At 37.0% G+C, this 72,089-nt stretch overlaps 1 long non-coding RNA gene across 2 annotated transcripts; it reads right to left on the bottom strand.

Moving 5' to 3' along the window:
* Positions 1-33,611: 33,611 nt before the first annotated feature.
* Positions 33,612-60,910, bottom strand: LOC143659779 (uncharacterized). Of its 2 annotated transcripts, none has more exons than XR_013163722.1 (5): positions 60,826-60,910; positions 40,531-40,626; positions 36,750-36,829; positions 35,373-35,536; positions 33,612-33,992 (listed from the first exon to the last, which is right to left on the bottom strand). It is a non-coding gene; the product is annotated as an uncharacterized LOC143659779 (long non-coding RNA). The 2 variants fall into 2 exon arrangements; XR_013163726.1 differs by lacking the exon at positions 60,826-60,910 and adding an exon at positions 59,951-60,071.
* Between the last annotated feature and the right edge of the window lie 11,179 nt (positions 60,911-72,089).

Genomic DNA, 72,089 nt, shown 5'->3' with positions numbered 1-72,089 from the left:
ACATTTCACTGGGGGAGAAGCTAGAATAATATTGAAGACAATAATATTGAGTTTGTCTGACTGGGTCCCAAGCTGGTTTTTCTATTTGTCACCTCTTTGGCCATAAGAAGGTTGCTTAACATCTTTAAGTCTCAGTTTCTTCATCTATAAAATGAACATAAAGATATGAACAATTTTCAATTCTTAGGGAGGAATGAGGCAGAGAATGTGGAGTTCTACCTAAATGAGAGGCTTGGTTATGCTGGGTTAATTTCCTCCTTATAAAAAAAAAAATGATGCTTATTTCAAGGCAGACAAATGAAAGGAAGCAAAACTGGAGATAGGGACATGAGTGAAGAGTCATGAAAGTCTAGACAAACACTAAAGCAGAATGCATGTATAAAATGGAGAATAAATTTGAGAGGTAGAATAGTCAGGACTTGGTTAAAAAGGCAAATTTGGGGATAAAAGTCCACTGCAAAGTGCCAGAGGATTTTTGTCCCGAATTACTGGGATTGCTGGTATCTTAAAGATGATAAATTTGGAAAAAGGAAGAGCCTTACTAAATCTCTTTAATAAGAGGTTATTATTAAACAATACTATTATCATTTATTTTTTGAAGGATGATGGTGTATCTCACACAATCCAAGAAAATTTTCAACAAGCAGATCATAGAAATAAGCTAGTTCTAGGGCACAAGCAGTCATTCATAGTCTATTACTTTAGTACTTTACCATCAATATGACTCATTTTCCCAGCCCTGAGTCTATCCTGTCTTATTTGAAATTGTTGGCCAGACTATTATGTCTCTCTTTCAATTCAGGTGTCCAACCCAGTCAGAAGTGGGAGGGAATTCTAGAGAAGACAAGAGTATCTATAGATGTTATTAATTGACCATGCAATGGTGGCATAGAAGCAGGAGAGAAATGGAAATGAAGAGACTTCCGATTCTAATGTCCTATAAACAGGTAAGTCCAGACTCAGTGCTTAATGACTGCCTTGGCTGTAATCTCTAACATTTCCCTAATTTTGCAAAAATCGTATTATTTGGTCCTAGTTTATTCAAGACATTCACCTTATGAGGACTTCTCAGCACTCACAGCTAAGAAGTTGCAATCATTTTGCAGGTGTATCTTAAATTGCCTTCATTTAGAGAGTCAAAGAGATCTTCTCTGTTGCCAACTTACGTCTGTATAGGCTGTGTGTTGTGTATAAGAACAATGAACATGCATAGTTGCTTGCAAACTGATGTGTGACCTCTGACATAACCTGAGCTTATGAAGAGGCAGTGTAATTACTAGGGTTTTTGGTGTTTCAGAAGGCAAAGCCACCAGGCTCTGGGATGCAGTGATATGGTTGGATTCCTACTAAGTTCTCCTTCTTGTCGAGGTTGGTTTCTAAGTAACCTGCTTGAACAGGTGTCCTTGCCCTGAGGCCATGTATTGATTCAGAAGTATATATATACATACATACATATACATACATACATATATATATATATATATATATATATATGAATTATAGAGAAAAATAATTGCAAAGAGGAGAAGAGGGTCACAGTCATTCCCATCTGCTTGCCAGTCCACTTAACAGGCTTTCTGAAATTTGAAGATCAGATTAGCTGAGGCAGAACCTCATCAGAAGAGCAGTTGGGATGAGTAATGTTGCCTAAGTGAACCTTGAAACAGTGAGGATGCCTCGCAAAGAAATTTCTGTAATTTGAACAGAGCTTCTCATAATACAAGTCACTTGGAACCTAGAAAAAACACTGGGTGTTTTATCAGAAGACAGAGGCTTCTGTTGCAACACTGCCATTAATTTCTTTGGATGTAATTTACATCTTTCTGAACCTTGGTATACACATCTGTTAAATGCTAACAGTCATAAAGAACTTTCTCAGAGAGTTTTTCTGAATTATACATGAGACAACGAATGGTGTGGTGTTTTTGGAAATGCAAAATGCTACACAAATGCTAAGAGCAATTAATAAATTTTATGCTAGAAGCTGTAGCTAAAATGAATATATTTGTTTCCCAGGTAAGCCGTGCACTTTCCTACTATTATATCCAAACATCGTGGCACTATCACTGTCTCTACACATCTAGAACCTTCAAATTCTCTGCTTTTTTTTTTACTGTGACTGGAATTATGAAGACTTTGCAGGTGCATTTTTTGTTTAGTCCTTCCCAAATACTGTGAAGTAGTAGGTATTATCCCCTTTATAAAGATGAGGAAAGTGAGGTTCAGAGACCTTATGTATCTTTTCCAAAGTAGGTGATGACTCTGGAAATCAAACCCAGTTCTGTTTAAGGACAGAGTCTCTACACTTTTCATCAGAATCCCATAGTTTTTTCCCTGTTTAGATGCCACCATTTCCATGAGGTCCTCTCTGATATTACAAACCAAAGCAATTTTTTTCTTCCTTTAGACCCTCTTAAAACTTTGCTTTGGGCAATAATATTCATTCAGGTCATTTCTTTCCCACTGACAGGTCACCTTCTAAGAGCAGTTCCTACAAAGATTGTAAGAAATAAAGCTCTGCATAGACAGCATCGTCCCTGTTACCCTGTGGTAACAAACATTCACACAAGTACTTCTGATTATTTTTATCCGTGCATTTTGTACCTTACTAGACAGTGAAAGTTTTGAGCAAAATCTCTGTATCTTGTACATTTTTATCTTCTCTGCCTTTCTCTCATAGCACCAAGCATAAAGTTTTGCACACTGAGGAAAGTAAATAAATATTTACTGAAGAACCACATATAGCACTTCTAAGCTTTGTGGGGAGGTTGCAGTTCTTTCTACCTCATCCCAGTGTACTTGAAAATGTATGTATTATGTATTCAAAGGCAATGTATAATGGATACATTTTGTTGGCACTCTGCCTTGAAGTCCTTCAGCAATGCTGTCAACCAGATGAGGAGGTACTTTCCTATTTCTTTTTTTCCACTCCTTCCCTCTTTCTTTCTCTCTTTTTTTTTTTTTAAGCAGGACATTGGAATGTTCATGCTCTCCGGATAAATGGTCTCAAGTCTTAGAAAACTCACTATTAACTCAAAAGAATTACGATAATCATGTCACTTTCTAAAAGTGAAGAGTTGAGAAGGAGCTGATTCAACCTTTGTTTTCTGTGTGATCACAGTGTGTAGGTTACGCTCAGTGGAGAACTGGACTTGAAGCCTCACCTGGGTCCATCTGGAGCATAAACTACACCCATCTTCTTGGTGGCCAGCCACTCTTATTCAAGGGATAGGACTGTTAGGAAAAAGTACATCACAGTGTTAGGGTCACAGGTTTTCATTAACATTGCATTTTTTTTTATTTGCTTTGCAAGCAACACTTAGTCATTGAAAAAATATATAACTGTGTGAAAAATTAAATGATCAATGGGATTTAGGAGCTAAACAAGTTATGTTTAAATCTGGCCGAATGGCCTTGAATCAGTTACTTATCTTTCTTTTGTTTCATGATAAAATACTTCTGTAAATAATACAGAGATGATGCTGAATATTTGAAAGGATGTTTGAAGGATTAAATGAGATAGCGTACATAGAGGGCTCAATCCAGTGCCTGGCCTGTGGGTAGCACTCAATAAATCTTAGGAGAGAGAAATAAAAAGTGTTCCTGGTAACTCTTGGTGTGACTTGGGTGTAAAGCTTCCTGTTCAGGCATGGCCTGTTCAGCCCCAATTTGATGTTATTTCTGTTTCTGCTCCTTTTCCTTCAGAGTCCAATTATGTCTCTACTTTCAAAATCAGATCCAGTTAACATCTCCCAGGAACTTTGGATAGGATTGTGTTCAGCTACAAGTGCCAGATCCTTCCCCTCATGTATAGTAGCTTAAACAACAGTTCATTTTTCCCCTCACATAAAAGAAGTCCAGAGGTTGTGAGGCCCTGCTCAGTCCCACTCAGTCATCAAGGACCAGAATCTTTCTAACTTTGGGCTCTATCATCCTTAGGGTATGCTCCTATAAAAAATGACTGGTCAAACTCCCACCATTAAGTCTTTGCTCCATGAAGGAGGAAGGAAAATGACAAGGGGAGAGGTCCCCTTTAAAACTAATTTTTGGATGCCTTACCTGGTGCTGTCTTTTATAGCTCATTGATCACCCTTAGCCACAAGTGGAGAGAGAAAATGTAGAGTTATTTTAAACTCTTCATTGCTCTCCTCCCATCCCCAAATTCATTGGTTTATTATTACTAAGGAAGAAAAGAAGGATGCATTTTTGGTAGGGCAGAACTAGCCCTGATCACAGTACCCATTATTTTTATTCACTAAGTCAAAGAATATTATTTGATCACATTCTTTGTGGCAGATACTGCACCAGGCTACAGAAGTGGCCATGACAGACACAATTCTCCCACTTATTGTGAGCCATGGAGAGAGAGTAAATAGGGGGTTCAGGTTAAGCATAGTAGGTTCAAGATAAATGTGGTATGAAGCCAGGGTGCAAAGATCAAAAGTGAAGTCTAATAGAGCCAGACACCAGTGGGTAAGCTACTGCTCGAAGCCTAGTGCTCACAGGAAAGAACACAGAGTCAAATGGACAATAAAGAGTGTTATATCAGATTTCATATACTTTCTCTCATCTGAAATTCCTTATCCTAAATCCTAATGTGAAATTCCTGTCCTAAACTGGACTAATCACAATGATAAATCTAATGATTTGTATTGCCTACTGTGGTTTTGTGGTAGGTTTGGTTCTTGTTCAAATTCTTCATTCCTTCTCTGGAGTAGAATTATATATCCACGTATCCTGCTAAGTGACTTTTTGATGCCTCTCAGCAGAGTAGACACAGTGTATTCCCTAATCCAGTGATACTGGGTCTGACCATGTGACTTGATTTGGCTTGTGGGATGCTAGAAGGTAAAGTGTGTAGAACCATTAAGTGGGTTTATATTATTTGCTCTAGTCTTCTATGCTTCTGCAATCTGCCAAGAGAAGAACATACCCTAGGTAGCTATTGGTCACAGAATGAGGAAACATGTTGAGCAGATATGAACATACATAAGTACAATCAATAGCCAAGCCCAGTCAATTAGAACAGAATCATAGCTAACCCATAGGATTGAGATAGAAACTTGTAAACCACTGAATTTTGAGGTTGTGTATTACACAGGGTTATTATAATAATATACGGTAAAAATAATTTTTTCTTGTTGCATCTCCTTTAATGTCTATTACAACAATGCATATCATTCTTATTTTAGAAATGAGAAACACGTTCATAGAAGTTACATAGATTGCTGAAAGCACAGAGTAGAAGAGTCAGAAATATGACAGATGTCTCCCTGTTGGCTTCTAAGTTGTTTCCCAACTACCACTCTCCCACGAACCTCTCATGAAGTTGCTATGATAATAATATAAGATAATATTCATGAGATATCTTTGTCCACAATAGTTCACCTACCGAATTTTTCTGTCTATGTGTTTCAGGTGGGTCTAAGTCTTAAGGGTGAGTACGTGGCATAGGTGGGCCAAACAGAATATGGAAAAAACTCTGGTTAAAAAGATTAGTTCACAGATGAGTGTATGGCCCAAGCTAGAGCAAACAAAAACTTGAAACCACCCACAAAGAGTCAGTTCTTTTTATTCTGAGATAATGGTAGTCAGCCCAGGTAAGCCTGAGCCTGCCAATGACCATCTTTTTCCACCATGTGGAGAAAACCTGCTTGAGATTGAAGTTGTAGAAACTCGAACTGCCAGAGCTGAGAAACGGAAAGACAGAAGCAGACCAAGTTCGGATATAACAGTTGAATCTCTGGATCCAGCCATGCCTGGAGTTTTTCCTGTCCTGCTTCAGCAATTACCAGTATCCTACATTTCCTATTATAGTTCCAATTATTTTGGGGTGGGCTTTTGTAAAAGGGAGTACTCTACAAGCACAGAGACTTCACAAATACAATTTTTATTTATTGACAAAAGGATGGAAATAGAAAAATATATTAAATGCATAAGAAGAATAGTGAGCACAGTATATTGCTTTTGAGTTACATAAAATACACTTGGGATTACAATTTAGCCATTATTTCCTATTTTCTACCTCTTAGAATTCTTGTGTGCAAACATAGCCAGGTTAATCAAGGACTGTCATTGTTGGAGCCTGATTGATCAAAGATTCAATGTAATTGTTTCTGAATTTTGCTTACCCTTTTGAAAAGCAACAAAAGTTATTTGTTGCAAAGCCAACCTCTAGCACAACATGCCCTACACCCTCGCAAATTAAACAAACAAACAAATCAACAAAACAATGGGTGCTTGTCTCAGCTCTTATAAAGAGATTTTTTTTTTTTTTGGCTATAGTATTTTAAACCTATGTGTAGTGTGCAGCTCAAAGATCTTCTCTATTCTTGAGTAAACGAAAGTTGGCTGTATGCTGTGGAGGAAAGCAGAGGTGGCACAGTCCCTATTCTTTTAATTTCACCCACCATAGAGCTGATTACAAAAGGATGGCTTAACAATTTAATGCTCTTCTCTAATTTGTAGCAACTTGCATCCGTTCAGTTTCTGCCCCTCATAACCTGCTGACCTGTAAGAAGCCTCTTTATTCACCTGCTAAGTATTGCCAAGAAGTTGGGGGAGGAGTGACTGAAAACAGGAAAGCAGGATGTGTTAATTACCAGAGATAAAGCACCACTATTCAGTTAACATTATTTACTGAGATCTCTTTGGAAAACTGAGCAAATAAGGCTGGAGTTTATTTCTCTATACCAAGAGAGATAAGAAGGGACTGGAAGAGAATCTGAGCAATGGGAGAGAAAGTAGTAATTCCAAATACATGGGAATTTACCCTTTCAAAATTACCATGAAAAGAGAGATATGTCAATGGAATTTGATTTGCTACCTGGTTTAATAACCTAAACTGCACAGTTAGTCAATTGGGCAGCCAAGATTTGTGCTCGGGTTTGTCTGATTCTGATACACATATCCTTGACAGTTGAGTCACATGCCTCTATCCATTATTACTAGTCTATGCTTTTGGAGTTAACTAGAGTTATTTAAAACCCTCTTTTCTTAGTGAAAACCCTTTAGATATTTTACTTAGTTTTCATGGTTCCAATGGTATAGTCTAAACTACATTACAGTCTTAGTAACCTTCATTAGTTACTAAGAATCCTTAGAAACATGGCCTATGTGGTCATGATTATGAAGATGTAATGATGACAGTGATAGTAAGAATGGGAATCCATATTTCCCTTATATATCTAATAATTAACTGATTTCTATATACAAGCAATACTCTGGATATTTGGGATATAGCAGTGAACACAATGGGCAGAAATAGCTGCCTCTGTGGAGTTTACATTCTAAGGGGGATAGACAATAAACAAAATAAATAAGTAAATTATGGTACATTAGAAGAGAATAAGTGTGTAAGGAAATAATAAGCACACAGCATGCTTTCATGCTATTAGCAGCTATTGCTGTTTCTCCCACTCCTAGAGCAAATGGCAGGATTTTACTTGTTGCCCCTTGTGACTCGGGCCAGTGAGTCGTATGTAGCTGTGATGTGTGTGGTTTCCAGGTACAGCACATTCAAGGGCCACAGTGAAAAAGCCTCTGGAGCTATCTTCTTCATCCTGCATGAGGAAGAGCCTGTCAGCCTGGGTCCCTGAGTGACACAGTTACCTTTCAAAGGAGGGAGAAATAAAAATTGTTCTCTAATCCACTTATATTCAAGGTTATTTCTATCCCTCCATTACCTTGCATGAACAAGAGAACCTTCATTGATGCATATTACATTACAGACACAATGCAAAACATATATGCATTCCAGAATTTAATCTTTATACCAATCCTGAGAGATATGTATTGTTCCATTTTTTATAGATATTAAGCATACCGTTACAAAAGTATTCAGCTTATTTATTACTGTATAACAAACAATGCTAAAAAACTGTTATTAATTCTCAAGGTTCTATAGGTTGCTTGGTATCAGCTGTGCAGTTCTCAGTTGCAGTCTCATGCTCCTGCAGTCAGATGTTAGCCAAGGCAGCCGTCTGAAGACTGGAAGTTGGATGCTGCTTTGGGATGGCTGTTCATCTGGGGCCATCAGCTGAAGATCCTACACATGGCTTCTTCATATGACTTGGGCTTTTCAAGCACGGTGGCTGGGTTCCACACTGAAACAGTCCAAAAGGCTAGGCAGAAGCTTTAGGTCTTCTTATGTTGAACCAGCCCTAAAGCCCAAGAATATCACTTTTGCCAGATTCTGTTAGCAAAGCAAATGACGAAGGTCACGGGAACATAAATTAAGCATACATCTTACTAGGAGACACACCGTGGGGGAAGGGATGGATGGCGGCAACTTTTGGAGTCTTAGATATGCTGTATGCAATTCATAAGGTATAATCCTATCCTTGGAGAGCTTTAAAAATCTGAGAGCTTGAACTATCTCATTTAGCTCATGAAAAGAATCCACTTAGGTGGCTTGAGAGCTTGAAGTTGGGCAGAAATGGTGTTCGGTATCCTGTGTGTAGGTCAAGAGAGCCTACATGATGTGTGAAAGCAAACCAGCCCCACATAGCAGATGCTAGACACACAAAATTTACTACTTGTTCACATTGGACAAGCAGCGCTGGTTAGGAGGGGACCTGCTTATTAAGGCCACTCAGGGATTTAGACTGATGGAGTGAAGAACAAGAGTTGTCATTTCATTATATTCCTCTTCTTGATGTATTTCTAGTATCAATTTTGTAGAACACGGAAATACAGTAAATTTCATTCTGGATTTTTAAAACTTCCCCAAGGAAGTGACACACACATCATTTTGCTCACATCCTATTGGCTACAGAAAGTCATGTGTCTCTATCTCAATTTCTGCCATATGCACAGAAGAATAAGAATATTTTGAAATAGCCCTAATAATACCATACTCTGTCATCTGAATTCCTATATATTGGGACCAAATTTAATTTAGAGCAAACATGGAATTTGAGTCTCACAACTCTTTCAATGATTTTTCTTTTGAGTCTCACAACTCTTTCAATGATTATTAATTTTCAAAGACCATTAACTTTGTCGAGTATAGTAGGCTAAATAATTGCATCAATAATTTATAACTTATACAATTTTCAAGAATATATGAAGCTTTTGCATACCTTTTTCTGATTATTTTTTCCATTTCAAATTAGGTAGAGCAGTTATTATTTGCTCTGGTTTGTTAATCAAAAGGTAAAGAGCCAGAAAATAAAATATTTTGTTCACGATCATATGATACAGTTTTTCTACCCTCAAACCAAGCACTTCCCTCTATGCCATAGATGCTGAACTTGGGGTCTTAGTAAGTGTTCAATTTCCTGAGGCCCCTAACACTGCACCATGCTATCAGTGACTAACAGGTAGATGAGCACTCAGGACTGGTATGTCATAAATCACCTGATTACTGAAGACGGAATCACCCTTAATTTCATAAGGTTGATGTTGAGTTCAAAGAAGGACAGTCTGGGCTTTCCTAGACAGGTTTGCTTATAAGTTTTACTCTTGGGCTCCTTGCTGACTCATTTCTCCTGCCTCTTGCCTCGGGCTGTAAAAATTAGGGCTCCTTCCACAGGAAGCAGTGACTAAGAAATGTTATGTTTTAAGTGCCAATTCCATCATTTTCAGTGTGGCTCACCTCTCTGTGGATGGCAGACTCTCCCAGTGGGCTGAAGAAGCACCTGCAACTTCCCAAACCCTCTCCCACTGGTTTCGGATCACTGCATTGTCTCTGTTAAGTAATCATTTTCATTTCACATTTTTTTTATTTACACTTATCAGGAATCTTTCAACTGAATTTGCAAAATGACGATTTGTATGTGTCTAAAACAGTGCATCATGGAGTTGAGGTCATTTTCATTCACGGTAATTTAATGATATACAGTACAGCAATACAAGTAATTTAATGAATATACAATATAGCAAGAATTTACAGTCATATATCGTGATCCATCCAGATCCTTCAAGCAAGTAATTAGTCTAACCTCAGTATGCATAAATAAGCATAGAAGAATCAAACTAAACTGGTTTAGATCATTCTTTTCCTGCTATGGCGATGACCTAACTTTCTTGAATTCATTGACTTCAGTTGTAAGCGTAGTAATAGTAAGACCTAGTAAGAATTACTGTGAGGATCTCATGAAATAATGCATGCAAATTATCATTTCAAATTGAGGACAAGCCAGATGAAAATGCACATAAAAGGGGAAATGCATGACCTACTCAGGAAATGAAGGTTTCATATAATAAAGTAAATGCAAAGAAACTGTGTGGAAAGGTGGAGGTAGAGAGAGAGTCTGTTATCTCAGCTTCATTCATTTGGACTTTATTCTGAAAGCAAAGAAAGACCATAATAAAGCTGAGAGAAGATTAGAAAGAACATAATTGATTATGTACATTTTATTTTGAAATAATTTGAAACTTAACAAGAGGTTGCAAAAGTACAGAGAGTTTCCATGTGTCCTTTATCTGCCTCCCCTAATGGTAATCTCTTACATAACTGTAGTGCAATATCAAACCAGGAAACTGACCTTGGTATAATACTAATAAATAAGCCACATACTATTACATAGACCTTATTTAAGATTCAGTACTTTTGGCATGCACTCATTTTTTGGGGGGTGGGGGTATATTACCATGAAATGTTATCACTTGTATAAATCAGTGAAACCACAACCACAATAGGATACAGAAATTTTCCTTCACTAAAGATAAATTCCCTTATTCTATCTCCTTTATCATCACACCTTCCCTCTGATCTTAACCGCTGGCAACACTGATCTCTTCTCCCTTACTAAAATTATGTTATTTCAAGTGTTATATAAATGGAATAATGCAGTATGTAACCTTTTGAGATTGGCTTTTTTTTTTTCAATCAGCATAAGTTCCTTGAAATCTAAGTGGCTGCATGTATCAATAATTCATTTCATTTTATGACTGAGTAGTTTTCCGTATATGAGTTTAGCACAGTTTGTTTATCCATTCCTCTGCTGAAGGTGGGGAATGAGTTGCTACACAATGTGTTGTAGAAATACAGCAGTTTCAAACACAACAAGAACTTTCAGCAAATGACCGCTTTATTACTTACACAGCACAAAAGATGCAGAAGAGCAGGGGAAGAGATCCCATCGTGGCAGGGCTGCCAGGGAAGTCAACTGCTCAGGTCAGGGTTTGTGGATGGTGGCTCTGCATGCTCCAGTATACTTCAGAGACAAGAGAAAAGTCTGTGCTGTGGTAGGAACATTTATCCACCCTGATGGGAGAGGGTCCTGCCACTAAAAATTTCCTGCCCAGATAACTATCTGGGGCTGCTGGTTCCTTCTGGGTTAATGATCTGGCTCAGTTCTTTTCATCAGACCCATCATCTCCTCCAGTGTTGTGGAATGGATACAGACTGAAATATTGTTGCATAGAGAAGAGGAGATTTGGAGTAGGGGAAGGCTGAGAGATGGACACAGAGCACATGTCCGTGACTATCCCAACATCATGTACAGGTTTTTGTGTGAACATAGTGTAATTTAAAAAAAAAAGATGATGGGAGGGCAGGCCACGGTAGCTCAGCAGGCTGAGCTGAGTTCTTGCTTGCCATGCCAGAGACCTGGGGTTGATTCCCGGTACCTGCCCATGAGAAAAAAAAAAAAGGGATAATAGGAGAAAATGTTGAGATTTTGTTGAATAAGTAGGTGTTTAAGGCTGAGAAAAATGATCCTTGTGGTCCTGTACTAATCCTTTTCATGATGGGTTTTGAATTAGGACAGTAGCAGTGGGATTGAAAGCAGCGGTTTGGGGAAAAAGGCATTTAAGAATGTAGAATTAAGGATTTAGTGATCCCTTATATGTTAGTGGATGGATGTATGGTAACTGGGATGTATGTAGACAAAGGTAGCTCTAAAATTTCTCTTTGGGGGATGCTAATACTGCCATCACCTAAAAGCCAAAGGAACAAGAATGCATGTAGCTGTAGGAAAGGAGTTAATTTTGGAACTAATAAATAGGAGAGTATAGGGAACATCTATGTGGAAATGTCTCTTAAGCTGTTGGAGAATTGAATCTGGTGGTCAGGAGGGACAATATTTGCAGTACAGCTACCTGAGTCACTGCCATCTAATTGCCACGGAAGATGTAGACAAAGCCATAGTCGTAGAAACTATTTCTAGGGAAGAGGGGCAAGCCTTAGAATAGGGAGATATGGAATACAATTTCAACCTGTTTCTAATATATTACAGCAAGAATCTTAAGATTTTATGAATCTAGATATATAAGATCACTCCAGTGCCTAATGTGTTCTACAGAAGTCACGGCTCTCTTCAAGTTCCCCACTATTTCCCAAGGATATATTTTTGCAAGGTTATTGGATTCTAAAGCTGTCTTCACATAAGCTGTTACTGTTTGACATTCTGTTAGTTCCAACATGGGAGTTAATTTTTTCCTTGATCCCACCAACCATGCATTCCAAAAAAAAATAAATTAAAACAAATAAATACAAAGAAGACAACAACAGCAGGAAACTTACATAAACATCTGTTTAAACATTTATGTTAAAATATCAGTTCATCTCTTGCTATCAAATCGAAGTGATTCTTTAGATATCCTGAGCAATAAAACAATCATTAATCCAATTAAATAATTGATGAATGGATTATTTTGTTTTCTCTAGTGCATGAACTCTATAGTTTTTCCCGCAATTGATATTTTGTCAGATTATTGGGGTTTTAGGCTACAATAACATTTTATGGAATTGAAACTAGAATGTCATATCAAATACTGAGTCTTTCACATCTAACTGTAATTGTGACTATTACGAAAGCCACTGAATTTCTAGCATCAGTTTCTCCATATTTGAAATGTGTATAATATCTAAATTATTTGCACTGAAGTATATTGTGAGGTAGAATAGAATTTCTGATGGAACCAAACTTGGAATATTAGAAATGCTCTATAAATGTCAGTAATTATCATCATAAATTTTGGTAAAGTTTTCATCCATTCACTCATTTATTCCAGAGACAAGTACTTCATATTTACTACATTAAAAACACAAGAAGGGCTGTGGTAGATTGAATTAAGACATGTTAAGACATGAAGCTGGAAGTCAATGGAACCAGAAAAGAAAGGGGAGGACATTGGCACATGGTGCGAGGCAGGGATATAAGCCAAGGGATCCAACGGATTGCTGGCAGCCAACATCAGAATGTTACAGACTTTGCTGACACCTTGATTTTGAATTTCTCCTAGCCTCACAATCAAGAGTCAATAAATCCCCTTTGTTGAGACCAACCTGTTCTGTAGTGTTTGTGACAGCAGCTCAGGAAAACTAAAACAATGGCCATGTAATTTTCCTGCTTAAAACCCTTCCCAATACCCTCAAGATAAAGTGCAACTTTTTTTATCACAACTTTTAAGACTATCTGATTTGGCCCATGTCTACTAAATGACTTTTCCAGCTCACCTTATTTGTATATAGTAGTCCTTTTTTCCTGGAAAACTTCTCCCTGTCTCTTTAATTCAGTCTGCCAGGACATTGCTGCATCTTCTGTTCATCCATGAAGCATTCTTTAAAGGGGCTATTGCTTGTGTTCCTCTACTGACCTTTGTTTTTCTCTATCATATCTTTACTTCACTCATTTGTTTAGTTGTAATGTCTACCCTATTGTACAATAAGCTCTCCAAGTATAGAGGCCATACATATCTTCATTGTTTACTTGGATCTCTCTAATACTTAGAACAGTGCTCATAGGATAAGAATTAATTACTCACTTTCAGGATGTGTGTAAAGTATAGAAATAAAAGGGACATAGATCTTTCAGGATGTTAATGGTTGACGACAACTTTTTAAAAAAGAATAATTTTATGCACTCAATTCTTTGCAGAGTCTTATCTTGAAATGTTGGCTTCACTTGGGGTGGTATGGGTGTTCTCTTGATGGGTGATTCTGTGTGGCCAGTAACTAGGTCATAAGAAGGCTTGTTATTTGGCACTGCAAACCCCACAATGTAATTTAACTCTAGGCACAAAGGAGTTACGTTAAATGCCTGTTGTAGAGTCCAGCAATGACAGAGCCCAGATTTATGGGGTGGTGTTTACAATGGAGAGACATGACCTATTTTTATTTGATCTGCAGCATCCAAAAAGAAAATTGGAATTATAATTAAACTAGGGGAAATGATAACTTAAGCATTGATTTTACCATAAATGTGCCAACTCTTAGGACAGTGGCTGGTCTCTATGTTCCATATCCTGCTGCGTAACTTTAGATGAATGAAACCTTCTTCTTTAATAAGTCGACTTACACTAGAGTGTGTAAATTTCAGCTGATATGCCCTGATTACTCATCTTTATAGCTGAGATGCCTCTAAGGGTTTGGATTAAAGGAAGAGACCCTTAGAATAATCAAGAAGAGGCATCCTATTGGGACAAAGAGTTTTCTATTAGAAACTCTTTACCGATCTGCCTCTGATAAACATTCAGCCCCATCACTATTTTAGACTTTTCCCAATCTCTTATGGAGATTAAACAAAAAGGATTTACCATTTACCTGTAAAGGTAAAATTTACATCACCTATAATCCTTTCATAAATAGATATATCAGCCAGCACATTAATACAAAAGTGCAATCTGAAGGCAGAAGGCCATTATATTTACTTACTGTCAGATATAAAGCTCTACGTGTAAGTCATGCAAAATTTTAATAAGCTTTGATAATGTGCTATCAGCTGGTGGGAGCTATAGATTGAACTCTTATAGATTTTTGGCTTCAGCTTCCAAATAATCAATCATGTCAAGATATGAAAATCATTTTATTCCCTTCAATTGCAAAGAAGATGTGATTTAAAATGTCAGCCTTTGGATATATGAGCAGGATTCCTGTAATCAATCATGTGAAATAAACCATCTTCTTTAGTGGCTGTTTGGAAAAAGGGAAGCTTTGAAGATAAAAAATAAGCTTTTTTTTTCTACAATGTGGATGAAGCTAACACATAATATTCTTAAAAATAATGGCAATGTATATAGGTCTGGGTTTTCTCATTCTTTTCTTCTTTCAATTTAATAACCTTGGCAAGAATTTAAATGAATTTGGAAGAAACCACAGATCATGGGAGGACATTATTGTCTATTGTTTCCAGGTACTCTGAACAATGATTTAGGAATGGGATACAAACCCAGTTCACCTGACTTCTTTTAGAACTAGCACTTGGGTTTAGTAAAGTTCCATCACTGCCTTGGCAAGGTTCCCTTGAATAGGTCTCTAAACTTGAGTCTTGGTTTTACCTATCTGTGATCAGGTTAATGATGTCTGTTCATCCTAATGTAAAGGATCATGTTGGAGAATGGATGTGAAAGTGCTTTGCAAATGGAAATACTATAAAGCTCTTTATGAACCTAAGTGGTTATTATCATGGCTAGACCAACAGAATGTTAAAAGGTACAAGTTTTATTTAATGGCAAACCATTAGGAAATAGAGCAATACCATAAAGGTATGTACGATTAGACTGAAATTGCATGCAGAGCAGAAGGACTTGTCTGATGAAATTGCCTATACTCTCAATAAGTGAAGTACAACTCTAGATTTCACTAACTTGCTGTGTGACTATAGGCAAGTCACTTAACCTCTCTGAACTGAAATTTCATCATAAATAAAAGGCTTGGATTGAATTATTGCTAAGGCTTTTCTCTAGCTCTAAAAAAAAATTGGTATTGTGCAGATTCTACATTAACCCTGGTAGCAATGTAGATCATAGCTGAAGCACATATGTGGAAGATGATACAAATTCAGAACTTGAGCCAAACATCTTTAACTTGCAAAAAAACTGGGGAAAATCTAACTGGATTTTGGCAATAAAACTATTATGAGAATTATAGAAAAAGTATATGTAAAGTGCTTTTCAACCAGCAAAATTATTTTTATGTTTTTAAAAAAAATAGTTATATTACTGCAACCCCTTCCAAAACTAACCATTTCTAGTTCCTGTTTAAATTGGTCTAAGAAAACATTGTGGGATAGAATCCCTTATGGAACCAATTTTGATGGTTTGTTATACATACAAATAACTATTTTGTCAAAACATATATTTCCAAGTGCTTCAGAATATTTGAAAATAGTAAATTATCTTGAGCTTTTTAAATATTTATACAATTGATTTCCCTATCTATGAAAAGAGTCTTTCTCAAATTAAGGAGGAGTTTAGTATAGTCCTTTCTTGAGTGCTCATGGTACTGAAATTCATGGATATTGGACACACAAATTACCTTATAAAAAAGGTAATTTCACTCCTTAGAAGCCAAAAGCAGCATGCGAAGGCCAAGCTAAGAAAGCCGGTGTTGAAAATGTATTTGATTATTTGCTGCCAACATCCAGAATAAACTGTGTGTGTGTGTGTGTGTGTGTGTGTGTGTGTGTGTTACCTGCCCATCCTCAGCAAATCAACCTTAAAGCTCTTGTTTCTCCTACTTCATCCTGTGTGTGCACAAGAGTACATATGTATTTTGCATATTTTCTCTTTCAATTTGACTGGTTGCCAAAAGTTACTCATATTTTATGAAGCACAGAGAGAGTGATTTGATAAGAGTCACTGCTCCATCATTCCTCCATACAAGGGAGAGATGGGTTTCTTTTTTCCTTCTTGTTCATTAATGATGCACGAAGCTAAGACTTTTAACTCTCACTCTAGCTTTTTCCCTCCTCTGTTTCTTAGGAATTTCTCACATTACTTGACATGCATAGCTATATGATAAAGACTCACTAGGGCTGTTTTATCCTCCTGGTATGCTTCCCGAGCAATCTTGGCTTATCAACCATCTGAAAATTCAGTCTCTGTCATTTTTGCAGAATGACTGATCTATTTAAAAGAAAGAGAAAGAAAGTTAGAAAAATCAGCATGCCCTGGACATCCGCTAATTCTGACAATGCTATTATTCTCTCTGGCTTATAGACTGTAGACCTTAATTTTGACCCTTTCTCAACTGTACTGAATTTAAAAACAAGCAAACAGACAAGCATCAAGCAATTCTAGTGATGCATTGAGCCTGCAGTGCAAGCAAGCTAGAGCTGATGACCCTGCTCAACATTCTCCCTGTGTTTAGAGATAAGACCAGTAGATCTGAGATCTAATACCAGCCGTAACTAATCAAGGTGCTATGTCAACTCACTATTAGTTCTCTCTTTTCTGGCATACTTTCTTTGCTTAGCTTCTGGTCTACCATAACTCCTGTATTTTCCACCAGCTTACTTCTTCTCAATCTCCTTTGCTTGTTCCCCTTTATCCCTGAGATCTCTTCTCAAGGGAATGCACCAGCTATCACTCTTTGGATCTCTGCTTCTCTCCCTCCACTCTCATGGCTTTAAATGCCATCTCTGCTTTGAAGATTGCTCATACTTCTCGCTCCAGCCCAAAATTCTTTCTAAAATTCCAGACTCATATATCACTTGTGTACTTGACATCTCCACTTAAATATCTAAATGGCAGTTTAGGATTAATATATCCAGAACCAAACACTGATCCCTCCAGAGCTTTTCATATATATATAAACAACTCCATGTTTTCAGTTGTTCAGTGTATGTCTCCTGGAATCAGTCTTGGTTCTTCTCTTTTGCATAGAGCTCACATTCAATCCATCAGTAAACCCTGTCAAAGAAAAAAGGAAAAAAAAAGGAAAGAAGGATAGAAATCCCAAGCATTTCTCATCACATTTTCCAAGCCCCTTCTTGTCCCGGCTAATACCATCATTTATCTATATTATTACAAGAGCCATCTGTCCCTAGCTTGTCGCTATACTTTACCCCTGTTCCTCTTTGTCTGTTTTTAACATAGGAGTAAGCAGGAATAATTTTGTTAAACATGGCATATGCTACTCCTCTGTTCAAAGTTCCCAAATCTTTGTTATCATTTGAAGTAAAAGCCAAAGCTCTTCCAATGATCTACAAACCCCTATACAATGTCTCTTCCACTATTTCTCTGAGCTTACCTCCTAGTAATTTCCCTCTGGCTCATTCATTTCCAGTTGCAATGACCTTCATATTCCTTGAAGGTGCTAGGCACAGTGTCTCCTCAAGACTTTGCATTTGCTGTTCCTTCTGCCTGGAATGTTCTTCCTCTGTCCTAGCCTTCTCTCTGACCTTTTTCAAGTCTTTGCAAAATTAACTTTTAACAAGGTGTTCCTTGACAGTATGATTTAAAATTCCACCAACCTAAGTACACCCTACCCGCTAGAATGCAAATACCGTGGGAGCAGGGAGTATTGCCTATTTTGGTTTGGCTATACCAGAGTGTCCAGTAGAGTCCCTGACAAAAAATAGGCACTTCCTAAATATTTGTTGAGTGAATAAGAATGAAAACTAGGCAAGATAGGCCCCCTTTCTTCTTTGATTACCTCTCCTCACCTGCCTCTGTTCATTTCAATTACTCTGAAACTTCTTTTGCATCTTCAAATCCATTAAAGTTTTATTAGCCTCCAGCCCTTTACCTGCATCACTCTAACCCCCTGAGCCCCTCTTTTACTTGGAAATGTATTTAGCAAAGAGTAATAGAAATCACAAGAAACAGTGGCTTAGACAAAAAAAGATGTGTTTTCCCTCACCTAAAGACAAATTTGTAAATGAATGTTTGCTAGCAATGATTCAATAATTAAAACATATAAGGACTCTTGATGATATTGGTTTCATAATTCTGTTGGCTATTGCCTCATGGTCACAAGATAGCTACAGCAGCTCCAGTTATTACACAACTACACTCATGAACAGCAAGCAGCTCTCTATACAGGGATGACAATTCATTTGTATGTGCCTTCCTCTACACAGGTAGCAAAAGACCTTTATCAGAATATCATGCTTTCCCTGGTAGACTTACCCTTAAACAGAAATAGTCTCAACTTTCATAAGACCCAACACTCCTCAACTAAAAAGAAGGCAGGGTGACTTTTTGATAGGTAAAAAACAGTGTTAGCCTTACCCCTCTTCCCTTTACTAAATCCTATTCTTCCTCAGGTCTTAACTCAGATATCATTTCATGCCAGAGGTCTTTCCTTACCGTCTTCCTCTTACCAGCAACTCTAGGGAGTTGTCATTCTTTTTGTATCCCATAGGCCCCTGCAATTTTCCTACAGGAGCACTTTCCCGCTGAACTAACTATAAACCAGTGTTCGTCGTTTGTCCCCCACCCAAAACATAAGTTTCTAGGACAGAGACCATAATTCTATTTACGTTTGAATTTCCTGCATCTAACCTATCTATAGAATGAATAAATACATACACGAATGATTAAAAAAAATTGATGGGCTTCCTTAGTGACCTTTAAAATCAATAACAGCATTAAATCAATGTTTCCAGGATTATTTCAATCCTTTTCTTATGTACCTATGATCGGTACATCATAGGTACATGATACCTATGTACAAATATAGGTACATAATACCTATGTACAAATATTCCAAGCCAATATTTGAGTTGTTATTATCTTCAAAGCCACCCACTGCCATCACCACTTTTATGACCTTTTAACTTAATTTAATTGTTGATGCTAAATTCTCAGGTGTCATTTGATCCTCGTTTGGCACAGTTTGGGGGAGGCAAATTATGATAGAGGCCTGATCCTCAAGGTGAAGGTGAAAAGATAATAACAAATATCACCCATGGAGTACAGTTAATAGCACAATTATAATACTCTTTCATCAATTGTAACAAAGTTACCACACTAATGCAAGTTGTTAATATTGGAGGGGCTTATAAGAATACTGTAGCTTTTAAATGATTTTAAATGTAAACCTACAACTTCTTTAATAAAAGAAAAAGGAAATAAACAAGTATCACTTGTCTTCTAGCTGTCACAACAGACACATTCCATCTCCACCATGGATGTACTAGCACTTTGCTTGGGCCTGTGGGTAGGCAAGGGTGAAGGATGTGATCTCTGCCTGTGCACAGGATATTCTGACACTGCTGGCAGAGAAAAACCCATCATAGTTGCACATGACACAGAGTGGGAGGAGAGAGGAAGCGTTTCAGGGGGGCATTAAGTGTGCAGGCTCTGGCAACACCAGCTTGAACTCTAGGATTTAGAAGCTGTCTGATAATGGGCATGTTAAGCACCCGAAGCCTCAGCTGCTTTTTCTATGAAGTGAGCATGCTCTATACCTCCAGAAACTGTTATGGGTTTCAAATTAGCTAGTTTGTAAGGTGGGTAGTCAGTGTCAGTAAATTCTAAAATGTAGTATGTCCATTGTTATAAACAAAGCACCATTAGATCATAACAATTATGTGTTAAAATAATTATAACAAATTACTAATTTCTAATTGTTGGGAACACAGTGCTTAATTTCTCCTCCTTCTTTATCTGGCTATCCAAAGGGCTGGTCCACTACAAAAAGGTGGAATTAGCAAAATTTTGTAATGGGTCCCACTTCCTCTGGCTCTCTATGATGCTACTACTTCACTTGCCTTGCCTCTTCCCATAGACACACTCCATTGTAAACAGCTTCCTTTTGTTAGTAACTATAAATCAATGTAAGGTTTCAGGAACTTTAAATCAGAGTACTTTCAGAGATAAAGGGTATCTCCAAGTTCCTTTACCACAATCCCTTCATTGTAGAGATGAGAAAATGAACCCTCCTGTGATTGGCTTGAGATTACAGAGCTCTTTGGTAGAAGAGCTAGAGGTGAAACACAGGACTTTGGAACTCATACTTACTCCACATCTTATCTTGCTTCCTACTGAATTATTCATGAAAGCAGGGAGTCAAAATGGGGAGGTAGTACATTTTCTAAGAGCATTTCAGAACCAGGTCAATTTTTGATATTTATGAACCTTGTGTGTAGAGATGCTATGGGGTGGGCCATGAAAGATCTTAAATATTCCTAATAGTCATCAATTATTAGCCCGAAGACAGGCTTTGTGCCTAAACTGGCCATCTATTAAGGATGAGTTTATAGTCCGAGGAAATACAAATAACAAACAATAAATAAGAAATTAAGAAATTTTGTAGGTTGCTAGAAGGTCATAGATATTTTTCTATAGATGAAAGATAAAATAAAGCAGGGGAAGGGGAATTAGGAAGCCAGGGGGCAGGGATATCACATGGCAGCATTAAATAAAGTGGTCGCCACGGGCTGGGGAGGCATCGGGGAGGGGAGGGGAGGTCCCTAGGCTCATGGAGCTCCCAGTTAAACATCTTAGTCCTTTTTACCAATAGTAAATTTCCCAAGAATTTGCTTGAACATACGTGATTGTACATGAATACATGTGAATGCATACAAGTGTATAATTTACGGCTGAAAGAAGGACCTTAATGATAATCTATTTAATCCCCCAGCCAGCAGTTGAATCTCTTCTACGGCAGCATTATGAGCACAGATCAAATAGTAGGTGAGAACAATTAGAAAGTTCATGAGTCAATGATTTGTTTACACATCTCTTATGAAGGCCAATTACTTGTTAGCTCAAACATGAGCTTCTGTTTTAGAGAAGCCGGCATAAGAAAGGATTGCCTGAGAATCCAGAATTCTTCTGTCATAAGAAAGCTATTAAGGAATTAGACATAGTGGTTGAAATTCTAACCTTTTATGTGTTTTCACACAAAGCTTCAATAGAGGCAAAAGCTTATTGAGAATCTGCAACACGCACACACACCCAAATATGTATATACACTACATATACACCCATAAAACAAACAGCCCATCAGATCTTTATGCAATACTGAGTTTTTATTCACTACCCTCTGCTATACTTAATAACTCCTCTCCTCGTTTCCAACACTAGACTAGATTCATTTCAGGGTTGTCAGATAAAATTAAAGGCACCCAGTTGAATTTGAATTTAAGATAAACAAGAGATGTTTTTTAGTATAAGTATAGCTCAAATATTGCTCAGGACATATTTTATTAAAAGTTATTTTTATCTGAAATTCTAATTTAACTAGCATCTAGTGTTCTTATAGGTTAAACCTGACAACCCTATGGGTCTTCAGTTCCCCAGAGAGAGAGTTCACTATGTGTTATACTCTCTGTTTTCTCTTCTTTTTGTGTACTTAACTGGCATGGCCTCAGAAGTCTGAGAGGCAGAGCTGTAAGGCTGCATGCTTCATCATTAATTAATTTATGCATTCTTTCATGCAATATTATTTTTGTGTGTCTGCTATGCCTCAGGTACTATGCTAGAAAAGAAGCTAAATATATCTGATACGATTGTAAACTAAATAGATCTGAATCCTGTCCTCATTAAGCTCATAGTCTAGGAGATAAAAGACTACCTACTAAATAAATGCCCCAAAGAGTGGTAGTGATGTGTGTATAGAGAGCATATTGCTAATGTATAAATTTGTCATATACACAGTGATAAGTCTATAATCACTGTGATGACACCCCTTGCATAAAAGAGAGGGGAACATGTTCAAAACAGTGGTCCCACATGCTGACTTCAGATCGGTTCTGAACACATTCTATAACAGTAGAATGTACTGTTCTGTAGATGACAGTTATTGAGTGCCTTATGTTTGTCAAACACTGCGCTGAGCTGAACACTTATTTAATATTCAAAATAGCTCTATGATATAATCCAATTGACATCTTCATGTTACTAAGGAGGAAAGTGGGCCTTAGGAAGTTAATAAATTGTCCAAAGCCACAAAACTAGAAAGTGAAAGAAATGGATTCCAACTGAGGATTGACTATTTAGAATTGATACTCAACCCCTGTGCTCTGCTGTGTAAGAATGACTTAGGAAACTTGCTAAATATTATAGAGCCCCAGAGTTTCTAAATCAGAAAGTCTTGGATCGGTTTTGGAGGAACTATATTTTTTAACAAGCTCTAGGTGATTCTCACAGCAGCAAGCTTTGGGTTCCACTAATATAGAAATATCATAACCCAGTCTCATCAAAATAATTTAGAGCACTACCAGGTAACACTAAGTTTTATAGCCATCAGCCTCAAGACTTCAGCTGTACGGTCCCTTATAGGACAACAGTGTGGAAGGTGTGAGAGAGGTGGAGGGGGCGAGAAAGCTAAATATTCAATGTTCCCAGCAAATGTGTCCTTTAGTATTTTTGTTTGTTTGTATTTTGTTGTCAGACTAAATGGTCCCAGTTTTTACAGCTATTCTTTAGATAACCTGGCTTAGAGCCCTTTCCTCCTGGTGACCCATCTCTAAGGGTGTTCCCAGTTAGTGTCAGATCTAGCATTAGGCATTATTGTGGTCCAGACAGGGCTTCTCTACTGAAGATTAGAAGAGAATTAGTTTACCCAGATCCATCAGATGGGAAGGCCACAGGTTGACATATGATATGCGAGAGGAGAACCACGTGGCAGGTACCAACACAGGCATTCAAAAGGAGTAAATGCAGACCAAGATACAATTGATGGTAAGTTCTCCACAGTGAGGAGGTTGGGGTTACATGGTTTAATGAAAAATAATAAAGGTGAATCAATGCTATTTTTTCTTTCCTTTCTTCCCTTTTCCCTATGTCTATCCTTCATTCCCCCTTCCTCCCTTGTTCTTTTCTCCTTTGCTTCCTTCCTTTCTTCTTCTGCCCTCTTTTCCTTCCTTTTCTTTTTTCTTCTTTCATTTAAGAGATATTTGTTAGCTTATTTAATTTTGTTATTGAAGTATAACTCACATGCAGAAAAGTATACAAACGCTGTCCTAGCATCTCAATTAATTATCACAAAGACAATGCACCCATGTAACCGTTATCCAGTTAAGGAAAGAGGACATTATCGGGACTCTAAATTTCCACTCTATCTTCAGGCCTTTTACAATCCTCTCTCCCAAAGGTAGCCAATAACTTGATCTGTTTCATAAGATTAGTTTTGCCTATTCTTTAACTTAGGGAAATATGCTTTATACACTGCTTAGTGTCTGGCTTATTTCCCCTTGCATGATACTTGTGAAATTGATCCAAATTGTTTCATTTAGCAATAATTTGTTCTTTTTCATTGCTAAATATTATTCTATTTTGTGCAAATATCAAAAATTATTGTTTCTATTGCTCATGGGCATTTGCACTGCTTCCATTTGGGGGCTCCCTTACTAGTACTTGGGTGAGCATTCTTGTACCTAGCTTTGGGCATACCTACGTGCCACCGCTCTTGGTTATATAACTGTGAATGGAATTGTTGGGTCTTAGAGTATATGTTTAATCACTTATGGAAGATACTGTCAAGCAGTTTAACCAAGCAGGTATATTAATTCATAATGTTACCAGCAGTAATTGAGAGCAGCAGTTGTCACATCCTTTCCAGGGGTTGGATATTTGTGCATGTATGTATGCAATGCATGTGTGTTTGTGTGCATTTATTATGCATTTGTGTGTATATCTTTCTCATTCTGGTGCATGGAGTGTGGTTGTATATCATTATGGCTTTTATTTGCATCTCCTTGATGATTGATACTGTTGAGCACCTTTTCATTCGTGTGTTTTTTGTAAAGTACCTGTCAAGCTTTTTGCCTCTTTTTATTGGACTGTCTAGTTTTTAAATAGATTTATAGAAGTTCTTTCCATCTGCTGGAATTGAATTCTTTGTCTCATATACTATTGAAAATATCATCTCGAAACTGTGGCTTATTTTTTTTTTATAACGGTGTCTTTTGAAGAACAAAAGTTCTTAGTTTCAATATAGATCAATTTATCAAAAATTACTTCATTGTGAGAGATTTTTTGTATGTCATTTAAGGACTAACCAGGATTATCAAGATATTCTATGGTATCTTCTAAAAGTTTCATTGTTTTACCTATCAAAATTCAATATACAATCCAACTCAAGTTAATTTGTCTTGATTGTGTCAGATGCAGGTAAAAATTGTGTTTTTCAATGTGGATACACAATGGACCCAGCACCATTTACTGAAAATACTGTCTTATTCCCTCTGAACTTCTATTTTGCCTTTGCCTTAAATGGATTGGAAACCTATGTTTAACCAATATCCTTGAGCACTTGTTCGCATCTGAGTTCTAGTTGAGTCCTGGTAATAGAGATAAAAGTTTATTGAGTATGTACTTTGATCTAAGTCCTGTACTACAAGCATGATAGAAATGACTTTATTTTCTATTCTAGTCAATTTTCTAATTGGGCAAACAGACAATGAGCAAGCTGTCAAACGGGAATTTTAGCATATGATGAGTAGGAAATGAGAAGGAAGATGAATGATGGATAAAGGATTGGAGAGGGGGCAGTACTATAGGTAGGGAGAAGAAGGACTCTCTGTGGAGGTAAGGGATGTGAGAAAAGCTGAAGGGATTATCTATGATATAAGAAAAAGCACCTGCATGGTTGCTGAGGTAGCACCTGGCATGACACATTGTGGGAACCATCAGAAGACTAAATGTGAATGACACAGAAAATGGCATCAAGAAGGAGCGAGAGGAAGCACCAGACCACTTAGAGTGTATGAGCCATGGTGAAAGGCTTTTGTTTTCTTCTAAGGAAAAATATCACATCTGCTTTACCTAGTTGCATTAAAAATATATATTGGGTGTCAGGACTTGGAGAAAAACAAAAGAAAGAGTAAAGAATTCAGCTGCAGTGGTCCTGAGACCCAAAAAGTGACTCAGAGTAGAAACATAGAGGTGGGGCCAGGTGATTATGATCTCGTCCTCAATTTGCCCAATTAAAGTTTTGCTTTTGGGTGGGCAATGGTGGCTCGGTGGCCGAGTTCTCACCTGCCGTGCAGGAGACCTGGGTTCGCTTCCTGGTGCCTGCCCATGTAAAGAAAAAAAAAAAAAAGAGAGAAAAAAATTTGCTACCTATTTACTGAAGAACCTTCCTTTTCCCTGCCACTAAAAGACCTGAACATTTGCAGTCTTTTCCAACCAATCCTGCATTTAATCCCATGTGATCCTGTCTCCTTAACTAATTATTTCCAGTGCTTGAATCAGGCGATTCAATCAACTTACAAGAATAATTTCTATGTCTTATAGTCTTCAGGATGAAACACAGTAAAAATGGTGGAATTATGGATTTTACTTCTTGCAGTTGAAGGTCATGGAATCTCTGGAACAATGATGTGCTGTGAGGGCATGGACTTCTGGGTTTGACATACTCTGAACTTGTTAGAATATTCTGTAGTATGACTGAGATCTAGGGACATGGTGTTAATGAATGGAAATGTTTGCGGTTGGAGTTTTGGCTATGCCATTTGTTCGTTATGGCCTCAGTTTTCTTATCTGTAAAATGAGGGATGATTTCCCCTTCTGTACTTACTTCTCAGCGTTAATTTGAGGATGGAATGAGTTTTTCAACATGTACATCATGGAGTGCTTCTCACCTGAAAGGAATTGTTGATACATTCAGGATTCTTTGATCCAAATGCAGCTTCCTGCCCACTAATCTCTGACATTACCATCAGGTCTGTTACTTTGTGCTCATGCATGGTGGGGAGCTCGGGGTTTAATTAATTCCCTGAGGAATAGCAATTAAATTGTATTAAAAGGCTTTTTTTTAAAAACAGGCTGCTTCATTACCATCCTTTGCTGTTAGGACAACAGCCTTGTATCATTGGCCACTAGATGGCGCCCGAATTCCTTTCTGCCTCTCCCTCTTTCCCATCACCACCCCTCCAGCTTCCCCCATTCTGTTTTTGCATCTGTGCAGGCTCTTCTGAGGTTGTGATGGATTTGTTTGCTGGGAAAATCGTTGCTCCCTCAGGACTCTGTGGGCCAGAAAATACCTCGTGGCCTCTTTCCTCGGTCATGCTTTGATTTACCTCCGCATAGCTTCCCCACCCCACCCCTTAAACTCCCATCTTCCTAAAATTTAGAAGAAAAAAAAATGAGGATGGTAGTTTATGGGCATTTAAATATCTCTGGAAACCCTATTCCTGAGGCCAAATCACACACTATTTCTGTTTGTATACACAATGCATGATGCATGTCAAGCTGTTCCTAATGAAGACATTATCTGCCTCCTCTTTCCATCCCTAAGCACCAGGAGAGAATTCTCCCATATTGTCACTGCTTCCTTTCCAGGTGGCCAGAGAAACCCTTCCCAGGAATTTCTCCCCATGGGATCTGTAGTCATTAGTTAGGCCAGGTGACTCTCCTCCAAAGAACAAATTTGTTCTCCAAGTCATTCATCCAAGCCTGTTTTCCGTCCCACTGGTAACACAGGGTCTCTTTTGCTCCCTTCTCCTTCAGGGACCACAAAAACACAGCACTCCACAGATGGCAGAGCCAGAGGAGTTTTCCATATCATCCAGTCCAGTGGCTCTCCAACTTCAGCATCCGATTCACTTGGAAGGCTTGTTGGAACCCAAGTGAACCCTGTGCTGGAGTGTTTGGTGCAGTAAGTCTGGCTTGGGACCTGAGAGTCTGCATTTTAAAAAGATCTCCTGCTGATACAGAAGCTGGGTCCACACCCTGAGAAACACTGGTCTAGCCGAATCCTACTGTTTTATAGCTTCAGAACTGAGGTTCAGTGAAATGAAATGCTTGCTCAAGGTCACAAAACAAATTGAAATTAGCCAGGACTAAGAATCCAGAAGTCTTTTAAGGGAAAGCCTTTCAAGTCCTTATTCAAATTGGGGCTGGTTAGAAATTTCTTTTTATGCTCTTGATAGAAAAAGGATTTGCTGAGCAAATTTACAGAGGAAATCAGATTGTAGGGGAATTGCTTAATCTCTATTTAATCACTTAAAATAGAGCTCTATTATTTTTGAATTTAAATTAAAGCATGAACTGAGAAGAACTTGTTTCTGAGTAAAGGCATTGACCTTTCAGGGTTGCCTCCACAGTGATGCTCTTTCTAATGGTCATTGCACCCAGGCAGAGTTCCAGGGATAGTTCTCTGCTTGATTGATTTTCACCCAACTCTTCATCCCCAACCTTTACCCTACCCTTCTAAATCCCAAACTAGGATATCTTCCTTGCAATAAATTGCATAATTTGCATTTGTTAAAATAGCCAAATGGAAATAGGTTAATTTAAATTTTATTTAAAGAAGTTTGTTCTTTGTACATTTTTTTCCAAAAGTGTGCTGCACCCAGCAATTGTGGAAAGTGGCAAGGGTTTAGGTACATGGATAAGTGTCTGTGTATGTGCACATGTATGTGTAGAGTTATATATTAATAATGGAAGTCATAATGAATTTATTGATACTGATGCCTTCTATTTTGACTAAAAGTTACTGCTTTTCAAGGAGTTATAGCAATGATATAAAATTCCATTTCAAATGCACTTTATGGAAAAAATGTGTCAATTTAAAGAAAAAGTATCTAATGAATAATAGAAGACATAATATGCAAATGAAACCAAACTCATTCAGAAGATATTTGAATGAGAGAAGTTTGGAAAATATCGTGCCAGTGACTGAGATAATTCAATTCTGCAGCTAACACAAGTAAGTATTCATTTTGGGTCATATTCAAGGAAAGGTTGACCCATGGCTTAGGTGATTTCTATGCCCCCGGCCAATCCTATAAGACTTGATTTTCCTCACCATTCCAATGATCTGTCAAGTCCTGCCAACTTCCATGGCCTTGCATGTTATTCTACAAAATCAATGATTTATTAAAAATGTAACCCATATCACATGTGATCTTCCCCCAGTGGTCATCCTTTCTTGGTCTCCCTTTATTCTGTACTCTTTTGATTTCTATGGGCCATAACATTCATGGTCCAAATGATCCAGCCAATATTTACTGAGTATGAACAATATACCAGGCACTGTGCTTGATATTAGCCTTTGAGAGTTGACCTAGCCATCAGGTAGGTTCACACAGTAGTTAGGAGGGCAGACAAAGAAGCCAATAGCACTAAGGAATGGATGTTCAATGGGGCCAATGAGTGGGAAAAGCCATCAGAGAGAAGAGTGTATGAGTGAGGATCTTGAGGGTGAAAATGATTTCATCACACACACGTTAGAAAGGGTATTTTTGAAAGAGAAACATGCAAAAACCATTTCTTCATCTGTCATATAGACAGATGTACACTTTGCACAAGTACAAGTACACTTTGGGTATAAAAGGATGTTCAGTAAAGAATTGTTTGTAAGTCAAAAATTGGAAAAGTGACAAAAGGCTATCAATGGGGAAAGAACTAATTAAGAAGAATGAATAAATCTATAGAAAAGTAAATGCACAAATCTCAGGATATATTTCCTTTCTACTAGCTGTCTTTTAACTCTAGAGAGAAGAGTGCTTTTGTCAAGTGAGTTGAGATATTTAAAATCAACCAACAAAATAAACATAAAAATAGGATTTACTAGATATTTATAATGTGAAAATCACTCTGATGATTAGAACAATGCTTTGAAGATGAAAAGAAGAGTAACTGCAATAGAAGGTGATATGTTGACAAGGAAAGCCTCTATTGTATCTGCTTGGCAGGAGGCTCACTAAGGCTCAGTTTCTCTCTTTTTCAACATTGAGTCTCCTGTGCCTGGCATAGTCCTTGGAACCTCATAGATTCAAAATAAACATTATTTTTTTTTAAGCAAATGAATGCTAGAAACCACATTATTGACTGAGAAGTCCTCTGCATCTGTTCTGGTTTTAAAATAATTTTGCTGTAAAGTGGGTACTCGATTGATTGATATTAGATTTTCATCTGCAAGATAAGGATATTTTAGTAGAAGTTTAGCAATCAAGACAGTATAATGCCAAAGCAATATGTAATAGTTAAAGGCACATGTAAAACCAAATTGTAGATCCTGCCTTCTCCTGGACCTACTCAACCTCTCTGAGATTCCATTCTCTCGTTTGCAAAATGAGGACAATCTGGTGATTTTTAAAGTATATTGTTTATGATTATAAAAATAGACACTCATTGTTCATGATGTTAAAAATACTGGCAGGCATAGGAAGAAGAATAATAAAAACAACATTTTGGCATCAGGAAATAAGCACCCATAAAATTTCTGATGTTTCCTTTCAACCTTTTTTTTTCATATGCACTTGTACATATCAGAAATGTGGAACAATTCAGCATTTAAACATTTGTACACTGTTTTGTCACATATTATATAGTGACTTTTCTAATGCCATTAAATATTCCTTGTAAATATCATTTTAATGGCTCTATAACATCTCAGGCAATGAATTTATTATAATTTATTTAACCATTACATTAATTTTTTTACATGTAGCACATTCTAACTTCTACCATTAAGGTTGTGCTACAACCGGCCTCTTGGCATATAGAGTCATGAAAAGGAGTTTGTAGGTCAATAGTAACAGCTAATTTTTAAAGCCCCTGATATATATTGCCAAAACATTTTAAAGAAATATTGTGCAGTTTATACTCCCACTTTATTTGTTGACTTTTGCTAGGTTATGCTGCAGTAAAAACAACATCAAAATTTCAGCGGTTCAACAACCAAAGCTGATTTGTGGTTCACGGTATCTGTGGGCTGTGGGTCAGTTGCAACTTTTATCCATACGTCTTCTTCATTCTGGGATCCAAACTGAGGTAGCAGCTCTATCACAGACATGCTGTTGTTAAGTCAAAAGGGAAAAAGCAATGGAACAACCACACAATGTTTCTGTCCCTGTCACTTCTGATCACCTCCCATGGGCTAATACAAGCCACATGGCTAAGATATAATAAGATGGGAAGGATGCCACTCCCTCAGAGAAGGGCATGGCAGGGCTCTATAAAGATGGAACTGGTAGAGTGGGGCAGCAAATATTCAGAACAAATAATACTTACTAATAGTCTGTGATAATTCTGTTTTTTCCACAGCCTTGCAACTCTGAGGATGGCAATTTAAAATATTGGCAAATTCAACAGAAGAAAATAGTAACATACTTTATTTAAATTGCATTGCTTTATTTACTTGTGAGGTTCAGAATATTTTCATGGTTTCTGCCATTTGGTTTAGTTTTTTTAGTCCCTTGCCATATATATATACATATATCGTATACACATACATATATAGAGAGAGATTTTATATATATATTTTACATACATATATATAAACTTTTGGAATAAAGTTTTTTTTATTAAGGACATCAAAATCTTACTTACCAGATAGCTGTTTTTTTTATTTCACCTTAAATTTGTTTATGCTATTTTTGATATATGGCATATTAAAATTTACATATAGTTGAATTTTATCATTTTTGCCTTGTAATTTATTCCTTGGTTTTATGCTTAAAAAGTGCTCCTTCTTCCTCATATTAAAAACATTTGTACCTATGCTTTCTTTTACAATTTTATCATTTTAACCCTTTAATCTTGCTAAGGATATTTGGCAATAAAAGTATGGGATAAGGATAAAATTTGACCTCCCAGCTGTGAGCTAGCATATGATTGATACATTTCTGTATAACTTTCTTATTTACTTTCCTAATTGGAAACAGAAGCACAATACAGAAAGCATGGGTCAATTGACTCGAGTTCTAGAAATAGCAATGAGACTAAATTATTACATGACCTTAGGCAATTCAAATAACTTTTCTTGTTCTCTAGCACTTCATCTGTAAAATGAAAATGTTGGGTCTTAAAGAGCTCCTTCGGCTCCCACTCTCTTTGGCTCCTCTCTGGGACTGGCCTATTTCTATCACTCATCCTCCCACTTTCCACTCCCATGGCCATGACAGATGTGGCTTCTTTCAGAACCTGAAGTGGGTCTGAGAATCCTTCTCCTCATAACAACCTGATAAGTTGCTGAATAAGCGTGCCAACTGAAAATTGTTTGCTGGCATTACTTTAAGAAGTCAAAATTGTTATGGATTCTTAATCCAAATATTTGTTCTTAAGTAATTCTGCTCGTTTTATTCACAAATTGCCTTCCTATCCCGCATGCTTTAATACCTACTGTGATCCTCCTAATAGCCAATGCTCTAATCCATCTTCCCTTGGTCTCGCTAATTTTTATCTCTAAAGATTTTCTCAGATCATTGTGAGATCCCATGAAGAATGTGCTTACACATATTTTCAATATTTGCAGCCTAGTTTCCAGTGGACTTGACTGTAACAGCTAACAGTCAAGTTCTTACTTAGTATTGTATCAATGAGCATTGGCTCAAATGAGGGAGGGCAAGAAAATGAAGAAAGCTACAATCTCTCCGATTTGGAAAGAGCCTCATATCATCTCTCCCAATTCATTTCTCCAATAGATTGGTCTTCTTTAACTCAGAAATATCACTGAGCTATTCTGGCCTTTATAATACAAAACAACAACTTAGAGGTAGCCAGTTCTTGAATCCAATTTAAGGACCAAACACTAAAGGATGAGACTTTAGAAGTCTTCTATGATAAGATGGCTCTGTTAGCAATGGGAAAGTGCTTTCAACTCACCTCTTTAGTGTTTGAGTTCATAGCTGCTCCAATCTGAAGTAGTATTTCAGTTTTGTGTCATTTTATACTTAACAATACTACCCTTCTTTAGCCCACATTTCCTCATTTAGTAAGGACTCCACAACACTCTTTCTTTCTCATAGTAGCAGATATGTACAATCGATGCAATGTAAAAAATTTAGCTACTAGCCCATTTATAACAGACATGGTTGTCTGATTCAATCCTTTTCCCTCAGTGTTTGAGGACACAGACTCAATATGTGCACGGCTCACAAGGAAAAATATAGGGAGGGGCCTCTTAAAGAAAAATATTTGGGAGTGAAAAGCCATTTTCCTACTTCTACTGATAATATTTCCTCTGTATTTTGCCCCTCCAACCTTCTCCATAGGAAATGCACAATCTTGGTTTTGGGTCGATAGGAGATGTAGTAAGTCATTGTAATGCCAGGACTCATACATTTTTTGGCCTCTCTCTCCTTTTGAATCAGGTTGAGACTTAGATCTTACATTAGTCCTATGATTATGGGCCATGGACTTTGCACTAAGTGACAATAAAGATTTTATTACCAATAGTCTGTCGTATTTTGAATTACCTTAGAACGTAATATATCCCATTATTCTTTGTGGGGCAGACCTGGAAGTAGCTCTCCCCAAACTCTTTATTTTATAGCTGAAAAAGAGCAAAAGCATTAGCCAAAGATCTCGTAGGTTACTTGTGGCATAGAAGAGTGCAGCATCCAGGTCTGTAGACTTTCAAACCCTGTGCAACTTAGTATATTAAACTCCTTCCCCTACAAAATCAATCACAACTCCTTCCAACCATATCAAGGCCTGGGGCCATGAGCATTTCTCTTTAGTTGACCAAGAGGAAGAGTGAAACATTTACATTTTGTTTTCAGTTGCCAGTGGCAAAATTATATTGATGTGGTTGAGATGGAACATTAAAATCAAAATTATGTTGGGAATGAAAAGGCAGCATAAATTAGAAACATTTGCTTCCACTGTATTTTAAAAGAGTTAGCATTACGCCAGCCTCATATAACATCTTGGAGGTGAGTTTATGGATAAACTGGGCAATATATCAAAAACAGCATTAAAGACCAATGAGTTAGATATGGCAAAAGGCCACTGCATAGTAAATGAACGGTCATCAACCAAGACAATTCTCAGAGAAGATTGAATTGTTTTCTCTGAAATACAATAACATAGGACATGTGTAATTATAGTGTTCAACGTAAAGTGATACATTGCTATGCTCTATTCCAATCCTTTCATTAATTTAGAAGGTTAAGGTTACGTGACTTCTCCAATGTCATAGAATGACCTAAAGGAATAGAAGATCAGTTATTATTTTTTCCTATATAACAAATTATCCCCAGATAGAGTGGCTTAAAGCAACAAGGTTTTAATATTTATCACAATTTTGATCAGCCAAGAATTTTGGAGAGTTAACAGGGTGGTTCTGTCCAGGGTCCCTCATGAGTTTGCAGGCCAGATAAGGGCTGGCACTGCAGTCATCTAGGTTCATGACTGGGCTGAAAGATCTGCTTCAAGGTGATTCACTTACATGGCCAACAAATAGGTAATGGCTATTGCCAGGAGGCCTCAGTTCCTTCCAACATGGTCCTCTCCGCAGGTTATGTGAGTGTCCTCTGGACATGGGAGCTGGCTTGCCCCAGAGTGAGTGATCCAAAAGAGACCAAAGTGAAAGCCCTAATGCCTTTTAACAGTTAGCTCCAGAAGTCACACACCATCATGTCTGCAGTTGTTTTATTGGTTGCATAGTTAGCTCTATTCAGTGCAGGAGGGGTCTGCAGAAATGAACATCAGGAAATGAAGATATTGGAGGCCATCTAGAGGCAGACTTAGTGTTGAAGTGCTTAGCAGGGTGCTTGACATGTTGTAAGTGCTCAACGTTAATTGTTAATATAGTTAGTATAATTATTACTATTACTACGACTTATATTAGGAGAACATATGCCATAATTCTTAAAGTTTGCAATCCTAGATTTTTCTGTTATAAATCACAGCCTAGGTTGTTATTGGTTGAAGAAGAGATAATCAAGAAGATTGGTAAGCAAATGAGAAACTGAATTCCTTGATTGTTATCTTTATAAATGAACAAATTTGTAAATCTATCCTTAAAAATTAAAAAAAATAAGTGAGGTAGCAATATTTTGTTCATAAAATATGCAAACAACATAACACATGCTACTTAATAACAAAAAAAAAGAACACAGAAAAGTTCAGAAAAAAGTTTTATGGGTATATGGGGTTTTGAAAATTTTGTAGAATCAGTAAAGACTTTTTGGGGAAAAGTCATCGTAACAAATTCCTTAAAGAATAAATTTGGGTAGCATAGAAAAGAGATTATGTTGGAAGGAACATAATGAGTTAAAGTATGGTGATGGGAAATCATAGGGTATTTCTGTGACAGGAAGCAGCACTGTTTTATTAGGCTGAAACATGGGGTGAAGATGGGAGTCTTAAGCTTAGACCCATGCAATATGGAAACATTGTGTGATTGCCCTGATTGAGGAAAAATTTATCAGGTAGTTTTTATAGGATGGACTAGAATTGTAAGAGAGTGTACACAGGGAGATCAATTAGGAGGCAATTGTATGAGGTACTTGAGATTCAATGACAATCTTAAAAAGACATGTATCAGGGAATGAAAAAAAACTTATTTTAAAGATAGAACTTATTACAGCATGGGGATATTGAATGAGTGTGAGCACTAAGGAAAAAGCATTAACCAAATACTCTCCTGGAGCTAAATGAGTTTAATTTAGTGGACATATTCTCTGTTTTCTTTATTCATTCATACCAAACCATTTTGTTAGTGTCTAGCAAATCTAGTTGCTATGAAAATTCTGTCAAAGGAAGATGAAGAAGACCTAATTTTTGCCCTATTTCTTTGCTTCTCTTAGCAGAGAATATCCTTAGGAGAGTTGTTTATGCTTGCTATTTTTGATTCTTCTCTTTCCATTCACTCAAACTCACTCCAGTCCAGTCTCTGCCTCCATCGTTCTATTAAAGCTCCTTGTGTCAAGGTCACCAAGAATTTCCATGTTATAAAGCCAATGGTTAATTCTCAGTTCTCAGTTTATTTGTACTTTCATAGCTATCTGACTCAGCTTATCTATTCTGCTCCTTCATACACTTTGTCATTCAGCTTCCTATGTACTTACCTCTCCTGATTCTCCTCTTGTTTCACTGGCTACTCCTTCATAATTTCCTCCTGGGTTCACCTTCTTCTTGTTTTTACCTACTTCTTAATGTTCGTCTCCCAGGGCTCAGTCCCTGATTTTCTCTTTTTTTAATCAACAATTTCTTGGTGATCTCCTATAATGCCCTATAGAAAAATATTATGTCTAGAGGCTTATGATCCCCAAATTTATATTTTTAACTGATACTTTTCTCCTGACTTCAAGTACATGCATCCATCTCACTACTCAATATATCCACATACATGTCAAATTGCCATTTCAAATCTACATGCTCGAAACTGAACTCTTAATCTGTCACTCCAAATCTGCTGTTCCCATAAGTTTTTCCATCTAAGTTGATAATATCTCTGACCTTGGGTTTGTCCTTGGATCTCCTTTTTCTCTTGTACCACCACATTCAATAGGTCACAAATCTCATTTGATCTACCTTCACGATATGTTCAAAATACACCTGGTCTGTATCAATTCATCTAGACTGCTATAGTTCTATAATTGTCCTCCAGCCCACCTCCTTTCCTCTCTCCACCAATCTAATTGCATTACAAGAAACAGAATGTAATTCATACTGTGCCACTTTTTTGTACAGAACACTTTTTGGTTCCACATTACAGCCTTTGTCCTTAGAATCACCTAGAAGGCCCTACTCACCTGTCCATTGCCATCACTATGTTATTGCTTTGATGTAACACTTTATCACGTCCTACTATGTTCATCTTTGCTCATTTTTTTTCTCTAAGCTGTTTTGCCTTTTTGCTGTTTGGAAATACATCAGGCACAGTCATATCTTAGGGCCTTTGCAATTGTCCTCTTTGCCTGAATTCTCCTTCCATCGAGATTATCAGGGTGATTCTCTCACCTCCTCAGGTCTGATGAATGTCGCCCTTATTTAAACTACCTACTTCCCCTAAGCATGCTCTATTACCTTTACATTCCACTTTGTGGTTTCCTGAGTTTTACTGTCTTGTAGTATGCTGTATAATATATATAAATTTTTTTCACATGGGCAGGCACTGGGAAGCGAACCTGGGTCTCTGGCATGGCAGGCAAGGACTCTGCCACTGAGCCACCACGGCCCGCCCTATAATGTTTTTTTCATTGTGTTTATCATCTGTCTCTTTACATTAATATGTACCCTTATGGAAGCAAAATCTCTGCCTCTTTGCTCCTAGAGGAATACATGAGATGGAGGAGATACTCAATAAATAATAATTGAATGAATCCAAACCCAATGTGGAGACAGATGCATAAGTGTAATATGTACAGCTATAACCAGTATAGCTATAGTAAAGGGGAAGAGCTAATCATCCCTGGATGAAAAATCTTCAGAAAAATGCTTACCTGAGTCAATTGTAAAAGTATGAATTTTGAGATGTTGATGATTTTAATAAGGATGCCAAATTTCCATTTATTCTCTCTCTCTGCAAAAGGATTTTTGATGAAGAATAGAAGAAATGTTGAAGAGTTTTTCTATCACAAGAAAGTACACAATTTGAACCCCAGATAATCCCACTTGAGTTAAATCTTGAGTTAACAATGTATGTGTTTAGATGTCTCCCACCCCCAGATCCTTCTGCCCAACTCCTATTAGTTCCTCAAGGCTCATATAAAATATAATCTTCTTCAAGAAGTCCCACTTGCCTCTCCTTAATCAGGAAAAAACACTTCCTCTTAAAATTTTTGTCCAACCCCTATTCTCCCTTATAATTTATAAACTCATTTTGGGCATAGACCTTTAGACTTATCTCTGTGTTCCCCACAGTTCATAGAAAGGGTCCTTGCATTCAGTTGTAAGTAAGCGATTATACTAAATTATTCCTTAAAACCCTGCCAAACTTACTAATATATTGGGATGTCTCACCCTATTTTCATCGCTATATTCAATTTTGGTGTACTACCATAGGACATAAAGAAATTGAATCTATGAATTCAGTTTTATGCACCTCTTGAACGAAAAAGTAGGAAGGGGAAAATAATTCAATGCCTACTGTGTTCCAGGAGAGGTACTGGTTTTTAAATATGCATTATCTCATATAATAATCAAAATAACACCATTGGGTAGATATGATTGTCCTTTTTTGTTTTGCAAATGAGAAAACTGAGTCTCATAAATGTTAAATGACATCTTGAAGGTCAGACATCCTGTAAGTGACAGAGCAAGAATTCTAACCCAGTTATGTATTATTCCACTAAATCATGATCCCCATGGCAAAGAAAATGAACAAATGAGAAGAGATGGGAAATTCAAAATGTTGAGAAAACAATGGGTTGCAATAAAATGGATATGATGAATGTCACATTGGGGCATAGTTTGTGGAACTAATTCCACAGTGTCAGAAACAATTGGTTCTGGGAAGAGTTCATGCTAAAGCTTAAAAGACAGGGAGCTATTCTTGACTTAGTCTTAAGTAAAATACTGGTGTCATCAGAGGCATTCAAAGAGGTTGCAAAACTAAGGCACAATTATGGTTATATGATTAAGTTTGACATTTTCACTGGAGATCATATCAGGTAGTGCTAGCATGATAAACTTTAAGAAAAAAACAGAATGAGTTAGAAACTGCCTGAAGGGAAAGGTAGAAAATTAAAATCCATAGAATCCAAGGGAAATGTGTTTAAGAATAACTTATAAGAATCCCTAAAGGTTTGTCAGCTACTGAGCAACCAAAAAATAGTAGCTAAGAGGATGATAATAGAATCAGATTGGCTGATTGCAGGAATTGAAGTTGATTCAGGTCAAAGGAGCCTGTTTTTAACAATATGACTAGTTATAATTCCAATAGTGAGAGATATACCTAAGGGGCAATAAAATAGAGAAGGAGAAAAGGATCTTGTTTTGTAGGTAGCTAAAATAAAACCCTGTACCTTATCAAATACTTTATGCAATCCCATATATCCTAAAGTTATGTAATATGAGAAACTTTATAGCTATTGTAGCAGAATATTAGGACTTTAACAAACTAATTTATTTTTCTTTCTGACCACATGTTTCTCAGCTTTCTTTGCACTGTATGTATTCATGTGATCGAACACTAGCCAGTGGGACATGAACAGAACTGATGTGTGCTACCCTAGGCTGAGCTCTTAAACCTCTTCCGTGTAGGATGCTCCATGTTCATTTCCCTTCCTTTTCATGCCAATGAGCAAGACACCTTTGGAAGGCATTATTTGACAATGATGGAAGCATAACATAGAAAGAATCCATACCAATGAGCTATCTAACAATTAGGTATATTTATGTCTTGAGTTTATTTGAGTAAGAAGAAAATGTCTATGTTGATAGTCCATTACATATTCTGGATTTGTGTTTACAGAGTTCAGAATTATCTTAACTAATATGAAATATGTTATCCAACCTCATCAACAGACAAATGGGAAGCAAAACTCCAGAAAAATCAGTATTAAGGTTAAGAACAGAATCAGGGCTTCTTAAATCTTTCCATGTGTAAGGTTAAGAGGTTGTAGCTATGAGAACAAGCGATTATAGCTATAAGCAGAAAGCCTGAGAGTGTCTGATTTGAATTAATTAGTGGGTATGTTATTTATTCAAGGAAAATTTCCAAAATCTTATATGGAAGATAAGTTTAGGACATTGAAGTTTGTGGTTTCAGCCTGAATTCCAAAGTTAAAAGGACTCAATGGAAGTCAAAGCTCAATGGAAGTAATCGTTTCTATGTGATAAAACCTAAATACAAACAACAGTGGTGACTACACAAAACCACTCAATGGTTTTGTAGGTCTTTACCCAAATTCTTGCTGATGGCCATTGCTTATTTATATATTAAATATATCTAATGAATGCTATCTTTGGAAATTTATGAGAAATTGTCATGAAAGCAAAAGTATCAATAATTCTTAAACCATCAGAGAATGTAGAAATAAAAAATTCAAATATATGCCAATACTATAAAATGAATCCAAGGCTAGGATTCAAGTGATGTAGGTTTTGATTCTGATTCTTCCCTTAATTTGCTGCACATTGAGAGATTCATTTAAATGTTTCAATATTTTATTTGTGAAGTGGGAATTATGAGTATTGGTTTATGCTGAAGACCAAATAGGTGGGATATATGTAAACACCACAAAAAGTACCATATGTCAGGGATATTAACTAAGCTCCACTATAGAAAATAGTTACTCATCATAGGTCAAAAGCCTGTTTCTACTTTAGAATCTTCCAAAATTGGGCAATACCTCTATGGTAAAGGACTTAAGCTTTTCAAATGACTCTAGAATAGATATTTCAGGACACGCATAAAAAAAACAGTCAATGTTTCTATTTTCTCTATTGCCTGATAATTGCAATGGCAATCAACACTCAGTTACACATAGCATTCCATCCTTTGACAAGAGATAGGAGTCTTTTTTTGTATGAATCTATCTGGTCTTTCAATTAATGTTTTTTCTTTGATATTTTTGAGTGGACAAAGACAGGGGCCCCTTTCCTTGTGGCTAAGACCCTGTAGTTTTTTCAAAATGGGGAAACATGTTCCAATCCCTTTTACTACTCTCTACCAAAATAAAATGTCTTGGTTAAACATGCCATGACATCATGACTGCCTTGTTCCCAGTGGGATATTAAAGGGCAAGTTTAGAAAACAAGATGGCATCATATCCAAACAAAAACATTTTTAGCATAAGATGCAGCAGATTTTAAATTTTCTATTCCCTCAATGTGGTCTGTTTTCTGGGACAAGTTTTACTTCGAATAAAGCCCAGGCAAGAAGCCTAGATAACAGTCAGTATATGCCAATGCCACCTGCTTCCAATGAGAAAGGCAATAATAGGATATGGTGATATCCTAGTGTGTCATGTCTATTAAGAGACTCACCAGAGGGTCTCAAACAGAGAAGTACAGCACTGGGAATTGCTATCATCTGTAGCTTCCATCTATTCACTAATGAATAGCAGTCAGAGGAGTAGAGAATATATTGGTATCATCTATACTGAGGTAGAGATCAGGAGGTGATCCAATCTAGTTAGTTTGAAAACAATTAGTTTTGATACAACCTGGGGAAATGCTTATTAAGTTTAAGGAACTGGGCAGTGCAATAGCAGATGAAATTCTGGACAGATGATTGCAAAAAGGTACTGGATAAAATTATGGTTTTAATGACTCTACCTGCTGATGGCTGCTGAATTAGTTGAAAGCTTTTCATGAAAGAGATGGATGAATCATGGCAGGAGTCACAATAAAGATTTCAGACATTGGCGTGCCCTGACAGATGGAAAAGTGAGTTTTAGACAGAGAGAGAACTGTATTTAGCTGCTACATAAACCATTCTCACAGATTATATTTTCAAGTTAATAATACTGAAGAGAAGAAATAGAAACAGTTTTGCAAAGGGGGATTGACAATTTCAGGACAATAGGGATATTTTAGATTTTAAGAATGTTATTAAAGAAAAACAAAGAAATGAAAGGGATGATATCCATTGGGGAAGGTGTAATTATTTCTTACATTGTAGATGTAGAAACAAGATTCAGATAATGTAGATAAACTGCTACCATGTGAAACTTTTGGTCAGTTTTGCTTTTATAAGCCTAAAGATGCCTAAGGCCCACTGCTATATTAGTAGACTTCCAATTTCTGTAGAAAATTGTAAAATTTGCAAGTATGACTATGAAATACATCATAAAAACATATGCGTGCACCATTGTCAGAAAGATATATTTCCCTCATTGTGACAAATGCGATATGTAATGCTTGAAATTTCTGAAAGATAATTTATATTTAAAAGGCATGCCAATTTGCTTTTTAAAATCTTATCTCAGGGCAGTGGTGGCACAGTGACAGAGTTCTCGCCTTCCTGCTGGAGACCCAGGATTCCTGGTGCTTGACCATGCGAAAAAAAAAAAAAAAACTTAAACATTTTTTACCATCTTTTAAAAAATTGGCCACTCATTACTTATGTATCTGTACAAATACACATATACATATCTATTTACTAAGAGTTTCTGATGTTCACTCAGATATTCGTAGCTTGAATTAGATCAAAAACATTTGTACTTATTCAGAAGATGGCAGACACACAGAAGGTAAGTTTTAGCTTGCTCTCTCTCTCTCTTTCTTTCTCTTTTGCTCTAAGTCTCTCTCTCATTCTCTTTCTCTTTCCCCCTAGGCTTACAGTATGAAAGGTACTTTGCAAACAGTCCATAATGCCAATAAAATATTTCTGTTTTACCAGTGTTCAGCCTTGAGCATCTCCAGAATAAATTCACACATGACCTTTGTTATAAACAAATGCCATCAATTTCACAAATATATTAAAAATGCCCGAACTTTCTGACTCCTGAGCTCCACCCCTCAAAATCTATTCTAAGGAAATAACACTAAGCACAGATAAAGTATTATGGAACCAATCCCATAACAAATGAAATATTAACTTTTATAACACATTATTTTGAAATATTAGCTACCTATCAAAATATGTATAATGAATTTGTAATAAAAAGAAAAAAAAGCTGTATATGAAATTAATGTTGTCAATAAAGTAGGATAAAATTCACATATAGAAATTGATTGCAGTTAATCAAAAACTGGATGGAAATGATCTAAATATGACCAATGGCCAAGACATTGAATCATAGGATAAGATTTTCTCTCTTCTTTTTAGTTCTGTGTACTTTTCCAAATGTTTGTCTATTACCTTTACAATGCACAATTCCTGAAACAATTTTTAAACTAACTAACCAATTCTTAAATCATTTAAGACATTGACCACGTGCAAAAGGTACAAAATCCAATAGGAACAAAAGGTTGAAAATGAAACTCAAGGCCTCTCCCATCTACCCCTTTATGACATCCCTCCCTTCCCTTCCTTCCTTGGAATTCAGTAATTTATAAGCATATTTCTGGGGATTGATCTTTGTATTAATATGTCTTGGTATGGTTCTTCAATTAGTGATGTAAGTTCTCTTCTTCTTTTAAAATGATCTTTATTTATCTTTAGTGATAGCTCCAGAAATGAAACTGAGGTCTTACTGTCTTCTTTGTAGATCATTGTCCTTTTATGATTTCTCCCTCCCTCAAAATTAGATTTATTTTGCATTGTTCTGAAAGATAAAACTGGAGTTAAAAGAGCTGAAGTTATCATAGGGAGGCATATTTCAGATGACTCCAATGAAGTGCTTTCTAATAGAAGCAATAATGATGGAAGCTTCTATTTCCATGATCATTTACTATTTCTAATGACCCTTTCTCATGGGCTGCTGTATGAGAAACTGAATCTCTTCAACTGGGAGATATTCAAAGAGGGCCTGGAATGATCCATTAGCTATGCTGTATGAGGAATTGTAAATATATGAAAGGGAAGGTTTCGAAAGTTTTTAAGATTGCTTCTAAGTCCAACATCCTCTTTTGTTTTGGGGTTGAGAATTTAGTTAACACCCTAATGAATTTACTGTGGAGGATTCAAAAAATCACTTAGCTATTAGTTTGCTACACTATAAAATGAGTGAGTGAAAATAGTCATGTCAAAAGGATATTGCACAGATTAATTAGCTGATGTGCACAGTGATAAAGATTACTCAATACCAGGTCTAATAATAAAGGCTGCCAAAAGGTCCAGCTGTTTTTTTCCCATTTACCCAAGTCTTTGTAATGGCACAATGGAGGGCAAAGGGTGAAATGGTCAAAATTAAAATAATAATAATAATAAAGAGTATATAACACACAAATGCAAATTCTTAGCACACACGCGCCTGTGCACACGCGAACAACTTAATTAACCTATAGAGACCTCTGTCACCCAATAGTCTAGAGGCAGATAGATGAGACAGGATATTGAAAAGGGATTGTGATGTGTAATGAGGAAAGGATCTGCAGATAACTAGCATATCTTGGTATAGCTTTTTTAAGTGGCCTATTTTTGCACTTTTAAAAATAACTTGATTTTTTTGCAAGAGTTTTAGGTTTGCAGAGTAACTGCAAAGGTAGTTCACAGAACTCCCAGGTACACTGCATCCAATTTCCCCTATTATTAGCTTCTTTCTTAGTTGTTATAATTACTGAACCAATATTGATTATTTAAAAATTAAAGTGGACCCTCTCAAAGGCAAGTCTTAGCCAAGAAGAGACAAGGAGACATCAGGGAAAAAAGATGAATCTTTATTGCAGTGTAAGCCAGGGGAGATCAGGAGATTTAGTCTCAAATCTGCCTTTCTGAACTAGAGAAACATGGGTTTTTATTAAAATCAAACAAAGGGAGGTGGAGACAAGTATGTTTGGGATATTGGCACATGGTGATTCACTAGTAAATAACTACATTAGCAAATGAAGGTTAACTACTGCTATCAGCTCTTCAAACATTTAAATTAAAGACTGCTAGCTAACTACTTCTGCTAATTGGTCCTTTGTTGTGATAGGTGGGGCCCATTGTGTTAATGGAACTTGTAATGGCCCAACCTCTCCCTTTCTTTTTGGGTCTGGGGTTTCTTTTACCTGTTGTTCCTGCTCACTTCAATTCCATTGGCAGGTATTTTATGTTCCAGGATCGCTTTAAGTTCATGGTCCTTCTTTCAGTGCATGCACAGCAAAATTATTTAGTCTGCTTATTAGATAAAAGGGACTCTCTGCAATTATATCTCCGCATTCCAGGAACCAGGGGGGGGGCAGTTCTAGGGGGCTAGTACATAAGGTTAATATGTGAAATGCCAGTCGGTTTCAGTCCCTTTCATTGTTATTACCTAAAGTTCATACTTCAGATTCCCTTAGTTTTTACCTTTTTCTGCTCCAGGATCCTATCCAGGCTACCATATTGCATTTAGTCATCATGTCTCCTGAAGCTCCTGTTGGCTGTGACAGTTTCCAAGCTTGCCTTCTCTTTGATGACCTTGACAGTTTTGAGGAGTACTGGTCATGTATTTCGTAGAATGTTCCTCAATTGGGATTGTCTGATGTTTCTCTCAAGTGTAGATTGGGGGTTATTGACCAATGCGAGGAAACCACAGAAGGGAAGTGGCATTTTCTTCACATCATGTGAGGGGTACATTCTGTCAGTGTAAACTATCCCTGCTGATGTTGTTGTGTTCATCGTGCTGAGGCAATGTTTCTCAGTTTTCTACACTGTTAAGTTACAATCCCACCCCCACCCCCACCCCCTCTTCCACACTCTGCTATTTGGAAGGATGTTGCTATATAAAACCGACTCTTAAGAATTAAGAAGTTATGCTTCATTTCCTTGAAGGTGGAGTATATACACAATGATTTGGAATTCTTCTGCAGGGTAGATTTGTCTCTTCTTCACCATTAATGTATTTATCCAATTATTTACTTATATCCTTGTGGACTCATGGCTATTTTTTTTATACTTGGGGTTATGATCCAATATGGCTTTGTATATGTTGCTTCTCAGATTGCTCCAGCTTTGACCAGTGGAAGCTTTTCAGTTGGCTTCTTTGTCCCTTTGACATATGTCTGTCATTTGGGGAGTTTGGGTTGAAATTTTTTTTTTTTTGAGTACTTACACACTTTCTGTTACTACAAGATGCTCCAGACTCATCTTGAGTATGTCCTGCCTCAGTCCTTAACTAGTCCATTTCTCCAAAGAGTGTTGGTTGGTTTTATTTGAGATTGTTATTAGACATATCCTTGCACTTTTTAAGCTGTTTTAAAGTTTTCTACTTTCTGAAATTATTCATGGGGAGTTTCTGCTGATGATGGAGAAAAAAAGTTTTCATATGTGTTGGATTTTGGTAAGCTAAAAAATGCCACAGATATGAAAAGGATGTGTACTGTGCATGTATAATATAGGATATAGGCTGAATGACTCTGAATGACTACCACTGGTAGTATTTGCACATGATCTAATGGGCAGTGATCAAAGAAATAAGGATAATTTTACAAATACTTACTCAGAGTCACTTTCATTCACTAGGATTATTGATTTCCAACTATCTCAAAATCAGCAATACTCTGTCCTTTTCAATGGCTCTAATTCTTCTGATGTTATCTATACACTTAACTTGCCAGGACTTATTTATCAAAATACAAATGTCTCCATAAATATTATGAGTATCTTCTGCTGGGTCTCAATGTTTTTTGGTTTTCTACTATGTTCTTTCCAGATGAGTTCTTAACATGATTAGTTATAATCACCTAATTTTGAAGAGTGTAAACATTTAATTGGTGATGAAAAGACCTTAATAGTAGACCAAAATAGGTGAATATTTTGGCCAGAAATTTTCATGCAAAAAATAAAAAGCCACTATAGCCATGGAATAGTGGATATTGAAATAATGGCTGAAATCTTCCCCAAATTAGCAAAAGACAAGAATATACACATCCAAAAGGTTCAACGAACTCCAAACAGGATAAATCTGAATAGACACATAACATGATATATTATAATCAAACTACTGAATGCCAAAGATACAGAGAGAATTCTGAAAACTGCAAAAGAGAAGCAACATATCTCATACAAGAGAGCTTCAATAAAATTGAGTGTCAATTTGTCATTGGAAATCACGGGGGCGAGAAGGTAGTAGGGATAAGATATTTAAAGTGCTGAAAGCAAAAAACTGCAAACCAAGAATATTGTACTCAGCAAACTCTTCTTAAGAAATGAGAAAAAGATTAATATATTTTCAGATAAGCAAAACTGAAAGAGTTGGTCACTAGGCAGTCCCTACAAGAAATGCTAAAGAGAGGTTGAAAGGAAAGGACAATAGATAATAGATCGAAGCTGCAGGAAGAAATAAAGACATCCAGATATGGTAATGACTGGAGTAAATATAAATGCTAGTACTATTGTAGGTTTGGTTTATAATCCCGCTTTTTACTTCCTACAGGATCTAAACGGCAAATGCATAAAATGTAATGAGAAATCAGTGGTTTTGGACTCGTAATATATAAACACATAATTTGGAACAAGAAATACACAAAGTAGGAGTACAGTTAGATATAGGAACATGGTTTTCGTATACTATTGCAGTTAAGTTGGTATTAAAGCAAACGGGATTGTTATACATTTGGGATGTTAAATTTAAGCCTCATGGCAACTAGAAAGACTATGTCAGAAAATCTGTAAACTCATAGAGGCAGAAATTAAAACACAAGTTGCTAGGGGTAGGGACCATGGAGAATGGGAAGTTAATGTATAAAGGGCATAGGTTTTCTGTTTATGATGAGAATATTTTATTGATGCATGGTGGTGAGGGTACCACCACACTGTGAATGTGATTAATCCTGCTGAATGGCATGCTTGGGGAGTGGCTGAGATGGGAAAGTTTATGTTGTATATAGTTTCCATAATTAAAAACAAACAAACAAAAAGAAGCAATTAAGGCGACAATGGCAATTAAAGGCAATACATGATCCTGGATGGAATCTCTCAAGGGAAGACAGAATATTCAAAATTATTGGAACATACAAAAAATGGATATAGACTGTTAAATTTAAATTAATGTTAAGGTTCTTGACCTGGATAATTGGACTTAAGGTGGGTACATAAGTGGTTCTTAGGAAATGTATATGGCAGTATTAAGTGTTCAAGGAACATGATGTACATAACCTGTACTGTAAGTATTCAGAAAATATATTGATAAATACAAAGATAAGCAGGAAAACAGATAAGTAAATGGATAGATAGCTGTATTGATAAATTGATTGATAGTTAGAATGACACAGTTTAAATGTGGCAAAATGTTAAGTCAGGTATCTGGGAGGATAGGGTCATGTTGGAGTTCTCTCTATGGGGTCTGAATTACTTTTGTAATTGTCCTGTAAGTTTGGAAATATTTCAAAATAAAACAATTAAAATTATGTTTAAAAGATAACTCTCCCCCAAAATAAATTCTTTATTTGAACCCATTTTTTTATGCTTCAATGAAAGATTAATTTATTGAGTTCCCCCTAAATATGATGGCATCTGCTCTGTAGATACAGGAAAAATGGGTTTCCCAACTTTTCCTCTCCTCCCAATGCACAGAAGTAGAGGAGAAGGAAATAGTATCATTCACAAAAACTAAGATCACAATAGGCCAGGAGTTGTGATAATACTGAACTATCAGAGTTGAATTACTGGGAGAGTGATTGCTATATAAATTGTTCTAGTTTGCCAGCTGCTGGAATGCAATGTACCAGAAACGGAATGTCTTTTAAAAGAGGAATTTAATAAGTTGTTAGTTTATAGTTCTAAGGCTGAGAAAATGTCCCAGTTAAACAAGTCTATAGAAATGTCCAATCAAAGGCATCTAGGGAAAGATACCTTGGTTCAAGAAGGCCAATGAAGTTCAGGGTTTCTCTCTCAAGTGGAAGGGCACATGGTGAACACAGTCAGGTTTCCTCTGTCATCTGGAAGGGCACATGGCAAACATGGTGTCATCTGTTAGCTTCTTTTCCTGGCTTCCTGTTTCATGTAGCTCCCCAGGAGACATTTCCTTCTTCATCTCCAAAGCGCTGGCTGATGGACTCTCTCCTTTATGGTGCTGCAGTATTCTCTGCTCTCTCTGAATCTCCTCACTCTCCAAAATGTTTCCCCTTTTATAGGACTCCAGAAACTTCTCAAGACCCAACCAAATGGGTGGAGACATGGTGTCATCTAATCCAACTTAACAACCACTCTTGATTAAATCACATCATCCAGGGAGATGATCTGATTACAGTTTCAAACATCCAGTATTGAATAGGAATTATTCTACCTCTACAAAATGGGATTTAGATTGAAACATGGCTTTTCTAGGTGACATACATCCTTTCAAACCAGCACAATAATCCATCAGGCCAAGTCCAATCATTACTTAAAATATTTTATGAGTGATGTTTAGTTTAAAAATCCATGGGAACATTTCTCCACAGAGCTGTGTTTTAAAAACATATATTAACACTAATTAAAATGTAATATATTACAGATTTGAAATTCTTTTGAAATCTAAGCTAACATTTTAATAGGTAGCATTTAATATTATGAATGAAGGCTTTAAACACACAAAGTAATCCCATAATAAAATATATTTTCTTATAAAAATTAACTATATTTTCTCGCCTGTCATACGGAAGACCCGGGTTTGATTCCCAGCCCATGTACTTTCCAAACAAACAAACATAAAAACAAGTAAAACAAATGAAAAACAAAAATTCAACAAATGGTGCTACAATAAGGGGATACTCACATGGAAAAAATAAAATGTGACCCCGCCATACAGCATACAAAGAAAAAAAAATAAAGAGCAGCTATTTCATCCAAGAAACTATTCTTTGGCCATGTTCTCGCTGTAACCCTGATTCTTGAATCTCCCTTAAAGGTTAGCATCAGCTTTGAATAAATGCACTAGCAGTGTCCCTGGATCACTGTAGTTTGTATGGACCTATGAAAATGACTGATATTTATGAACAAAATTTTCTGTAATACTGTTCTGACACATCATTTTGAGCAAAAAATGTTTCAGAAATGATGTTTGCTATATCCCCTTTTACCCTAGATATGGCACTTATCATAATAATTGTACAGCTCTCATTAATCTTCAAAATACAGTCATATATATGATTGAATCTGATCATTTCACCTTTTTTAGAAAATGAAGCCCAGTTTTGCTATCTCAATTCTACAGGTAAGGAAACAGAATTGTCTATGATCATCTGGCAAATCAAGTCATAGGATTGAGTTTTGAATTCCAACGAGATACACATTCCAGGCAATGCTCCTATTTGATGTTACTGTTTAACTGCTCCTTTGGTTTCTGTTTATTTTCCCTCTTTTGGATGCCCGGGGCTATAGATTGAGGTGGTCGTAAGCAGATTGTTCAGAAGGTTTTAGCTGTGATATAGAACTACACTGAAATCTGTTCATCCTTTATCCATCACCGATGTCCTCGCACCAGGCTACACTGTCTGTTTATTGGGCAGGTGTACCAGATCAATATCTCAGAACAATTTAAAAGGCATAATTTGGGACGCAAATAGGTATCACAAAGGGTAATCCATCATTCCTCCAACTGATTTGTGCATTTTTGAAAATGAAAGCAGTGCTGCCAGGAGGTGTAAAATAATGTTTCCATGACAATTTTGGAACCCAGTTTCATTCCCAACTTGGCCATTTCATCTCTAAAACAAACTACTATTTTTCCTTGTGTAATAATGTTGAGATCTGTGCCCAGTTCACAAGGGCATTGTGCAGCTTATTAAATATAGGTAATGTGTTTTGGAACTGTCCTTGGAATGAATGAGGCTGATGCAAAATAAGATTAACCTTTGTTGTGTGGCTGTTCTGAGTCTGATCAAATGCATAGCATATCTTTTTCAAAATGTACATGGGAATATCTGCAATATATGCAAATGTTAATAAACTTCCCCTAGCTTTTATGATCCCTGTTAGGGCATGGCATATTTTAGTCATATTGTCAAAAGTGGTTGAGAGTCACATTTGGTTGTGCATAATGTACATAAGAGAGAAAGGTATTTTCTCCATCTGAGAAAATTCATTTTATCACTTTGAATGATTTATGCCCTGGATGGGGGAAAGGGAAGTGCAGTCAGCATGAAATTGAATCAATTTACTTAAAGCAGACACCACAGCAACCTGCTACCTCCACTAATAGTAATAGTAATTATAATTACGTTTGAGGTTATTAATACCTTAGAAAAGCTATATAACAACTGAAAACACCTTAACATTCCTATCGATTCCAAGCAAGTTTTGGTCCTCTTGTTAAACAATCAATTATTCATTCACTCATTCATTCATTCATTCATATCTGCATTCAATAAATATGTTTTGAACACCTACTTTGTGCCAGGTCCTATATCAGTGCTTGGAGATACAATAATAAACGAAAACAGATAAAGACTCTGTGTGGGTTTGAAAGTATTATGTATCCCAGAAAAGCCATGTTTAATCCTGATTCAATAGTATAGGCTGGGAAATCTTGATCAGATTATCTCCATGGAGATGTAACACACCCAATTGTGGGTGTGACTTCTGATTAGATGGAGATGTGACTCCACCCATTCCAGGTGGGTCTTGATTAGTTTACTGGAATCCTTTAAAAGAGGGAACATTTTAGAGAGAGACAAAGACGACAGAAGCCTCAGAGCAGACAGAAACTTCAGAGCAGAGCTGACACAGAGACGCAGATGTTTGAAGTTGCTTGGAGTCCAGCAGATGTTGCCATGAGATGTTAAGCAAGCCAGAACCTGGAGAGAGCCAAGGGAAGCCAAGAGATGAAAGCCAGCCCCAGAGAAGCAAAGTGAGGAACCCCCACAGGAACAGAAGCTAAAAGCAATGGAGCCCGGGAGCAAGGGACCAACAGATGCCAGCCACATGAGTACCCAGCTGGCAGAGGTGTTCCTGCCCCTTCGGCCTTTCTTGAGTGAAGATAACCTCTTGTTGGAACCTTAATTTGGACGCTTTCACTTCCTTAGAACTGTAAACTTGTAACTTACTAAATTCCCCTTTTAAAAGCCTTTTCAGTTCTGTTATATTGCATTCCAGCAGCTTACAAATGAACTCAGATCCCTCTCCTCAGTGAATGTGTGTTTCTGCTTATTAGTTTACTCTTACTTTATTATATTAAAATACATCTGGTGGTGGTAACTGATTTTGGAGAAAAAAAGAGTAGTGCAAAGAATGGGTCAGTGTGTGTGTGGGTACAGGATTGCATTTTTAAATGTCATGGTTAGGAAAAGGCACTATGAAAAAATGAAATTATGCAGAAGCCTAAGGGATGGGACTGAGCCATGTAGATTCCTAAGGTAAGAGCATTTCTTGCAGAGAAGAAAGCATATCGTATCTGAGGCAGATATTCATGCTTGGCAGGCTTGGGTCATGCATCCAGAATTGAGTGAGTGGAGGGGACAAGGGGGATGAGTAGGAAGAGATAAGATGAGAGATAAGTGTCAGGGGGGTTGCTGCAGATCTCAGGGCATTCTGGGCCATTGTCAGGGTCTTTGGAGTATGATATGGAGAGGCCAATGAAGTAAGGGAAATGGAGAAGACCCTGTCATACTAGAAGTCAAGAGAGAAGAGAATTTCAATAGTACTCTATTTTTATCACATTGTATCAAAAATAATTTGTTAACTAACTTTTATATTCACAAGATTATAAGCTCTATGTGAATAACCACGTGTTTGACTTATTCTCCAATTTTCCCTCAGCAACTAGTCTAGTGCTTGCCTCATAAAGGACACTCAATAAATGTGTATTTTTTAAATGGATGAATAAATTTTCTAGTTTAATGATGTTTGTTTGTCATCCTTCCATTCTATAGATGAGGTAGAGAACACCAAAAGAGGCTAAGGGACTTCAAGAGGCCCCTTCAGGTTTTCAGAGCCTATATCCAGTGCTCCTTCTGGTATTGACAATAGAGCCCTAAATTCTCAGAGTAAATGCCTAGGATCTGGGACTCTCCCTGCCTTCTTAGATATCGGAAATATCCAAACCTTACCTGCTGCTTATTGCTGGCTTTGAATATACCTCTTCGTGCCAATTTTGCCTCCCCACTCTCAGATGTCACCAGCTACCCTGCTGAATTCTCATCTTGCCAGGCACAGCCTCGCTTAGGCATCAAATGGCCAGGGTAAACAAATAAGAAATTATCACTTGGAACAAACATCTGATTATCTCAGCAGCAATTGCAATGAAAACAGAACACAGGAAAGGGTAGCTGCCTGCTTCACTGCTTTTATTCCAGGCTCTGATTGTTATGGAATGAGGTGGCCTTTCCACCTGGCATTTGATCATAGGGCCAGGTGGTGCCAGGTGGCCTGGACCATAGGAAAGAACTTGGAACATCTGTGACCCACCCATCCAGGCCCTGATGAGTCCCCTCAAGTCCCCAGGGTGCCCTAATCTTGAAAAAATAAATAAAAGAAAGAAGAATCCTAGGGATCTTGTCTAGGATCCTGGTTCTACAATGTTTATGCTGGTAATCTTAAGCAAATTATTTTTCTTCTCTGAGATATCATTTCATTGTTGGTAAAATTCTGATAATAATGCCTAACCAACAAAGTTGTTGTAAGACTTAATGAAAGATTATGTGGAAATAACTAACTATAGTAAAGACCACAGAATGTTGGTTGACTGTAATACAAATTAGAATTTATAATGTCCAGCTTATTAGAGTTCTCCAATGGGGTTTGGGGATAATGCATATTCAATTAATAAAATATTATGCTGCATTGCATGGACACCATATAGGGAGATCTTTCTGTGCCTGAGGGCAGAATTTTGCTATTATTGAGTGCCCTACTCTTCTAATATTGTCCAATATTTCTTCATAACCTTTGTGAGAAAACTATTTTGCCATTTTACATATGTGCAATTTCTGTACAGTGTGTATTATGGTTTACGTTGGTTTGAAAGGATGTATGTAACCTAGAAAAGCCATGTTTTAATCCTAATCCTATTTTGTAAAGGCAGCTGTTTCTTCTAATCCCTATTCAGTATTGTATGTTTGAAACTGTAATTAGATCATCTCCATGGAGATGTGACTTAATTAAGAGTGGTTGTTAAACTGGATTAGGTGGAGGCATGTCTCCACCCATTTGGGTGGGTCTTGATTAGTTTATGGGAATCCCACAAAAGGGGAAACATTTTGGAGAAAGCTGAAGATTCTGAGAGAGCAGAGAATGACATAGCCAAGAGAAGCAGAGAGTCCACAAGCCTGAGACCTTTAGAGATGAAGGAAAATGTCTCACAGGGAGCTTCATGAAACAGGAAGCCAGGAGAGAAAGCTAGTAGATGACCCCGTGTTTGCCACATGCCTTTCCAGATGAGAGAAAAACCCTGACTGTGTTCACCATGTGCCTTTCCACTTGAAAGAGAAACCCTGAACTTCATCAGCCTTCTTGAGCCAAGATATTTTTCCCTGGGTGCCTTAAATCAGACATTTCTATAGACTTGTTTTAACTGGGACATTCTCTTGGCCTTAGAACTGTGAATTTGCAACTTACTAAATTCCCCTTTTTAAAAGCCATTCCGTTTCTGGTATATTACATTCTGGCAGCTAGCAAAGTAAAACATGGTTTATGTGGGTAAGGTATGTGACATTTTGACTTCATACTAGAGGTAAGGGGGGTGCCCCACCCTTGTTGACTACTGATGGATCTTACTCGTTATAATCAGCTGTGGTTAATGGCCATCTTTTTTCAGAACTGATTGAGAAAAAACAAGGTGAGTGGTGGTGGTGACATAATCAAATTTTACATTGATCTGTGAAGACAAGCTGGGAATTTGATTAATAAGGTTCTCAGAGACTATTTATTCTATGCCTCTGAGGATAGATGGAGCAGAAAGAGAGCAATGCTAGGCAAGAACTCCTCTGGGAATCACATCTAGCAGGTTAGACAATGCTGGTTCCAAAGGTCCTTCATGCAAAATTGAAAAGGCACCCCTTACTGCAAATACTTTACTGCTAACCGCCAGGAAGTCATGATGAATATATAATTGTGCAATAATTTTGATCTAAATGGTGGTCCCAGAGTTCAATTTGCACAACCATAAGTTGCAGCCCTTAAAATGAGAAACATTTAATCTAGAAATTTGGCTATATTTGGTTGTTAAATTGCAGAAAGGGGAAGTTTTTTAAAGATATATTGGTGTTTCGGTTTGCTAAAGCTGATGAATGCCGTATACCAGAAATGGATTGGCTTTTACAACGGGGATTGATTATGTTTCAAATTTACAGTTCTAAGGCCATGAAAATGTTTCAATTAAGGCATCGATGAGATGATACCTCAGCACCTGGAACACCTTGGTCAGCTGGGAAGGTACCTGGCTGGCATCAGCTGGTCCATGCTCTGGTACATTGCTTTCAGCTTCTGATTCCAGTGGCTTTATCTCTGCGTCCTGAGGGTCTTCCCTTAGTGTCTCTGGAGGTATTTTTCTCTATAAGCATCTGTGGGTCCTCTCTTAGCTTCACCAGGGCAAAGCAGGATTTCATCTCTTAGCCTCTCTCAGCTCACTCTAGGTTCTGGGTCTTATTGGTTCCGAGGGTCCTTGCTTACTATCTCCCAGGCCATTTCTGTTTGAGCTTCCTCTATCCTTGAACTCTCTTAACGGACTCCAGTAAGTGGATTAAGACCCATCTTGAATGGGTGTGGTCACATCTCCATGGAAACAACCTTATCAAAATTCACAACCTACAATAGATCTTCTCCCGCATGATTGGATTAAAAGAACATAGGCTTTCCTGGAGTACGTAACGCATTCAAACCAGCACAATTGGCTTTATCTTAGTATTCAATACTCAGTAACCTATGTTGTTGTGTTTTATGACAATTCTGATGATTAGTTTTACCTGAGTATCAGATGATAGTGATAAGAAAAAAAGAAGACTATTTTATGAAATATATAGTATGTGCCTGACACTGTTGACAATTGTTTTACAGAATTGTCTCATTTACTTTTCAGAAAAAAACAGTGAGGTTGAGGCATTATTTATCCCATTTCACGGATGAAGGGAATGAGGCTCAGAGAGGTTAAAAATTTGCTAGCATGTGGCAGACTGCTATTTGAATTTAGGCCTTACTTTAAAGCTAGTAATAGTGAGCATAATAGAACACAAAAACAAAACACACAAAATCCACTGCTTCTTCCCTTGATCTACTCTAGCTGTGTTAGCAATTCACACGCTGATCTTACATAAGCCACCCTTTCCCCTGACGCCTCTTCCTCATCTGTAAAAGTATGGAAGCATTCTAGGTCCTTGCTGGTCAAACTGGGGTGCTAGATAAGTGGCAGCTCCTGGGACTTTGTTAGAAATGCAGAAAATCAGGTCCCACCCAGACCTACTGTATCAGAATCTGCATTTTTGGCAACACTCAACAATGACTCCTTCACAAATTAAAGTTTGAGCAATTCTTATTTAGGTCATTGAAGTCTTCTCCATTCTAATATTTTTTGATTTTCAGATGACATTTGTCTGTAGTTCTTTGCTCTAAATGAGGAAGCATGTTGCAGTAAAAAGCACATGATTTGGAATCAGGAAGTCTAGGTTCAAATCCAAACTACTCGTTATCATCGGTGTCATCTTCGTCCCTTATGTTCTCTGGGGAAATTGAAAGTGGCCTGTGTCAGCTTTCAGCCCCTCATTTTCTACTGATAAGAAGGTCCTGCCTGCCTCCTCAACTCCTGGGTCAGAATGTGGAGTTTAGAGTCAGGCTTGCTCACATTTTAGGAGGATGCAAGCCCTTTTCCGTCATATGCCTCACCACAAGTCATAGAACCAATCCTGTCTTCCCTTCTAACCCTGAACTCTATCACTGTGTGGCATCAACAAATTTACTTTAGTGCCCCCTGCTCTCTGGCTATCACTCTGGGAAGCTCTGATTAGTTGCATCCTAAAGGATGACAAATAGATACAGGAACTATTTCTATTTTTGTGGTGATGCTGCTCTGTGATTAGATTCCGGAAAGAGGGCAAGCCTGTGGTGAAGTATGAGTAACCTCACCCCAACCCTTTAGCAATTAGAATAAAATTTTAAAATCGTCAGTGCTTTGAGGGCATCTATTCTGGGGTTGGACCACCCCTGCTTTTCAAATCCTATTTTAAACTTTTCTCTTTAGCTAGCAAGCTGTGGCAAATATCATTTCCTCATCATTACTCATCCTCCTCTGAGTCCACGTCTGTTCCAGGGTCCACATCTGGAGAGCCAGAGGTAAACTGAGGCAACTGGTCACCTCAGGAATGCTTCTACTAGATTCCACCATGTGTGACACAGATGAAGATGCTGTAGCTAGGACAAGAGTGCAGATAAGAAGCAGGAATGAAGAGAATGTGGTAGGGAGCAAGAAAGATGAAGGTACAGACTGTGAAAGAGGTGAAGGGTGGCGAAGAAAGAATAAATGCAGAGTTAGAGAAGAGCAACAAATGAGTACAGCAATTTAATTGGAAGAAGGCTAGGTATCAAGTGTGAAAGGAAGAAAGAACAGAAATAAAATAAGATAAAATGCACCAGTGGTGGCTCAGTAGCAGAATTCTCACCTGCCATGCAGGAGACCCAGGTTCGATTCCCAGTGCCTGACTATGCAAAAAAAAGAAAAGCTCAATAAAGAGAAGACATGAAAGGAACCAGGACTCAGTAAGCTTGAAATGCATGATCGAAAGAAGAGTAAGAGCCTATCTGAGAAAGAAACTCAAAAGAAAGATACAAGAACTAAAGGGAGAGGTACAAAAGCTCAAGGTTAGGATGGCCTTATAAACTGTTATCCAAACTTTGAGAGTCAGAGTGGTAGGAAATAAGAATGACACTAAGACAGCAGAAGAAAACGGACTATTACAGGCAAATTGGGATATGTGATCAGCCTCAAAGCTCTTAAAATTTGGAATTACTTCATCCCTACCTTTTATTATCACTTGCTCTTAACTCTTGATTTAGGGTTTGCATAGACCTCATTGCAAGACAAGGGGTCTGCAGTGTAATGTAAGATGTGTTAAAAGGAAAGGGAAAGGGCTAATGTGCTTGGGCTGGGAATTCTTTTCCAAGAAATAAAATACAAATTTCACTCAAGTCTAGTGAAGTGATTTTACTGCAAAACGTTGTGTAGCTGTGTCTGCCCATGGCTGAGTGCTGTGGGCAAAAATTTGTGCATGTGTAAAAAAGCCACTCTTAGTATAAGTTCAGATAGGTCCAGTTCTGCAATGAATCTTAATTCTGTACCAAAATATATCTCTAATGCATCCACATAATTATTTCCAGCACCACTCTCATCATTTCTCTGTGCAATCTTGTATCAGAAGCTTTCAAACTGTTTGCCTGCTGCTTTCTCTACACCTGACTATCTTGCTTTATACTGTCCAGAAGGAGCACAGTCTCGATCTGACCATTCCTCTCTTCTCATGAAAGTCAAGCCCTCCAGTGCCAGCATCAATGGTCAAAGTCACCAAAGCCCACACCGACTTGGCTCTTTACTATCTGGCTACTGTCTATATCATCTTCTATTACTTATTCTCCCTTATCTTTAACTTCAGCCTGCTGTCAACCAAATACTTATAAATATGTGCTCCAGGTTGCCCTTTCCATCCATGAGAGTAGAATCTCTGTCTGACTATGTCATCACTTCACTATCCTGGAGCCTGCTGCAGTGACAGGCATGTAATAGGCCTTTGATAATTACCTTTTTAATGAATGAATGAAGCAATGAACTCAGGCTTTGGAATGAGAAGATCCATATCATAGTTAAATAAAAAAACAGAGTTAATACCCAATTACCCAAAAGCAAAACAAACATAGCTAGGTGCAGCAGTGACAAGCTCATCACCCAACCAGGTCTTAATAATTAAGGCTTATTATCACTTTTATGTAAGAGAAGAAAAGTGCAGGGGATCAGCTGCAGGATGGGGTCCACAATGTCTTTTCTGACACTTTAGGGGAAGGGATAAGTCATTTACCTCCAATCTCCAGAGCCTAAATCAAGATCAGAAACATTACAGTTCCCAAGAATAATAAAATTCATTAACAATAGACTAGGTATCCTAATTAACTTAACAGTTTTCTCTTAAGTGCTATTCTCTGTACTGAGTTCTGGATCAGAGAATATAGCTACATAGCCTTCACTTAAAGTCATTTTACTTCATTTTTTTAAAGCCTCAAAATCCCTTTTTTTATTTTTCTGCATGGGTAGGCACTATCGAACTGGGTCTCCAGCATGGCAGGTGAGAATTCTGCCATTGAGCCACCGTCAACCACCCTCAGAATCCTTTTTTCAAATTAAATCTTACCCATGAGCTTCAATATACAAAACAGATAAGAGAGGTACTCCTTTGTTTGAGATGAGTGACTGGATCAGAGATCTAACCAATAGGCATCATCTCCAGTTTCAAAAGTTCTTGAGGTAATTCCTTGAGCAAAGTTAGAAAACAGTGGTTAATAAGTCAAAGGAATAGAGCAGGGTCAGAATTTGCAGAGGGGGTGATGGACTCTGCACTTGATGTTAGAAAACTCGATGACAACACTGGAAAGCAATCAAGATTCCTGGGTTCCAGCCTCTGCTCTGCCAATGCTTGTATGCAGAGATCCATAGACAAGTCTTCTATCTATCATCTAGCTAGCTAGCTCTATCCATTATACACTTTCATCGTCTGTAAAATAAGTTTAATAACACCTGTCTCTCCTACCTTGCTGAAATAGAAACCAGGACATGCTTTCCTTCTAAACCTTATTGTAGCTTTGGAATGTGGCTTAACCAGTACTTCAGACAGCCAGAACCAACCAAGTGGCAACTGGACCTTATTTTCACCTGAGAGTTAGATGGTCTTGGCATTTCTTTCTAGTTCAAGAAGCTAATTATTCCTTAATATCACTCACAACTGAAACTTATTTCCCTTCCCATTATTATGAGAGATATATTGTCCAAGATTTCTATTACTTCATTCCTGAGACAGTAAAAAGCTTTCATGAATGGCTTCCTTACTTCTAGTCTCTTTTCTGTAACTACAGTGGAATATTCCAAAACCGTAACTAGCTAGAGGTATGATTTTGGATGATGTTAGTATTAACCCCCCTGTAATATCACTCAAATAACTCTTGGATGCAGAAGAACCATAACTCCTTTATTATCAATGGATGTGTTTGGATTGTTAACATGGTCTATAAACTATGCATAATCTAGCCCAGGCCTACCCCACTCCTCATTTCACTTACCTCACCTTCTCTCCTTCTCCACCCTCTAAGCACAAATGTCTTCCTTCAGAGCCTTAATTATAAGCCATTCTCCTGCTAGCCTTAGGCTCTTAGACATCCTATTCCCTCTGCTAACAGCCTCTCCTTTTTGTATAATTTTGCCTAAAAATCTCCTAATCATATTTCAGATCTCAGATTCAATGTCACTTATGTAGAGGAAATTTCCCTGACTTTCTAGGCTAACATAAAAGCCCTTATTTCACAATTTTATGCTTAAAGATTCAGCACAGTGCATAGAAATAATTAAATCATGGATATTAATATCTCTGACAAAGAATTAAAGTTACAAGGGAGCAATTGCTCTCTTACAGATGCTCCTCTTTCTTGGTTATTATTGTGTTCTCATATATCAGCACATAGGAGGTCCTCAAGAAAAATTGGTGAAATGAGGAATGAGGAAACTATCATCCAGAGTAATTGAATCACCTGTCTCAATTACATGTGCCTACTTATAATGACAGCCCAGGTACAGTTTTCTAATCCTATATCAGACATATATTTGTGTAAGTATATTAACCCAAAGTACCACTATTTCTTTGCTTTTCAGTTTATTATATGAAAGAAAGAAGGAAGATTGAAAAATTGGGAGATGGATGGAAGAAATAAAGAAAGAAGGAAGACAGGAAGGAAAAAAAGGATGGAGAGAGGGGGAGGAAAATAGAGAGAGAGAGAAAAGGAGATAGAGGGAGAGTGAGAGAGAAGAGAGGAAAGAAGAAAAGTAGAAAGAAGTCTAAATAAAGGACTAATCACAAAGGGAGTTATGGAAGTAAGACATCTCCCTAATAATTGTCTCTATGGAACCTTTAGTATTTAACTAAGCAAACAACAATAATAAAATTTAAAATTGATATTGGGGTAAGGAAAAAAATAAGACTGGGATAAAAATAAGACCAGATGTTAATGATCAGCAATAATTCTTACTCTCAACTGAGGCTTAAGGGTTCTCAAATGGAAGATACTCTGGGATCTGAGCTTAAGATTATTCCTGAAGACTTCAATCATAATAATAATTTAAAAAGCATAGAATTGGACTTCTGGTTGACTAAGATGGTGACATAGAGAGCTCCAGGGTTCTTATCCCATAGAACCTTTAAACAACTGAAAATAACTGACACAGCCACCTTCTTCAGACTCTGAAAAACAGTTAAAGGGTTGCAGTAACTGGGCAAATGTCAAATCAAGAATACACATCTTAAAACTGGCAGGAGAAACTTATAGTGCCCTTGCTAATCCCTCCACCACTTCTTCCCCAGTTCAGTATGGAGTCAGTTTGCATTCCCATTGTTGATCCTTAGCCCTGTTCCTGAGGGAGCAGAGTAGCCTATATGTATATACTGGTGTGCCTGTGTGTCATTGCTTGTCTATCAGGAGGCAACCTCAAAGAATGAACCAGACACTGGCTTATGGCTCAACTTTCTAGAATTCACACTGCAGGCAGAGGCAGCTTGTAGGACAGCAAAAGCAGGATAAGAAACAAAGAAGTCTGGGGCAAAGCACTATTAATTGTAAGACATAATGTGGATTCCAGTACATGAGGGAGTCCTTAAGGCCACCCATAAGCACAAGTCTAGGAAAAGACACAGGCTCACAAAAAATGGAAAGGTGTGACTCACCTCATTCAGGTTGGGCCTTTATTCTCTTACTGGAATCTTTTATAACTGGAATGAATGTGTGTGTGTGTGTGTGTGTGTGTGTGTGTGTGTAGAGAAAGACAAAGACATAGAGAGGAACACGTAGACACAAGAAGTAGAAATCAATGACATTTTAAAGAGAAAGGAGAGACCATCAGACACTACCTGTGGCAGAAGACCTAAGGATCTCTGACAGCCCGTCTTTGGGAAGAAACCATCACCTTGATGATACCTGATGTGGGTATTATCATGGCCTTAAACTGCAAGCTAATAAATACCCATTGTTAAAAGCCAGCCCATTTCATGGTGTCTGCTTTGAGCAACCTAGCAAACATAAACAAATATATTCAAGCAGATAAAGGAAAACATAGAGAAAGAACTAAGGGATATCAGAAAAATGATGAATGAGCAATAAGAGAATCTCAATCATGAGGCGGAAATTTTAAAAAGGAACCAAGCATAAATTCTGAAGTTGAAGACCACCATAACCGAAATAAAAGATTTCATAGGAGATTAGAGCTAGTAGAAGAAAGAATCAGTAAACTTGAAGGTAAGACAATTGAAATAATGCAAATATATAAAATAAAGAGCAGAAATAAAAAAATAATCAAAACAAGTGCGCAGAGTCTAAGATATCTGTAAGCAACAGTTAAAAATACTCATATACTCATTATGAGGCTGTCAGAAGGAGAAGAAAAAGAGAAAAAGGCAGTAAGAATATTCAAGAAATAACATTTGTTGTTAATATAAGTTACTAATAGTAACATAACACATGAATATGCACATTCAAAAAGCCAATGAATTCCAAATAGGATAATCTTGAAAAGAGCCACTCATAGACACATAGTATGCAAACTGTCAATTGCTAAGAACAAGGAGAGAGTTCTGAAATCTGTAAGAGAAAAATCACGTGTTTTGTATAATGGAGCCCAATAAGATTAGATGCTGATATCTCATCAGAAACAATGCAAGCAGGAAGGCAGTAGGATAAAATATTTAAAGTGCTGAAAGAAAACAATAGTCAACCAAGAATTGTTTTTATACAGGGAAATTGTCTTTGAAAAATGAGGCAGAGATTAAGCCATTCTCAAATAAAGAAAAGCTGAAGGAATTCATTCAACAAGCAATACCTAATGGAATACTTCAGATTTAAAAGAAAGGACACTAGGCAGTATATCAAATCAGCATAAAGAAATAAATATCTCTGGCAAAATAACCATCTGTGTAATGATGATTTTCAGTACCAGTACTATTGGATTGAAGTTTTTTAGTATGTAACTCTGCTTTTTACATCATGCATGTTCTAAAATGCAAAGGAGTAAAGAGTAATGATACACCTATGATTTTGTGGAACAATATATAAAGATATAATTTGTGGCAAATACAACAAAAATCTAGGGTAATGGAGTGATATAGGAACAGAGTTTGGGTATTCAGTGGAAGTTAAATTAGCATCAAGTCAAACATGATTGTGATAGATTTAAGATGTTAACCTTAAGACCCAAGGTAACCACAAAGAAAATATCTGAAAAATATGTGCAACAGAAAATGACAAAGGACTCAAAATGATACACTATAAAAAAAAGCAAATAAATAGGAAAGTAGGAATTAATAGAAGAATTTCCCAAATGCCCATCAACAGATGAATGGTTAAACAAGCTGTGGTATATACATATGATGGAATATTATGCAACTGTAAGACAAAATAAAGTCATGAAGCATGTAACAATGTGGCTGGGCCGCGAGGACATTATGCTGAGTGAGATTAGCCAGAAACAAAAGGACAAATACTGTATGGTCTCGCTCATATGAACTAACATTAATGAATGAATTTGGAGAATTTCAGTTAAGAACAGAGGTCATCAGGAGATAGAAATAGGGTAGATATTGGGTAATTGGAGCTGAAAGGATACAGATTGTGCAACAGGACTGATTGGAAAAATTCAGAAATGGATAGCACAATACTACCTGATTGTAGCACAGTAATGTAAGTACACTGAATGAAGGTGAGTGTGAGAAGGATAGAAGGAGGAGGGCTGCGGGCACATATGAAACCAGAAGGAAAGATAGAGGATAAAGACTGAAATGGTATCATCTAAGAATGCCTAGAGTGTACAATGATAGTGACTAAATGCACAAATTAAAAAATGTTTTTGCGTGAGGAAGAATAAAGGAATGTCAGTATTGCAGGGTGTGGAAAATAGATGGTCATTCATATTTTAAAACTTCAACTTCTGTGTGAGACTAAAGCAAAAAATGTTTATTTGGTGCAAAATTTATATTTTGACTAGTGCATTCCCTAATATAACTTATATGGACAGGTTAATTGAACACCATAAGTACATGGAACTTTGAATACGGCATGAGATTTTGTAGGCTTGTCCAGTGTAGTGCCCTGATAAATCCCAGAGTGATTTGAACAGTGAATAAAGAAATATTTGTAAAGTCCCTTGAAAGGGGGAAAATTCAACTTCCGCATTTGGAGAATTCCTGATATTCTCGCAAGCAATAGAAACCACCAAATCAATAGGCTGAGCCCTCAATCTCAGGGTCTGTTCATATAAAACTTATCCCCGCAAAGGATAGGCTAAGCCTACTTAAAATTAGGCCTAAGAGTCACCCCCAGAGAACCTCTTTTGTTGCCAGATGTGGCCTATCTCTCTCTCAGCCAACATAGCAGGCAAACTCACTGCCCTCCCCCTCTCTATGAGGGACATGACTCCCAGGTGTGTAAACCTCCCTGGCAACGTGGGACAGAAATCCTAAAATAAGCTGGGACTCAGCATCAAGTGATTGAGAAAACCTTCTCAACTGAAAGGGGAAAGAGAGAAATGAGACAAAATAAAGTATCAGCGGCTGAGAGATTTCAGAGTCAAGAGGTTATACTATATATCTTATGTATTATATAGCTATCACCTTTTTAGTTTAAGGTGTATTAGAGAGGCTAGAGGGAAATGACTGAAACTGTAGAGCTGTGTGCCAGTAGCCATGTTTCTTGAAGATAATTGTATAATGATAAAGCTTTTGCAGTGTGATTGTGTGATTGTGAAAACCTTGTGTCTGACGCTCCTTTATCTATGGTATGGACAGATGAGTAAAAAATATGGATTAAAAATAAATAAATAATAGGGGGAACAAATGTTAAATAAATTGAGTAACCTGAAATATTAGTGATCAGTGAAAGGGAATGGTAAGGGATATAGAAAAAATAGGGCAACAAAGTTTAAAATATATTGGGTAGATGGAAGTACTAATGGTCAGTGAGAGGGAGGGGTAAGTGGTGTGGTATGTATGAGTTTTTTCTTTTTATTTCTTTTTCTGGAGTGATGCAAATGTTCTAAGAAATGATCATGGTGATGAATATACAAGTATGTGATGATGTGAGCCATTGATTGTCCATCAAGTATGGAATGTTATTATGTTAAGAATGTTCATGTTTATATGCTGTTTTTTGTTTTGCCTATATATATATATATATATAGGCAATATATATATGACTATAATCCACCTGGAACTGATTTTAGTATACAGTCAGAGGAAAGGATCAAGCTTACCTGATCCTTTATGAATTAGCTATCTATAAAGATATCCATATGGATAGCTAATGGGGTAATGTTTTGGTTTGTTAAATCTGCCAGAATGAAGCTTTTAAACAATATCAGAAATGGAACCACTTTTACAAAGGGAATTTAAGTTGCACGTTTACAATTCTAAGCCTCTGAAAAATGTCCAAGCTAAGGCATCCAGAGAAAGATACCTTGACTCAAGAAAGGCCGATGGGTCCAGAACAGCTCTGTCAGCTGGGAAGGCATATGCCTGGCATCTGCTGGTCTTTTGGCTTTGGGTTTCAGCAACTTTCCTGGAGGCATTTTCTTTCTGCAAATCCAAGGGTCTCTGAAATCTCTCCAAAATGGTTCCCCTTTTAAAGGACTCCAGTGAACTAATCAAGACATACCTCAAATGGGCAGAGTCATAGCTCCATCTAATCAAAAGGTCACACCCACAACTGAGTGGGACATATTTCCATGGAAACAATCTGATCAAAGGTTTCCACCCTAAACAATAGGTCTAGCCCCACAAGATTGGATCAAGATTAAAACATGGCTTTTAAAAACAATAGAAGAATTGAAGGCCAAAAATGCATAAAAATTATAAAGACCAAATAACAAAATGGCAGAATAAAGGCCTGCATTATCAGTAGTTAATTTAAGTGCAAATTTCTTAAACTTTCTATTTAAAAGGCAGAGCTAGGCAGATGTATAAAAATGCATGACCCATCTAGATGTTGTTTACAAGAGAATCATTTTAAATTCAAAGGCCCGATTAGGTTGAAAGTGGAAGGATAGAGAAATATAATATGTAAATAGTAACCATGAGAGAGCTGGGGTAGCTGTGCTAACATCAGATAAAATAGACTTCAAGTCAAAAACTGTTACAGAGGACAAAGAAGGACACTGCATAGTGATAAAGGACTCAATTCAACAAGAAAACAAAAGTATATGTGCACTTAATGGCAGAGTCCCAAATATATGAAGCAAATCTTTACACATTTAAAAGGAGAAACACACTTTTCTACATTAATAGTAGGAGACTTCAAAATACCACTTTCAATAATGAATAGCATGGCTAGTCAGAAGATGTATGGTGGCATAAGAGACTTAAACAACACTATAAAACAACTAGATCTAACATAATGTAGAAAACATTACCCGACAACAACAAAACACACATCCTTCCCTAGTGCACATGGGTCATTCTCCAGGATAGACCATTGCTAGGTGACAAAACATGTCTCAACACATTTAAAAGTACTGAAATTAAACAATGTACCGTCCCCGACTTAATGGAATGATGCTAGAAAATAATAGCAGAGGGAGAATTGGAAAATTAAAAATTTGTGGAAATTAAGCAACACACTCTTAAACAGCCAATGGGTCAAAGAAAAAAAATCACAAGTAAAATTAGGAAATATCTTGAGTGAATGAAAATAAAAATAAAACACCTCAAAAACTTATGGGTTGCAGCAAAATCAGTGCCAAAGGGGAAGTTTATAACTCTAAATACTTATATTAAAAAAGAAGACATTACTCAAATCAGGGACCTAACTTCAAAACTGGAGGATCTATGAAAAGAAGTGCAAACTAAATCCAAAGTGAGAATAAGGAAGGAAATACAGAGATTAGAGCAGAGATAAATAAAATAGAAGACACCAAAAACAAAGAGAATTCACAAAACCAAAAGTTGGTTCTTTGAAAAGATCAGTAAAATTGATGCACCTTTATCTAGAATGACAGAGAAAAAAAGACAGCGGATGCAAATAACTAAATTCAGAATGAGAAGAGGATATTACTACCACCACCCCCAAAATGAATAGGATTATAAGAGTTTACTCTTAAGAATAATTGTACCTCTTCAAATAGGATAACCTAGATAAATCAGCAAATTCCTAGAAACACATATACTGCCTACACTGACTTAAGAAGAAATAGAAGATTACAATATCCCAGTAAACCTAAAACTTCTCTAATTAAAAAAACAAAATTTATAAATTTAAAAAACATAGCAGTCATTAAATTGTTTTTCTGTGCACCAGGTACAGTATTGTGTATTTGACACATAATTCATTTTGTTATCACTACAGCTTATAAGTTAAATACCATTGCTACTAATTTTTTATAGTTGAGAGAAATTAAGACTCAGAGAAGTTATAATAAAGGGTAAAATACTCCTCTGCAGTCCTTATGTGCAAAAATGGGTTCTATCTATTGTTAATGAGGGTATAGAAAAAAGGACAGTCTCATACAGTAACGTGGGAGCATATATTTATACAATCCTTTTATAGGACAATTTGGTAGTATATGTCAAAATTTTAAATGTGCATATCTCCTGACTTTGGAATCTGTCACAGAAATCCTTGCAGCATTGAATACAGAAGCAAATCAACAATGACAACTACACACTCTAGACGTACATCACTTAAAATGGCAAAGTATTATATTCATGCTGTAGAATAGTTTATTGCGCAAAAGTATTTTTTTTTATAGCAAAGAAATGTGCATTTCTAATGTGCCCGGCACTGTGCTGATTTTATGCAGATTATCTCAAGTATTCCCCCCTATGACTTTATTAGGAAGATCTATTTATTATCATTGCTGATTGAAGAAACTGAGGCTCACAGGGTAAATCAATTGTACAAGATAACGTAGGTAGTAAGTAGCAGAGATAGGGTGCTATCCTGATTTTGTCTAATTGTAGCAGCATGCTCTTAACCATGACATAATTCAAAACTAACACCAGAAGTGGTTTTTACTGGATTTAAAAAGCAAAGTTCTTTGTTATACAATATGTATGGTGTGATGCTGTTTCTGTTTAGAAGAATTATACCTGTGCCTATAATTATGTGATATAAATATTATAATACATTATGTAATAGTATCGATAATATTGTGTACTAAGAAAAACATTAATATCTATTTGTTAAATGCCAGCAATTTATTACGTTGGCTAAATTTTATCCCATAATGGCTGCAACAAGAACAGAAAAAAATCAGGATGAGGTGAGTGGTAATTAATGCATAAAATGCTACGTACTGCTGATTGTTTTAACCTTTTTTTCTTTGCAGACAGCATATATTGCTTTCATAATTTCAAAAATATATAAGGTAGGGATAGAAATTCGAAGTTCAGCAATTTTAACAATGGTTTTGCACGCAGACATGAAAAGTCTTCAAATAGAAGGGGAATTAGATAGAATGTAGTCCACTTGTCCTCATGCAGAAAATTTTGCATCTGCAAAATAACAGATGTTGCTCAATACTCTTACTGGATCATTTGAGAACAAGTAGCTCCATCTTTCCTTTCTTCATTTACTCATTAAATGCACAAAAATTATTGAATACCTACTCTGGGTTCCTTTTCATGCTTCTCCCAGATCCAATATCCTATGATTATTTTTCTATGTATTTTAAAAAGGCACTGGGAGTAGGTTATTAATACATTTGGACAATAAGCTTAGGAAATGGGGAAAAGTTTATGATGTTCATGAAAAATATAATATACTTAATATTTATGGAAATATGGAGTTGCAAATGAACTAAGTGAAATGTGGGGAAATTATGTAATGCTCTTCATTCTGAAGCTATATTTTTGTTTATACTTCAATGTTTAGCCTCCAAATATCATTTTCTTGTGCATTTTATTCACCTTTGCATCCCTAGAACTTCGTAAAATTCCTGGCATATAGTAAATGCTCTATATATACTTTATAATTGCCTTAGTAAAAATAAATGTGTGAAACATTTTCAGAACCCTAACATGCTATACAGAAGGCTACACTCTATGGTGAAGAGACCCCTGGGCTTGGAGTCACCCTCCTGGGATTCAAGACTGTTCTCTGCCATGCATTAGTCGTGGAATCCCAGGAAATCACTCAACTTCTTTGAGTCTTGCTATCCCCAGCTGTAACTGGCAGGTCTTCATATTTTGCCTAAATACTTTACATGGTTACTTTCAGACTCAAACAAGATAACAGAGACTTTGAGTTTTCTCTAGATATTAGGAATTATTAATGATACAAAGGCAGAGAAATTTATTCATCCCTCACTCCCTCTGCTAGATCTCTGTACCACAAGTAGAACTTCATTATAGTTTAGTCATAAGAATCATATTGTATTTGGCCCAAGATTTTAAGTTCTTTGAAAGGAAAGTGTCTGTCATATGCATTTTGAACATACAAGATAGGGAAATAATTTGGTATAGCACAAAATGCTTGTTTTAATAGAAACTAAGTAATTTTTATTCCATTGGCTAAATTTTATTCCATAATGACTGCAATAAGAACAAAAAAAAATCTGTATAAACAAAAAGAGAGATAAGCAAAATAAACCCAAACCACCAAATAAGAAGCATCCACAATACCACTTTCCCAGAGGCATCTGGTCTTAACATCTTAGGGTATGAGTTTTAGACCCTTCTTTATGCACATTTGGAGGTCCACTAGCACAGTGAGCACCATTAGACTTGGAAAAACTCTGTATCTGCTAATGACTTTAACACTGGACTTTTATGTAACCTTTCTAAACTAACTCTACCTCTTAGAATAGAATAGTCAGGAGTTTAAGGAAATAGTATATGTGAAGTGCTTAGCAGAAGGTCTATTTTTTGCTATAGCCTGATCATCTTCAATGAACACATTTCTCTGACACTGTATTAAATGACCACAGAATAGTCCAACAGAATTAATGTAAATGGACATGCAGACAACGTAGCCACTTAAAATACTGCCACTTTCAGGTTGTTCTCTCCACTTTATCTCTGCTGGGTGATTTCTAAGATGGATTTAGCTTTGAAGTTACTTGCACAAATTCTATTTCATAACCTCTACTTCAACATGGCTCCTTGCTGGTTTTGACTCCATTTCCCACAATGCCTCCTTACAATATCCCAATAATGATACTATAGATAATATACCTTGAGCCAAAGCCTTTGCCCAACAGGCAAAACTTGTCAGCTGGCAGGACACTTGGGTAGCCATCGCTCCTCCTTTGTTTAGCTAAGATAGGCAGTGAAGGGCCAAGATTTCTTTGGCCTTTTCATATTACTCATTGTACCATTTGGGAAGGAGTATCAGGAAGGAAGAAATTCAGTATGCTAATGGAAGCTATCACCTTCTTCCAGAAAAACATATTTCTGATAAGTAGAGATAATGTCCTTACTGTAAAAGACTGAGATTCTATTTATACTTACAAGTACTGGGTTAAGTCCCAATAAGGTGTTATTAAAGAGAGTGATTTCCATTTAAGAGGGTAACACATAATACTTCAAAAATTAGTGCACACAATCTTGAGTTGCAAAATCTGGGTGTGATTTCTGACTTTTCAACTTATTACTGTGTGATCCTATGAAAGGTGGTTAGTTTCTCTAAGCCACAGTTTTGTTTTTTTGTTTTTGTTTTTGGACTACAAAATGGTTCTAATAAAAATATCCACCCTATTTACTCATGTTATAAGTAAGACATGAGGGGATGTTGTAAGATATAAGAACAGGATCATATATGATCAAATTTATTATTATACATGAGGGGATGTTGTAAGATATAAGAACAGGATCATATATGATCAAATTTATTATTATACATCAGCAAATGCTTACTACATGCCAAGTTTCTTAAACTTTTAGTAGTAAGAGTTTGATTTGGGGGGAAGAACAGCCCAGTTCCCACAATGAATCCATGTAGTTTGAGTAATTCAGCCACACACCCTATGCATAAAACATGACTCCATCACAACCAAACAGTGTATTCTGTTTCATGTGCTAATGTGATTACATTTCATGGGACTGATTTTAGATCCAATTATCTCGGTACTACTGTTGGAAGTATTGGGAAAGAGCTCTCTCGTGTAATTGGACTAGTCTAGTTAGTAGAATATGATCTTGTAGATGCCAGCAGCACCTAGACTGAAGCTGAATCAGAGAAAAATATTATCAAGAGTTGCAGCAAACATGGCTGGATCCTCTGGTCCCAAACAAATTGTGGTACATAAACTAATATTTTCCATTCTATTCTTAAGCCAGTGTATATTAAGGTTTCTTTCACTTGTAACTAGATGAGTCTGAACTCACAGAATTTTTATCATGTCTTTATTTTAGATGAAGAAAGTGAGCCTAGGAAAAATGAGATTACTTGCCCAATGCTTACGTGTAGAGATTAGGACATCTAAGAAGTTTGGCAGAGTAGTTTCTAAAGCCTAGAGTTCTGGGTTAAATCCTAGTTCCCTCACTTGTTATTTGTATGATCTTGGGCAAATTGCTTAATTTCTCAGAGTTGTAGATTGTTGCTGAGTAGCAGTTTCTTTGTAAAGTGGGGATTGTGGTCTTATGTCATAGATTAAATATGCTTATGTGTGTATATGAATATGTATAGATATATCGCTTAGAATAGTGCCTAGAATAGAGAAGCATTAAATAATTGGCAGTTGTGATAATGAAAACAATATTAGTTAATTACGTAATAAAAGTAATAATTATGCAATGATAATTATTATTGAGATTTCCTCTTGGAATGATTAAAAGTTCTGGAATCAAATAGTGCTGACGGTTGTATAACATTATGAATATGCTTAGTGCTACTGAGCTGTACACTTTAAAATAGTAAATTTTATTTTATGTGCTATTTTATTGCAGTACAAAAACAAAACAAAACAAAAAAAGCAGACAAGTCTAATGACCTCAGCAATGTTTCTCAAACCTGATTCTCCTTCAGAAGCATCTGGAAGGACTTGTTAAAAATATATACTTGACACCTAACACTGGAGATTTCTATTCAGAAAACCTAGAATGATGCCTCATAGTTCATTTATTTAAGAGATATTTATTGAACATCTAATATTCCCCTGGCACTATGCAATCACTGACCTGGAACATGGACTGCATTTTGGAGTCACTAGCCTAAAAGTTCGCGTTTCCTATTAATGCAGGCATTCATGCAGTGATATTGGCAATACAATTCCAGATTAAAAAGTGAGTGAGCCTAGAAGACCCATTACTTCTTGTCCAACTCTCAAAATTATTTGAATTGATAACATTGCAAGAAATCAATCACAGGTTTATTGTATACCTTGACTTCAATAAGAAAGTGAAAAATTCTTCCATTCCTTCTTTGTGCAAATATCATGCCCAAATTGATCTCAGATTTCAGGGGAAAACAGACAAGCTTATTTTCCAAATCCTCTACTCGTGATGCATAGTGACTAATAAGGAGGGTTCAAGAGTAATTATAGTGCAGTAATTTAAAGCATGAGTTTGTTTTCATATAGGCTGAAATAGTAGTTCCAGCTTTTATTACCTTTGAACAGGGACATGTTTCTTCATCTCCCTGTACTGGGTAAAGTACCCAGGGAAATACTGGGTAACGTACCTGGGGAAATAGACCTAGACTCTCAGATTTGTATGCAGGAGGTTTGCAGGGGAGTGCTCTTGGGAGCAACCTTTGTGAGGGATGAGGGATGCGCAATTGGGAAGAAAGATAAATTGGACCACAAGGCATTTGCAGCAAAGACCTCACCCCATCCTGTGAGGACTTCTGTGGCTTGGATGGCCTGTCTCCATGTTCCTGTCTTGAGACAAGAAGGCTGGGATTTTGTAGCTCACAGATGCAGTTATTAGATGTGGGCTGCTCCCTGCCAGGGGTTGCGGCGTTTGGTGTATGGGATTTCCTGTAGACAGACTCAACTGCAGTATCAACAAACACACTCACACCACTGGGGAGAATAAGGTTTAAATCTTGATGGAAGGAGGACATGGCTGACAGCCAAACATCAACCACAATCTTCGAATATCAGTTTTCAAGTGTAAGGGGAGAATAACAGCATCCACCTTGTAAGATGTTGGTGCTGGTTAAAAAAGATCAAGGCAGCGCTTACCATGGTGTC

This window comes from Tamandua tetradactyla, chromosome 2 (genome assembly GCF_023851605.1).
Source record: "Tamandua tetradactyla isolate mTamTet1 chromosome 2, mTamTet1.pri, whole genome shotgun sequence".
Classification (NCBI taxonomy): Eukaryota; Metazoa; Chordata; class Mammalia; order Pilosa; family Myrmecophagidae; genus Tamandua; species Tamandua tetradactyla.
The sequence above is the reverse complement of the archived record's forward strand: the minus strand, read 5'-3'. Positions and strand labels throughout refer to the sequence as shown.